This window comes from Varanus komodoensis, unplaced genomic scaffold, assembly GCF_004798865.1.
Source record: "Varanus komodoensis strain SLA01 unplaced genomic scaffold, ASM479886v1 scaffold74, whole genome shotgun sequence".
NCBI classification, from domain to species: domain Eukaryota; kingdom Metazoa; phylum Chordata; class Lepidosauria; order Squamata; family Varanidae; genus Varanus; species Varanus komodoensis.
Genome location: NW_025336401.1, coordinates 557985 through 624533, shown reverse-complemented (window position 1 = coordinate 624533; position 66549 = coordinate 557985). Strand labels below are relative to the sequence as shown.

General features: G+C 64.4%; 3 protein-coding genes across 3 annotated transcripts; 1 reads left to right on the top strand and 2 right to left on the bottom strand.

Moving 5' to 3' along the window:
* Positions 1 to 1005: 1005 nt before the first annotated feature.
* Positions 1006 to 8651, top strand: CCNB3 (cyclin B3). Its single transcript, XM_044452712.1, has 11 exons — positions 1006 to 1095; positions 1823 to 1906; positions 2183 to 2301; positions 3701 to 3812; positions 4591 to 4689; positions 5119 to 5211; positions 6255 to 6392; positions 6976 to 7131; positions 7767 to 7916; positions 8065 to 8195; positions 8582 to 8651. Exons 1-11 carry the CDS (start codon positions 1006 to 1008, stop codon positions 8649 to 8651), a joined length of 1242 nt encoding a protein of 413 aa, XP_044308647.1.
* A 3869-nt stretch (positions 8652 to 12520) lies between these two features.
* Positions 12521 to 44875, bottom strand: LOC123034969 (diacylglycerol kinase delta-like). Its single transcript, XM_044452785.1, has 29 exons — positions 44645 to 44875; positions 29375 to 29485; positions 28050 to 28130; positions 27331 to 27435; positions 26680 to 26812; positions 26260 to 26366; positions 25997 to 26122; positions 25739 to 25841; positions 25105 to 25267; positions 24515 to 24623; positions 23819 to 23958; positions 23490 to 23571; positions 23214 to 23305; positions 22542 to 22641; positions 22063 to 22309; positions 21531 to 21632; positions 20309 to 20408; positions 19065 to 19172; positions 18196 to 18292; positions 17806 to 17913; positions 17108 to 17221; positions 16842 to 16976; positions 16244 to 16410; positions 15954 to 16068; positions 15241 to 15327; positions 14901 to 15020; positions 14242 to 14392; positions 12931 to 13061; positions 12521 to 12595 (listed from the first exon to the last, which is right to left on the bottom strand). The coding sequence occupies exons 1-29, from the start codon at positions 44837 to 44839 to the stop codon at positions 12521 to 12523; spliced, it is 3504 nt and encodes a 1167-aa protein (XP_044308720.1). The 5' UTR covers positions 44840 to 44875.
* Positions 44876 to 54284: 9409 nt separating this feature from the next.
* Positions 54285 to 59072, bottom strand: SHROOM4 (shroom family member 4). The gene is made up of 5 exons (XM_044452673.1): positions 58978 to 59072; positions 58622 to 58889; positions 57468 to 57648; positions 56062 to 56331; positions 54285 to 54721 (listed from the first exon to the last, which is right to left on the bottom strand). The coding sequence occupies exons 2-5, from the start codon at positions 58789 to 58791 to the stop codon at positions 54452 to 54454; spliced, it is 891 nt and encodes a 296-aa protein (XP_044308608.1). The 5' UTR covers positions 58792 to 58889; positions 58978 to 59072; the 3' UTR covers positions 54285 to 54451.
* Between the last annotated feature and the right edge of the window lie 7477 nt (positions 59073 to 66549).

Genomic DNA, 66549 nt, shown 5'->3' with positions numbered 1-66549 from the left:
TCCAGGCGCCGTTTTTTAATTAAAAAGTACGACTAGGGGCCGCCGTTTAGCCACTGCGTCCACTCCGGCCCTCGGATTGGCTGTCGTTGGACCAATCGATGGCCGTCCTTTGCCAATGTAGCAATTTTCAAATCTGCACTTCGTGCTGCGGGGGAGGCGACGCTGACTGCCAGCGCCGGAGCGGCAGCGACGCGGAGCCGGGACCCGCCGGGCCTAGGTGCGCTCCTCGCCGCCTTGCTCCCTTTCCTCGCCGCGGGCCGCCGGCCGCCGCGCCTCGGGCGACTGCCTCGCACCGCACCCCGCGCTGGCCGAGGGCGAGGGGCTGCGATGAGCTTCCCTTCTCCCCGACTTAGTGCCCGGAGGCCAGGCCTCTGCCGATTGCCCTGGGCGAGCTTTCTTCTTGCCCCGCTCCTCCCGGACTCGCGCGTGGATCGATGCCACCCTTAAGCCTAACAAGAAGCCCCAGTCCCCGCTTGCGCGCAGGCTGCACTCCCCCCTCCCCGCACACGCACACGCACGCCCTTGCACGTGTTTCTCGGCGTCCGCTCTGTCGGACTCCGTGAGTTTACTCCGTAGTATTGCTCTGCAAGCTCGAGCCTGGCCCTGGCCTGCCGCATTTTATCCTCCCGGGAGGGTTGGCTTCGTAGTCTTCCTGTTTAGCGTGTCCTCCTGCTATTACCATCTCTCATATTCTCTTCCCCAGTAGGACAGGGGTTTATGTGGAGCAGATGTCCATCCGGTGAGGCGGAATTTGTGGGTGTTTTCCCCGAAGAGTGGGCAAACCTGCTGTTTGTAGGTCCAATGCTCTCTTCGACTTATGGCAGTTTGGCCACAATAGCTTCTGCCTCCTCACCTAGTCCAGGTTCCTCATGAGGTGACAGCACAGGGCAGCTGGGACAGCTCTCCCAGGGCATCTGCTGGGATACTCTCCGAGAAGGTAACTTTTCTGTCTCCCTCCTCCTCCTCCTCCTCCAGATTTGCTTGAGGAGGCTGGAAACAGGCAGGATGCCGCACCCACGCAACTCCAGGAGCGTGAGCTCGAAGCAGTCGTGGCCAGGCAAAGCGGTCTCGGTGGAAAACACGCAAGCCGAGAAGGTGAGCTGGGGCAGCTGGAGCTGCTCCCCATAACACACACCTCCTATCCTGTGTGGGAGAGATGGCCAAGCAACAGTTCTCCGGGGCTACCTCAGTGCGGCTGGCCAGTGTTGAGGCTGGGGGAGCCGGACTGCCCTTCTGGGTCATTTCTGGAGGCAGCGCTCTGGCAGTGGGAACCTCGTGACCTTAGGGAAAACCCAGGCAAAGCTGGGGGAGTGCACCTGCCCTTGAGCTGGGATTGCGGCTTCCTGGAAGCAGCTGGTCGGCCATGCCTGGATGTGGGACCTTGGGCAGGGCAGACCGAACGGAGAGGAGACCTGAGGCACGTCATGCCCTGCGCTCGGTTCCCCACAGCTGCCAGCCAGAGACCTCAGCGAGAAGCCCATCAGCACAGGAACAACCTAATTCCCCTCTTCCCCCCCGGTGAACCTCAGGGGCCTGGTGCCTTCTTTAGCAGGGCTTCTAGAGCTGTCCAAAGGCGTGCCCGTCGCTGCCTCCCACGGGTGTGGACTCCGTGGCTCAGTTCCGCGCTAGATGCGGAGGGCCTTCCTGGGATCTGCCCTGACTCTCCCACCGACCAACTTCGTGGGAAGTGTTCTGAGGATGGGCCTCCGGGTGCACGAGGCGGGGCGGCCCCAGGACAGCTGAGGCACAAGCCTCTGCTGCAGGCAGCCTGGGAGAGATGGCCGGCCCGGCGCTGACTGGTTTTTTCATCCTACTGCCCTAGGAGGAGAGCTCTCAGACCAAGCGGTCCCCCTCCTCACCCCAGGGGGCACCCAAAAAGCGCTCTGCCTTTGGGGATATCACCAACGTGAGTATGGAGCCTTGGTCTGTGGCCGAAGGCTGCGTGGGGAGTGGCGCAGCTGCTCTGAGCTCTTAGCATGGTGTTGACTTTGGACATGTGGAGCGAGGCGGGGAGGGGTGGGTCTGCCCCAGACTTCCCCTCTTGCACCAGTAAGGATGGGTCTTTCCCATGGCCCAGCAGAGCGGGGAGAGCGGGGGATTGTCGGCGTGCATCGCTGCCTTGCCCAGAGCCAGGCGCCTGCTTCCTCCGGTGCCATCCCAACCAGTGGTCTCTTCCTCGCAGGCTCACAAGACGCAGCAGCTGGGGGGGAAGAAGGAGGCAGCGAAGTCGGTTTCCAAGAAGGTGCCAAAGGGCTTGGCAGTGGTGCCTGTTGCCAAGAACAATGAGATCAACCTGAAAAAGTAAGGGCAGGAAGAGGCATTTTCTGGGAAGTGATGCTCCGTCTCCCCTCTTACTGTTGCCGTCCTCTTGGCTGTGGCAGCTGGACTGAATTCCTGCGGCGTTGCGGGAGAGAAGCGCGTGCTCTGGAGCTGGTCCGGCACAGGCTGCGGCCCAGGGTGGGACAGCCGCGGACCTCAGCGACTGCCCAGCAAGATGCTGGACTGGGGCTGCAGGTGTTCACTGTGGGGGGGATGCCTCCCTCCTGGCCTGACAGAGGTTGCTGATGGGACGAGAGTTCTCTGGTTGGCTGCGGGTCACTCGCCCACAGGGAAGCCATGGCCCTTATGCCAGCACCAAACTGCCACTGCAGCTAAGAAAGGGGCAGCTGCCTGCCTGAGCAGGACCCCTCGGAAGTGCCCTGTCCTGCCCTGCCCGAGCCAAGCAAGGCCACCTGGTGGAGTGTGGCTCCTCCCTCACCGGTCCCACGCCCCTCTGCCTCCCACCAGGCCCTGCTGCATCAAGGGGGCAGAGCCAGCAGTGGACCAGCCTCGGGCCAGCCAGGATTTGTCCACGGGTCACCCGATTTAAAGGTGTCCCAAGAGGCTTCGGCTAACTGGGAAGGGAGCGGCTGCTTTGCCCAGGCAGCAGGGAAAGCTTCAAGTCCTGAGACTTTTGTGTAGGGCGGGATAGAAAAGCCTTAGAAATAAATACGTTCCAGTGCAAGCGGCTGTGCTCGCTGGACCTCCCAGGGGTCCGCGTGCCACTGGGCTGTTTCTTTCGCTCCAGAGCGCCCCCTTCCCGCGCCTCCTTGGGGGCCAGTGTCCCTTCCCGGAGGATCTAGGCTGCCTCGGGGTGCCTGGAGATCGTAGAGCAGCAGTGAACGGCACGCAGATGCGGGCATACGAGGCGCCTCCCCAGCCACGGCTCGGTCGCGGGCCTTGTCCCAAGAGCAGGGCCGAGGCCCCCTCACTAATCCAAAGGGCGCACGCCCCCTCCGGGGGCCACAAGTCAGGAGACGCCCTCTGCAGTGGGGCCTTGGGGGCCCCAAAGCTGGTGGTGTTTTTCCATGTCTCTTATTTTAGGAAGTCTCTAGCCCTCACTGGGGCGGGACTAAAATGGGCTTGGGGCAGGCCGTTTTGTTTGAAGGGGGTGAAACTGGGCCGGCGGTGATGCACAGGACCGCAGAGGGATCTGTGGGGCCGTTCCTGGGAAAGGCCATCCTTGCCGGCGGCACAGTGGCTCTTCCTTGGCTCCCACTATGGGCTCGGGATCGTTTGTCCAGGCTTGAGCCGGCATTCGCTGCGGGTCGTCTGGCTCCGTCTTTTCTCAAGGCCAGCAGTCCAGCAAGGAGTGCCGGCCCCTGGGCTGGTGTGTCAGGCCGGCGGGGGCTGCATCTCTCACCTGGCCTGCCTCTTTCAGGTCCCTGAACCAAATTCCCTCGGTGGAGGCGCCGGCTGAAACCGACCACACAAAGGGCCGGACAGCAGGGGACGCTCCTGTGCCGACTCCAGCAGAAGACACAGCAGTGCCGGTACAGAGAAGCCGCGTGTGGTGGGGCTCGCGTGCGAGCTGGAGGCTCCCGGGCCGAATGGGCGCGGGCCGCGTCTTGCCTGTGCACCTGCAGCGCCGGCCCTCCCCACAGAGGAAAGGCCGGCTCGGGTCCGGGCGGCTCCACCCTTCGCGGTGCAGCGGCTGTGTGCGTAGCTGCACCGTTCGCAGGCCGCAGGGGTCAAGCACCCCGGACTGTGCGCTCTGGGCTGGATAGGGAGCCCTGACCGGCCACACGGGGGCCCGGCCCTTGCGGCTCTGCCGGCCCCGACTGCTCCCACAGGCCAGTGGGTGCATTCTGGATCTGCCCTGACCAGGGCCGGTGCAGGCCCTGCCTACGAACTCACACAGAGTGGCGGCTTGCCACCCCTGTCCTAGTGGAGGTGGCGGCTCAGTAGCGGGTCTCCTGTGCACATGCAGAGTGCTCTCTCCAGGCTCTGGCCTCACCTGGACCTCACCTAAGCCCACAAAGGCCCTCCGTCAGCAGGAGCTGACCGACGGAGCCTGGGAGGTGCAGTCCAGCCCGCCTGGGGGCACCAGTGGCGGGCGGGCGGGCGGCCAGAGGCCGGCACCTGGCGTGGCTGCAGCTCCCGCTGCCCTGCGCATCTCTTCTCTGAGGTTGCCCCAGGAACAGCAAGCGGCCCGTGACCCCGGCTCTCCAGCTGGCCGTTGCCGTGCTCCACTTTCCGTCGGGGCACCCGGGGCGGTTTGGTGTCCCTGCGTCCTGCCTGTGCAGTCAGCTCCCGCTCTTCTTCGTGCAGGTCGCGCCAGTTGAGGACGTAGACAAAGCCCACCTGGGTGATCCTTACGCCAGCGCCGAATACGCCAAGGACATTTTTATCTACATGCGGGAACGCGAGGTAGCTGCTGGGGAGGGGCGGCCCCCTCGCTGTGCGGCTCGAGTGCCGGCCTCCTGGAGCAGAGCGGGGCTTCCGAGCGCCTGATGCATGCTCGGGCGGAGTCCACCGGTCTGCCCTGAACTGGGCAAAATGGTGTGCGTTGCTGGGAGCCGCCACTGGGCACATGTCCTGGGAAGGCTGCTCTAGCGAGCGCATGTTTCTCTCCAAAACTCCGGGCTAGTCTGGGACTCTGTGAAATGAAAGCAGGCTGTCCTGGCAGGAAAGGAAGGGGGCTTTGGCCCGCCTCTCTGGGGGCAGCTCTGGGGCACACTGAGAGGACGTCTCAGTTTGTCCCGGAGCAGTGGGGTCTCTGCCCCATGGAGGTGCTGAGGATGGGTGTGGTGGGGGTCAGCCTCAGTGTGGCTTCCTGACCAGCCCCTCTCCCTGCAGGAGGAATTCTCGCTGCAGGACTACATGCGGAATCAGCCTGACATCACCACCGACATGCGGGCCGTCCTCGTGGACTGGATGGTGGAGGTGCAGGTGAGCGTGCGCTCCGGCCGTGCGGAGCGGCGGGTGCCGGCCAGCTGGCTTGGGCCGAGGGCAGGCTGCAAGGGGGGGAGGGAGGGAGGGAGGTCCTTGGCCTGTGGCTGGCCGGGCGGCCGGCTCCCCCTCACAGGCCTGTGGCTGGCCGGCTTCTCGGGGTCAGGATGCCCGGCTGTGCGGGATGGTCCCAGGCAGGATGCAGCGTTGTCGCTGGCGGTCGCCGCGCTCAGCGCGCTGCTGGGCTCCTGGCAGAAGGCGTGGGAGCTGCGTGCAGAGGTGGCATCCCCACCCTCCCTGCAGACGGAGAAACCGGGACCCCTTTGTCCAAATTTCCCCAGAGGTCTCCACATCTCCAGCGCGGGCTCCCTCTCAGGAGCCGTCTCTGCGGAGTGGCTCCCTTGCTCTGCACGGCCGTTGAGTGGCGGGCGCAGCAGCTGGGTTGGCCTCTTGGCCCCCAGCCCCCCCACGGCCGCAGCGCCCCGCCTGCAGGTACTGTGGGTACACAGAGAGCACAGAAGCAAAGCGCCACTTTGCAGAACGCTCCCCTGGCGGTTTTCCCGCATACAAGTGGCGGGTGCGGGACATGGGAGGGGCTGCCTGGGAGATGCCCGTGCAACGGAAGGTGGCTTCCCTATTGCCATGCAAGCAAGGCAAGGAGAAATGCCCTGAACTCGCCCATGGGGAAGTCTCCCAAACTTTTCTTCTCCCTTGAACGTGTCTTTGAAAGCCATTTCTTTTCCATGAAACCGGATGAGAATGCTGGGAATGTGGAGGCAATTTGCAGCGGCGTACCAAATGGATCGAGTGCACGATGTGCCGTGGAAGGAGCCCACGGGAGGAGCCGGCCTTGGCCAAGGCTCGTCCTCTGGAGGGGTCGCTCTGCAGCAGAGGGCCACCCGGGAGCGACTGGCTCAGCCCTGGAGCTGGCCTCGAAGCGGAGAAAGCCCCAGATCCTGGCACACTGCTGCCGGCTGGGACAGGCAAGGGGTGGCTGGAGGGGCAACAGTTCGACTCCCCCCTTGTCTCTTGGGCTTCTGCAGGAAAACTTCGAGCTCACCCATGAGACGCTTTACCTGGCAGTCAAGCTGATGGATCACTACCTGGCGAAGGTGACCACCACCCGGGACAAGCTGCAGCTTATCGGCTCCACGGCCATCCTCATCGCGTCCAAGTTTGAGGTGAGCCCAGGCAGGTGGCTGGAGGAGCCCAGAGGTCCAGCAGGGGGGAAGCGCAGGGCCATGTTGCCCGCTGCAGCCTCCTCCACCTCCCAGGCATCTGGGCACACCTGTCGGGTGTGCCGTGTGGCAGTTCGGCTGCTGCTTTCAGCATCCCTGGTGCACCCCGAGCCCTAAGCCAGACCTGCCCCCCTTAACTTCAGCAGGGAAAGTGCCTAGCGTCCCAGCTAGGCCGGGTGCGGCACCTAATCGTGCAAGATGCTGGGAATTCCACGCTGGCACCGAGCTGTGATCTTGAGCCGATTCTCCCCCGCCACTAAAAGCTGGAGACTTGTCCAGACGCAAAGCGGAGGTGGACCATTTTCTGCCCATCACGTCAAGCTCTGAGCCGAGCTCAGAAGGGGGCCCGCCCGGACGGCTGCCCCGGGTGTGTCCACACCCCCCACTGGCTGACCTCCAGCAGTGCTGGGCCGGGCTGCCCCCGGGGGGTCCCTGCCCATCGCCTTCACTCCGCGCAGGCCGGGCTGGGGTGCCGCCTGCGCCCTGCTCCCGCGCCCTGAGCCGCCTGCACCTCCCGGGCCCACAGGAGCGCTGCCCGCCCTGCGTGGACGACTTCCTGTACATCTGCGACGACGCCTACAAGAAGGAGGAGCTGCTCGCCATGGAAGTGAGCATCTTGCAGACGCTGCGCTTCGACATCAACATCCCCATCGCCTACCGCTTCCTCCGACGGTTCGCCAAGGTGAGCAGCAGCCGCGGCTGCAGCGAGGTCGGGGATGAGGCTGCGTGTGAGGCGGGCGGCGGGGCCCCTTGGCGCATCTGCCCGGGAGCGGTCCGGCGGCCCCCGCTTGCCGTCTTCCCCCTCCAGAGGCCAAACTCTGCACTCTGCCCCACTGCCAAACTCCTGCAAGGGGGGCCTGGAGAGGAGGGGAGGCTATTTCCCCGTGGACTTGTGCCCCTGCCTCTCGGCAGCAGAACGGGAGCGGATAAAGTCAGCCAGGGTCACGCAGGGCCCAGCCTGGCTGCCCAAATGCATCGGGCCCGGTTCTGATGCTGGGAGGACTGGAAGCAGCGCGGCCGCGATGGCGGAGGCGGCGCTTCGCAAGCCCCTCCTGGCTGCACCTGCTCTTCGGTGGCCTCGGACGCGGAGCGGCCGTGTGAGTGCGCGTCCTCCAAAGCGGCCTGCTCCGCCGCGCAGCGGGCTGCGCTTTCTCACGAGTGCAGGGGACCCGGCGGTGGCCCGGGGTCGGGCGCAGCAGCTCCAGCGCCCGCTGGTCCTGCCACGGCCGGTGGGGCGCTTGGCCCGGCGTGACGCTCGCTTGCCGTGGGGCACCCCGCCTTCGCCCGCTCCACAGAGGCCCCCCTTCTGCCCCGCAGTGCGCCTGCGCGAGCATGGAGACCCTGACGCTGGCCCGCTTCATCTGCGAGCTGACCCTGCAGGAGTACGCCTTCGTGGGCGAGAGCGCCTCCCGGCTGGCGGCCAGCTGCCTCCTCCTGGCCCTGCAGATGAAGAACCTCGGTGGCTGGGTGAGCCTCTGAGCCCCGGGGGATGCCCCCCGCCCCCGCCCCTTCCCCCGCCGGAGCGAGCGGCACGGCCCCGGCACGCTCCGCGGGGCCTGCTGCCGTGGCGGGGTCCCCAGGGCCCGGCGTGCCACGTGCCCCCTCGCTCTTGCAGACCCCCACGCTGGAGTACTACAGTGGCTACGCGGCCCGGGAGCTGCCCCCCCTGGTGAAGAGGCTCAACTTCCTGCTCACCTACCAGCACGACGCGCGGCTCAAGGCCGTGCGCAGCAAGTACTCGCACCGGTAAGGGGCTCTCTCGCCTGCCGCGGCCCCTCGGGGGGTGTGCAGCCCTCTGCACAGGGGCCACTCGCATGGGGCCCGGGAAGCCCCCGCCCCTCACCAGGCCGCTGGACTTTCGGGGGAGTGCAGGAGGCCGGCTTGCAGAACCGGGGGCCGCCAGGCCTTCCCGCGGCCTGCTGCCCTGCTGCTCTGCCTGCCCGAAGCTGCCGGCCCGGCATGGACCAGTGGTCCTCCGCCACTTCCGTGGGCCTACGATTTGTAGGTGGCAGCCGTGGAGGAAGTACGACAGGGAACCCCTTTCCTGGGACCCCCGAGGCCCCGGCCCCGCTGCTCCTGGGGCCTGCCTGTGTCTGAGCCGCTCCCGCGCCTTGTCTCCGTCTCGCTCGCAGGATCTTCTTTGAGGTGGCCAAGCTGGCGCCCATGGACATGCTGGAGTTGGAGCGGGCGCTGCAGAGTTAGCACACGGCACCCCACGGGCTCGGCGGGCGGCCGGGAGCCGCAGCGGGCCGGCACCAGGACTGTAAATACCCTGTACATACTCCCAGCGTGAGAATCCTGTACATACCTTTCCCCCTTTTTAATTATGGGGCGGGGCGGGGCGGGGCGGGGTGGGTGTGAGAAAAAAGTAGAAGCATATCTAATGTTATGGGGGGGGGCAGTAAAAGAAGCACTTTCAATAAAAGAATGTAAAATTACCCCCTTGTGCTGCTGGGACCCTCCGTGGGCGGTGGGAGGCGTCCGGCTGTGGGCCCCCGGCGCCCCCGCTGTGCCGTCCCGGCCCAAGGAGGACCCTCCCTTGCAAAGGTGACGCTTGGCCTGCAGGCAACTCTGGCTTGGAAGGGCCCTGCTAGCAATGGGGGGGGGCATTGCCCCGGCAGAGGGCCACCGCTGGGTCTCCTTTGGCGAGAGCAGGCGGCACTGGCTGCTTGTGCCCAGGGCCGCCCCCCCCCCCCAGCCTTCCCTTCCCTTCCCTTCCCTGCGGCGGTCTCTGCCCCAGCACGTGTGGGGCCGGTTGCGTGGGGCGCGGGGAGCCGAGCGGAACGGAGAGCAGAGAAGCAGGCGGAGAGGAGTCCATTTCTGAGTTTATTTGTTCGGCTTGGGGGGTTAAGTTCAGACACTTGAGGCACATCGGAGGGAGGCCTGGGCAGTCCTCCGCCCCAGCAGCCCCCCCGCCTCCCCAATGCAGCGGCTGAGGGAGGGGAAGGGCTCTCCCCCATCTCTGGGGTCTCGGGGCTGCCTGCCCCTCTGCAGCGTTCAGAGCACGGCCTTTTTCCTCTGCGGGCGGCTACTGAGCAAGTAAAGACCGGGGGGGGGCAGCGCCCCACCATTCCTGCCCTGCCGTACCTGCTACAGGCAGGCGCCCGTCCGGGGGCTGGGTGGCAGCCTCCTCTCCGGAAGGCGGCTTGCCCGGGGCACCCTTGCCCTCCCTCGTGCATGGGTGGGGGAGAAAAGCCTTCAGCGCTGCCGTTGGCCTCTGCTCGCCTGCGGTGCGGGGAGGACAGCAGCGGGGCTGCCCTGCTCTGGAGCTCATTTAGCGTCTACACAGCTTCATTGCATCTGCTTTTGGGGGAATTCTGTGTGGTAGGGAAGGGAGGTAAGCAGTGGCAAGCCCGGGGGGCCACGCTGCAGGGCAGGTGCCCTGTGGTGGCCTAGCCTCGACCAGCCCCCCGCCGTGCATTGCTTTCCAGAGAGGCGCTTGCCTTTTTCCCCGTCTGCAGGAAAGCTGGTCCTTCCGGGCTTCTAGGGGAAATGCGAGGCCCTTGTTCCTCTTATAAAGGCCGTGCTCTGGAAGAGCGGCAGACAGCGGCGCCCAGAGCGGCTGCCCGGGCTCTTCCCGGAGGGTCCAGAGCCCTGGGCCTGGAAGGGGCTCCCGTCCCTTCAGCCGGTCCCCCTGCTGCCAGCTGCTGCTCCGCCAAGATTTGCTCCCGGAGCCGGCCCTCGTGGTCCGTGGAGCGGGGCGGTGGGTTGGGGTTCCCCATATACACCTGTTCTCCCTCCCCCCGTTTCCCCATTGGTTCACAATATAGATCAAGCACTGGAAAACACACAGAGACAGATCACAACAGCCACGCGCGCTCCCCTCCCCTCCCCTCCCCTCCCCTCCCCTCCCAGAGCCGCATGAAACGGGGCGGGCAAGGCGCACGCCTTCCTCTCTCGGGCCCTGGCGTGCATGCGCAGGGCCCAGGGGCTCGCCTCCCCGGAGCGTTCCAGCCAGTTCCGCGTCCCAGGGTCACGCTTGGCGTTCATGCAGCTGGTGCCAGGTGGTCCTAAGCGGATTCTCCAGCGGAACGTCACGGTGGCCCCGAGGATCGCTCCCCTCGGGTAGCCCAGCCCCCTTGGTGCCTCACCCTTGGCTCCTGCGGACAAGAGGAGGGGCGGGAGGGCGGTCTCCGGCGGCCCGGGCTGCAGCCGCCACCGGACAGGTGTGCCGCATTCCCTCCCGGCTGCTTCAGAGCCTGGCGTTTCGGTGGGGGGGAGGGAAGAAGCTCTGCGGGATGAATGGGCCGAGCAGTGAGGCCGCGGCTCGAGGAGAGGAGGAGAAGCGAGTTGTTCTGGGCCGACGGGTGGAAAGCTTGCCACGGCGAGCTGGCCAGTCCGTCAGAAGCAGCCTCCTGCAGCGGAGCCGGTAGCGGTGGGGCCGGCCACGGTTGGGGCGCTCCTCCGCCGGATGTCCCCAGGCCGGCAGTGCTGGCTTCGCTGCTGCCGTGCACGTGCTTCCCACACACGCGAACCGGAGCCGTGGGGTTCCCGTGGGGCAGAAGGGTGTCCGTCGCAATCAGCTGCCCGGACCAGTCAGTCTCACTGCCTTTGTCATGGCGCATGGATCTCAAAGTGCATTTGCTCAACACAGGTGAAAAATAAATCCAGCTTTATATATATATTAAATCTAAATCTCTTTCTTTCCGAACTATTTACATTCTCAGCAAGCTCTTCGAACGGGCACAGAGGAACGTGCGGCAAGGCAGCCGGGTGCCGGCGTGCCTCCGCCACCTGTCCCGGGGCTGTGGATGGGCTCTGGTGCCCCCGCTCCTGCCCCCGCCTGCCAGAGACGGGCCAGGGGCCCAAGAGCCTGTCGGTGGGTGGGTGGGTGGGAGGGAGGACGGTGGAGAGGGGCCGGCCGGTGCCCAGCCCTGCCTGTGCAAAGGTCCTCCCTGCGAGGAGAGGAGAGGAGAGGAGAGGCTCCCGTGGGAGCACAGTGCTGCCGCCTCGCTCGGCTGTTGCCACAGGCACCCACGGCATGGCCCCGACTACGGACGGCCGTTCTGGACGGCATCTCCCGCCTGGCCGTCTGCCAGAGGAGGATGGCGGGAGAGGCTCAATGGGTTATCGATGGCTCTGGATCTGTCTAATGTGGAGGTCCCTGCCTCGCCGTGGGAAAGCACCCCGGGTGTGTTTTAGGTTATTTGTACGCCTGTGGCAGTGAATGGTGTTTGTCTGTCCCTGGGGGTCGATCACTTGTGGAAGTCTTTTTATTAAAAAGTGCATTTTGCTCACTTTGTGCAGGGGGGTGGCTGCCCTGCTGGATTTGCACCCCCTCTGGCCACAGGGGGGGAGGAGGGGAGGAACGTCCTGCCTGCCTCCTAGCAGCTGTTCCTTTAGCCAAACGGGCAACCCTGGGAAAAGCTGTGTGTGTGTGGGGGGGGTGCTGGGCAGCTGTTACAAGCCCTGCAGTGTCTCACGCTTCCGGCTGCCCTCGAAGCTGCGCTGTCCACCGCTGCTGCCTTCCACAAAAGCCGGCCGCAGCTTTCACGTGTCTCCGCAGCTTCCTGTACTGAAAACTGAAAGCAAGCCAATCAAAGCAGAGCACGAGGACGTGGGTCAGGCGAGGCAGGCCTTGCCTGTAGCTCTGCTCCACCTCAATTACCCACTGAGGTGCCCCGTGCAAGGGGGTGTCCGCCCTCTGCTGAGGTGCTGGGCTGCTCCTGCCCCCAGCCCGGGAGGAACCAACTCCCAGAGGAGCCGGGCCAATGTGACGCAACCGAGTGGCTGCAGGATGCGGTGCCTACTGATCAGCCCCCGCCCCCCCCCATGAATGGGAATGAACCGCTTCAAGGGGAGCAAAACTCAAGACACGGGATCACTGCACAGAGAGCGAGGAGCAGGGAAGGACAAGAACAGCGAGGCCACAATCTTTGGCAAGCGTGAAAATGTAAACTCTCAGCATGGGATGCATGGGAACCCGTCCTTGCATGAAATTCCCTGGGCACTCTGCCCCAGCAGTTGGAATAGATGCAGGGAGCGCCACTCCCACCCCACAGCTGCCGAGCGAGATGGATGGTGGGAGCTGAGCAGAAGCGCGGTTCTCCCTCTTGGCCAGAGGATCTTCTCTAGAGCTGGCTGGTGCTTTCCTTAATGGCCTGGAGAATCCTCTTCAGATGCCCCACTTTTGAGATCCCAAGGTCCTGCAAGGGAAGAAGGCAACGGAGGAGGGTCGGTCATGGGGAGGCTGCAGACCAGCCTGCGGCAGGCCCTGCCCTAGCTGCAGCCCTGGTACCTCGACATCCACCCCAGCCTGGCCCGCTGCATGGCTCCCTTCAAGCCCACTGCAGTCACGCGTGTGCCAGGAAAGGACGGAGGGGCACTGCCTGCAGGGGGCGCTCTTGCTCGGCGGGCGTCTGGCAGGAGCGCGCATTCCGGGAAAGAGGCCGGGGAAGCTGGCGCAAGCTGCCCCTCGCAGGGCAGGGGAGAGGCGGCAGCCCCGGCCATGCAAGCAGCCCCGCCGCGCCCGTGGGCGTACCTTCAGGTCTCTCCTCTCCAGCAGGATCAGCTCGGCGCCCTGGATGTCGTGGCGCTCAAAAATCTCTTTGTACTCCCCTAAATCAAGCGCCTCCAGCCAGGCCGCCACTTCCTCAGGGCCCCAGCTGGCCACTGGCAAACGGAAAGATGGGAAGACGGTCGGTGCGGAGCCCGGGCGGGCGGGCGGGCGGGCGGCGGCGCCAAGCGGAGGCCATGCGGGCGGGAAGCGGGGCGGCGGGCAGGGGGCGCTGCGCACACAGCCCGGCGTGGCTGTGCAAAGCCCGGGTAAGCCCAGGCAAGCTGCGCCGGCAACGCCCACTGGCCGGCCCCTCGCCACGGAAGCGCGGACGCGCGGCGGCGGCAGCAGGATCGTGGGGGGGGGGGGGGGGGGGGGGGGGGGGGCTCTGGCCAAAACCCTGGGGGCAGCAGCAGCACCTTCCTGCCCCCCCCCAACCACTGGGCACCACTCCCATGAGGCATGATTCCTGCAAGGGACTGCACGGACCAGGTTCTATGATGCGATTTAGGGCAGGCTTCCTGCTGTTTTGGCCTACGACCCCCAAGGCTCGTCGGTCAAAGCAGCAATATTTTAATAAGTTCTAATATGATGACCCAGATGTTTTTATCACAGCCAGTGTGGGTCGATAATTTTATTTATATTATATTTTATTGTACTTTATCTATGTGAGCCGTCCTGAGGCTTTCGCGACAGGATGGCGCATGCATATATATATACGCGTGTATACATATACATATATATAAATAAAGGCAGGCAGGCTGCCTGCCCCATGCTCCCATGGCCCGGAGCTGATGTCACTTGCAGCCAACAACACCTGGGGGCCGCAGGCTGGGCTTCTGGGCCTCCCCACAGGATGTGGCCCTTCTGCCCTGTGTCACTTGCCTCCCCCAGGGACCCACCAGAAGCCTCAGGGCACGGCTGAAATGCTTCGGGGGACGGTTCCCCCACATGTGCCCGGAGCTGGGCGCCCCCTGCCCGCAAGCTGCCCAGCACAGCTGCAGCCAGGCACAAACCCACAGCTGTGGCCCTGCAGAACTGGGCATGGCTGGCTGGTTGTGCCCCGCCACAGGGAAGGTGGGGGGAGGGCGGCCCACTCGCAGCCCCCTCTCCGGAGAGAACGTCGCATTCGCCCCTCTCGGGTGCTCCCCCTGCTGTCAGGGGATTCAAACTCTGGGTCTTTGCCCCCCCCACTGCAATTCCCCAGGTGCCCCTCCCCCAGCCCCTGGGGAATTCCTGCATGGGTATCCCTGGGAGATGCAGGGAGCAGGCAGGCGGCCCTGGAACACCCTTTACCTGGGATGCTGCCGGACTTCTGCTTCTGCACCTTCTCCTTCTCCTTCTCCTTCTCCTTCTCCTTCTCCTTCTCCTTCTTGGGCTTGGCAAGGTTGATCCGCAGCTTCAGGCTGCCCTTGTGGCTGCTCCCAGAGGCGTCCTGTCTGATGCCCTAGGGAGAAGAGTGGGGGGCTCAGGGAGCAGGAGGGCGGAGCGGCGCCCCCGCCACCCTGGGCCGCTGGCGTGCCGCCTCTCCTGGCGCTGGCCCCGTCATGCTGGGGCCAGGCGGGGCAGCCCCTGCTCTGCACACAGCAGGCTCTGGGTCCATCCGCCTGGACCCTGATGGACAGCTGCTGCCAGCCTGTGTCGCCCATCCTCGGCCAGACAGACCCACGCCCCAACCCAAGAGAAGGCAGCTTCTGGGGTCCCCCTACAATCCCACATGAATGCAGCAGCAGGCAGGCACAATTTGAGCCCCTGCAGAGCTGGGGAAGCCAGCCGGGCACCTCGCTCCACCGCCTCCCTCTTTCAGCTCCCCCTGCCCCCTTCCTCCTTTGAAAAGCTGCTGGTCTCCGCTCTTGTTCCCATGAAACCCTCCCCAGTGGGGAGGAAGCGGTTTGCCCCCAGGCAGGGCATCTCCGCCTGCCCATCGCGCCTCTCCGGCCCCCGCGGGCGCCTACCTCCTCGGCGGAGTGGATGACTGGTGCCATCCAGTGGATGTCAGAGAGCTTCTGCAGCTCCTGGCTGACTGCGCTCAGGGCGAGCTGGAGGTCCTCCTCTTGCTGTGGCGAGTCCAGCTGCTGCAGGGGAGAGGGCCGATAAACCCCCTCGGGAAGATCTGGGCTGAAGGGCCCCAGGGAGCCGCTGGCCTGGCTGGCCCAGCCCCCGCCGGGGAGCCCCCACTGCCCACTGGAGCAGCCTGGCCTCGGGCAGCAGAGGAAGAGCGGCGGGCGCAGGGACCCGAGCCTTCTCCTCCCCGCCGCTGCAAGGAGGCCAGTTCTGGGCGGGGCCGGCACTCACCAGCTTGCCTTCCAGAAGCGCCTGGGTCTCGGTGCAGAGGGCCTTCACGCTCGCGGCCACCTCCACGGCTGCACTCCTGCTCAGGTACTGAAGGGGCAGAGCAGGTGAGCCAAGGGGAGGCGGCGCCCTTAGTCCCTCGGAGCGTCGCCTGGAGGGCAGCCCGCTGCCGCTCCCCACACGTGCTCCTGCCTCTGGGGTCACGGGGCGATTCTTCGCTGCACTCATCCGCAGCAGCAGCGGGCCTTGGTCCCAGCAGCACTGCAGAGCGGGGCTGCCCAGAGCCCTGGAGAGGGGCTGCTGCCGGACCATACCGACAGTGCTGGCCCAGGTGAGCCAGCCACGAGGCACCCATCCAGCAAGCAGGCAGTGCCCGGCTGAATGCCCAGCCGCCTCTCCGGGCTGGCAAGAAAGCCTCGCCTGAAGCCGGGATGGCTGCTGCCCCGGAGCAGGTTAAGGCCCGGGCCAGGGGGAGCCAGCGGCAACTCGGGCGAGGCAGCCTCCCACGCCCCTGCAAGTTTGCACCCCGCCACAGACGGGGCCCTGAGAGCCAGAAGGGAGCTGCCCCCGGCCCTGCGGAGATCCTCTAGCCTCCCCCTCTGCCTAAGGCGCCGACGGCACGTGCGAGGAGGCTGAACGGCGGGCAGGTGGGCCCGGCCCTGCTGCCCTCCACCCCTGGCGCCACAGCCAGGCGCCCGCCCCACGCTCCGCCTCACCTCGGGGCTGCTGCTCTTGCCGGGCAGGGCCTCGCTCAGCGCCAGGGAGCTGCTGTTCACTGCGTGGGCCAGCTCCTGCTCGACGGCCCGGCGCGACTCGGCCGCCTCGCGGATCCTGCACGGGGCGGGAGCGCCATCACCCCGCGCCGGCTGGTGTGGTGCTGGAGCTCCCTGCGAGCCGGCGCTCACCCCGCTGCCCCACTGCCCCCGCCCTCTGCCCCGTGCCCAGCCTGGCGGCCCGAGTGGCCGGCCCACGCCTCCCGCGGCACAAGGGCGGGGGCTGCCGGCACCTGCTGGTGAGGGCCTCGGTTGCCTGGGCCAGCTGCTGCATCTGCCCGTACTCCTCCTCCGTCAAGTACTCCATCGACTGCTGGGAGCTAAGGCGGGGGCGGGGGGCGGCCCGGTAGCCCTCCCCCTTCTGCTTGTCCTCCCACGACTTCAGGGTGCTCTCGAAGGCCTGCAGGGGAACACGGTGGCTGTGACGGGGCCTGGAGCTCGTGCTGCCGCTCCAGCCACATCCAGCCCAAGAAGCTCCAGCCACGGCTGCAGCGGGGGGCTTTTGGGGCGGGCACAGAAGGGGGGCTCCCCATCCACCGATCTGCGCCAATCCGTCGCTGGCCTGGAGCTTCCGACGGCAGCTGTGGTTGCCGAACTCGCCCGTGGACCCTGTCGGCCCCTCTCGCTTCACACACCGGCCTTGCAGCGGCCAGCCAAGAGCAGGCAGGGGAGCCGGAGCAGTTCTGCTTGTGCCCCCCCCCCCATGGGGGCCACCACCAACCACAAAGGCACCGAGACTCACAGTGCTCCACAACATGTTTGCTGCCTGGCTGTGGAAGAAATGCCATGTGGGGGGGCGCCTCCACCCCCCAGCAGGTCCCCGCATCTCACCCGGTCTCTGGTCAGCATCTGGGCCCGGTTCTTGTGCTGGATCTTGATCATGCCTGGTGGCTGGATCCAGGCCTCCCCATCCACCTGCACCGGGACTCCCTCGTCGCCTCGGATCGTGATCTTCACCATGCGGCACTGGTGGGCGGGCACGACAGGGTGAGGAGGGACTCCCTGGACCCAGCCGGCCCCTGCATTTCCCCAAGCCTTTTCCCAAGGGCGGCTTCCGGGATGCTCGGTCAGGCAGGCAGCATTTGGGCTCCCCTCACCTGGGCAATGCGGTGGTGCTGCAGGTTGATGACCCGCGACACGGCCATCTGGATGCTGCCAAAGACAGCCACCACCTCCAGCTTCTTGTCATCAAAAGAGGGAGCCCCAAAATTCTGGAAGGGAAAAGAGGTGCAAGTGCCCCAACGGAGACATGGAAGGGCTTCCCTCAGCCACTCCCTGCTCCATTTCCCCTTCTGGGCTGGCTTTCTTGCTCTTAGACATCTTCCCACAGAACCACAGAATAGCAGAGCTGGGAGGGGCCAGGGGGCCATCAGGTCCCCCCTACTGCTCGTGCAGGACACCAGGCCACACCAACCCACTCAGATGGGTGGCCAGATGCTTGTGGATGTCTCCAGCGAGGGACAGCCCACAACTCCCCGGGTAAGAGGCTGCATGGCCACACTGCTCTGAGGAAATACTTCCTCGTATCTAGTCTAAATCTGCTTTCTTTCCATTTAAGTCCGTCAGTCCATGTCCTGGACGCCAGACAGCGTGGGAGGAGATCTTGTCCTTCCTCTTCGTGGCGGCTTTTCAGCTACTCGTTCAGTGTTACTAGTGAAGTCTGAGGTGATGTGAGGAGGGAACCTCCAATCCCCATAGTGGGGCTCATTCGGAAAAGGGGGTCGCGCTGCACCGGAGCCGCAGAAGGCAGGGAGACGAAAGGGAGCCCTGCGAGGAAGCTCGATGCCCAACTCACGTTGTCTTCCTTGGTGCCTCCCCAGAAGTTAATGCCCCCTGCGTAGCTGGGAATGTTGAGCACCGCGATGCCCTGCAGGCTGGGCAGGGAGATGGGCACCCCGTCGCACTGGAAGGAAGCCGAGAGAGGCGCCTTAGGGCTGCCCCAAGCAGGGGGCTCCCCCACGCCAGCGAGGCCGGTGGGGCAGCAGGGGCTCTGGCGCCACAATGGCTGTGCCCCGCTGCATCTGGGGAGGTGGGGCGCTGGCAGGGACCCGGATCGCGCTGAGGCCGAGGCCTCCTATCCTGCGACATTCGTGACCAGAAGGAAGGGGCTTGCGGGACAGTGCTGCCCGCCGTTTGCCCCAGCGGAGCCCTGCTCCCGGGTGCTCCAGGGCCGCGCGCAAGCTACCTCCAGCTGGACCCGCTGCTCCAGGTTCTTGTAGGTCCGCTGCAGCAGCTCCTTGGTTCCCAGGACGCCGTACCACATCATGTTCTTGGTGCGGCTGCTGCAGAGGGCAGGGAGAGGCGTTCGCAGAGCCCGCGCCCACCGCTCGAGCCACGCAAGGGCGGACACAGCACATGGCAGCCCTACTAGCTCGTTTGTGCAAGATGCGCCACCCGAGGATCAGCAGCCGGACTTGCGATGGAGGAACTACAGACAGGAGGGTTGGGAGGGGCCGGGAGGCCACGGGGCCCAAGCCCAGCTCTTACGGGACACCTAGTCTGTCCAGCAGCTCTGCTTCCTCCGAAACACTTGCGCAAGGAAGCCTGCCCTGGCCATTTCCCCCTGCCAGCCAGGCAGTGCCGGGCCTCTTCCGGCTCCCCCGTCTGGCTAGGGAGCCCGGCCACCCTGCCGCCCGGTCAGGCGTCCCCACCAGGAGCACACGTGCCCACGAACGCCCCGGGACCCGCTCCCGCCCCGCACGCAAGAGGAGCGCCTGGGCTAGGCCGGCCCGCCCGCGGCAGCGGCCCCCCACATTCTGGGCCAGTGGGAATCGTGCAGCGCGGCAGAAAGGGGACGGCCGGCCTGGATCACTCTGCCAGTGTGCCTGGCGCATGTGTGTGGGGGCGGGGGGGGGGCGTTGCTAAGCACAGCTTGTAGGCAGCGGGTGTGTTTCTCCTGCTACCATTGCAGCCAAGGCGTGTGCTGGCTGGTGCTTCTGGCTCGATGGAAACCAAAACGAGCAGCTTTGTGGACCTGCCCCTCACAAGCAAAGCATCTCTGCCACAGCCCGTGCAGCTCCGTTTCGTGCAGGTGGCAAGGAATTTGCCACATACCTGCATTTTTTGGGATGTTCATCCCTCTTGTTGTTGAATTCCAGAGAAATCTTTGCATCCAGGCCAATGCCGAAGTAATTATTCATGACGCATCTTTCAGAGAATTGTCTGAAACCAGCAGATGGGAGGGAGAGAAAATTGCTCAGAAACAAGCACTGAAGCAGAACCAGCAAAATGCGAGCAGAATACAAAGCACCTGTCTTGTCATCACAGGCTCCTTCCAAGCACCACAAAATGCCAGAAAGTGGCTTTTGAACCCAGCTGCGTGGGCAGGGGGTGGGAGAAGAGGAAAGCTGGTTGGACGAGGGCAAAAGCACACCCGCATCTGGCCAGCTGCAATGCTATCATTTCCAGGTCTCCAAAGACACCCGAAGATCACACGGAGTGCTGTCTGGTTCCCATATCCATGTTCAGCCAACTTGTTGCAGAACAGCAATGGAATAAGCCAGGCGGGGCGTTCCAAGGGGGCCAGGACCACAGAAGGCCCTCTTCCCGCAAGAGAGAGCCCCCGTCTTTCAGCAAGAGTCCAGCAGGAGGCAGCCTATGGCCACCATGGACTGAACTGTGGCATCCCAGAGCCAGCCCTGGTATCCACGTGCCCCAGAGAATTATCCACTTTGCCTGGGCATCACAAGCCATGTGCGACTCATGTCGAATCATTTTAGGTGCAACCTAAATGAAACGGGATAAGACGGGGTCCTTCACTCCCTCGAAAAGCTGCTAAGAGCTTCGCTTCCTGGAAGATCCCTCGGGACCTTCCTTGGCCACTTCCTTGCTCCCTCCCCTCCAGACTTACTTCTGCCAGCAAGCACTCAGTTTAGCTGGTTAGTCTGGCTAAAGTTTTGTCTGCCACCCTGACTGGCCTTTTGTCACACTTTGCTCAGTGCACAATTCAACGTGCTGATTTTTATCTGGATTAACTGTTCTTTTGGAGGTGCATCATTTGCTGCCTTGGGCATCCATGAAGCGGAAAGGTGGGACAAATATTTACTTCTTCTAAATTATGAACAGCAATATTTTATAGTCAAAATCAATCATCAATACTCAGTCAATAATAATAATGGATAAGTGCTCACATCCTATCGGCGTGCGTCAAGAGCCGGCGCTGTACTTTATCCTTGGCGCACAGGCAGAATCCTGTGCTCTTTTGTCCCCTCCCTCCACCCCATACACATCCCATGAAGCTCTCTGCCACCCCTCCCTCCTCCCCGGCCAAGACCAGCCGGAGGGGAGGGGACACTCACATGGCGCCAGGGTCCTCCGCGAAGTGGACGGTGCCGAAGCTCTCGGGCCGGTCCAGGATGATGGAGGACGTGGTGGAGATGACCGTGTCTCGGCGTGACTCTAGCGAGAAAAGCCGGGTGGCTGTCGCATCTCGGGCCAAGAGGCCTTCCAGGCCCAGCCACGCTTCTCCACAGCGGTGGGCGAGTGAGTCCGGGGAACAGCCCCCCCCCCCGCCCCAAAACAGAGCCGGCTCCCTGGTCTCATTCCCACTATGATCTCCCAGAATGCTGCAGAAGAGGCGCTCCGGCCAGGAGCCCACGCAGGCGCTGGCCGGCTGGCCCACCATGGCTGCCCTTCCGGGCAGATGTGCCCCTCCACACCATCCTCAGGGCTGCCAGGCTTTCGGCACCGTGCCACCATGCCAGGCAGTGCCTGCTTTGTCCTCAGACCCAGGATCCAACAGACGGGAACTGAGGACCAACACGCTCAACAATGAATCATCAAGCAATCGATCAGTCAATTGATATGGCTTACTCATATGGGTAAGCCATATAAGGAGAGACTGTGGGAACTGGATCTTTTCAGCCTGAAGAAGAGGAGCCTTGGAAGGGACCTGCTAGGTGGGTCATGGAGAGGTGGGTCATGACCTTTTCTCCCCTGCAGTGCAGGGCAGGGCGCCTTCCAGTGGAGCAAAGCTCAGGGAACCATGACTTAGGGTGGATGCCAGGAAGTCCTTCCTGATGCTTAGGACCCCTAGGGCATGGAATGGGCTTCCATGGGAGGTGGCTGAGCCCCCATTGGTGAGGGTGTTCAAGGATAGGCTAGACATGCACATGGTAGGCATGTCACAAGTGGAGCCAGCTGGAGCCGGGGGTCAGACTAGATGGCCGGGGAGACCCCTTCTGACTTGCTCTGTTTCTGTTTCTATCACCAAGGGCCTGCCCTTGGGAAGTGCCCAGAGGGTTTCTGGAAGGACAAAGTGAGGGTACTGACAGTGCCCTCAGTTGCTCCGGTCCTGGAGCAAGATGAGGAGGACCACTGGATCGGGTGTGGGCTCGATGGATGGCCGGGAGGAGCCCCCTGCATGCCCCGGCACCACCCTGAGCCCTCCCTGCCAGGGAAGGCTCCCGTGGAAGCCCTGCAGGGCAGCTGCCTTCCCGCTTGCATCGGCCCCCGAAGGCACCACCAGGCCACCTGCCCCGCACCCTTTGCCCCCAGAGAAGACGCTCGCCATGGGCTTACTCAGGGTTTCCGCCTCCTTGTGAAAGTCCTCACCACTGTCCTTCTTGTTGGCCAGGGAGAGGCTCCGGCAGGCTTGCGTCTGCTTGTTCTGCTCATCCACAGCTGCACGAAAAGAGGCCACGGAGATGCCCCACGGTTTGCGTGCGCAAGTGCCTCCTCTGCCGTGGCACTCAAGCGGCGGGTGCCGTCCACGGACAGGAGGCCTTTCCCACAGAACTGTGGCTGGAACAGCAGGCGCCCACGATGCCGGCGTGGAGGCAGCAGCCCACCCTGGCCGCCAGCTCAGGTGCCAGGAGCAGCGCTGGCTCGGGCAGGAGCAGCCCGGCCTGCGTGAGGCCCAGGCAGCTCCGCGGGGCAGGGGCCCTCCCACCCCAGGCCGAGTCCGGGGAAAGGCCCCGCTGGCGGTCCCCACCGCGGGGGTCCCTGCAATGGCTCCCAGGCCCGGCACCTGCCTGGCACGCGGGAGGCAGAGCTGGGAAACCCTGCCTGGGCCCCAGAGGGATGCCGGACAAGGAGCCGCCAGGCCGCCCACCTTTCTCGGCCTGCTCGATGATCTGCCGCAGCGCCTTCTTCAGGCTGTTGGCCCTCAGCATGAGCTGCTCCCGGGACTTGAAGATGCGCGGCATGGGGCTGGGGCGGAGCGGGCCCTCCTTGCCGCCCTGCATTGCTTCGGGGCTGGGCAGCGACACCGGCGAGGTGCCTTCCGGGACCACGATGGCCTGGGACTCGTCGCTCAGCTCCCGGACCAGCGAGTCCAGCTTCTCGCTCAGCGTGGCACACTGCCGGGAGAGGGCGGGGAGGGCCGGCGTGAGGGAGCCCGGCCAGGCGGGCCCCGCGGCCCCGGGGCCTCGCTCGCGGAGCTCTGGCGCTGCTCAGCCCAGGCGGCTGGCAGAGAAGGAGGCGAGCAAGGGGTGCCCAAGGACGTCTGGCCAGCCAGTCTGCCCGTCTCTGCAGCCCGGGAGCATCACCCACATCACTCTCCCCTGGGGGAGCCAGGCCAGGCGCACTTGCCTTCCGGGCCATCGTGTCGGCTTCCTGCTTGTTGTCAGCCGTCCGCTCATACGCCTTGCCGACGTCGGCCACAAAGTCATTCACCGTCCCACACAGGAACCTGCGAGGAAGGGAAGCGGAAGAGGTACCTTCCAACCCCTCCCCACAGGATCGGGGCTTGGGCTCCATCCCTGAAGCAGCTTTCCACCAGCATGTGCAACGGACCGGCGGCAAGCTGCCTGCTGAGGCAGGAAGTGGCCACTGGATCTCTTGCCACTGAGAGCGCTCCCCAGACAGCCCAGCCTTGACAAGGAAGTCGAAGCTGCCAGTCCTCTCACACCCACACCCACACCCTCTCCTGTCTGAGGACATAAAAAGGGCCCTTCTCGATCAGACTGGATCAGGGCAGATTCCAGTTCCGTACGCGTCCTTTTCTAAGTGACAAGGAGCACAAAGGATCACCACTGGGTCTGAAATAAATCACCCACGTGCCCATTTTAGAGACAAGCAGCTGAGGCCGATTGACACCGCTGCACGACCAGGAGGCCACTCCAGGTCCCTCCAAAGCAAGGCCGGCGGCCTCCCAGCTGGCCTGCACCAGCAGCCCACGCGCCGGACTGTCCCCCTGCATCCCAGGGGGCCGCCGTCGGGTGCCTCCTGCAAACCGAGGTGCGGGCAGAGCGCGGCCCTTACTTTGCTGAGGAGATCACCACTGAGTGTTTGTCTGACTCCAGGATCTTGGCCAAATGGAAGGCCACCGAGTCAGCGTAGTGGGAAATGTGAGCCTGCGGAGAGAGACCGGCAGAACCGTCGCGGGACCCATGGGAGGCCCTGCTCCCCAGCCAGCACTCGCTGCCTCCCACTCTGCCCAGGAAGCGCCCCGGAGAGGCAGCAACGTTTGCCGCCCCACAGACCCCGAGCCGCCCGCACGGTCCCCTGCCGCTCTGGAGGCCCTCACGTAGCCCTCACCTGGATGCTGGAGTCCTCACTCTCCTCCTCTTTTATGGCGGGGGGCGACCGCTTGGGGGCCTCGTAGGTCAGAACACTCCACCTGCAGGGGAGGGACACAGAGCGCGGTCCCCCGGGGCCTCCGAAGCCAAGCCTTCCTGCCCCTCCCTGGAAGCTCTGGGCTCGGCGCAGGAGGGCAGGGCCGGGCAGGCCAGGCCCCGCAGAGGCGGCCATCTCTCCGTGACACAGGGCGAGGCGGCCGGGCGCCTTCTCCACGGAGAGGCGGGGGCCTGGATGTTCCGCCTGGCCACCTGCGCGAGGCCCCCCGCCAGGCTTCACCAGGCGCTCACCTGTCCAGCATCTTGGTGGTGGCTCGCTCCAGCTTCTCCAGGACCTGCAGCAGCTGCGTGTCGTCATCGCAGAGGCTGCCCCAGCCGAGCACCCGGGCCAGGTCGTTGCCGGTCCCCAGCGGCAGCACCCCCAGCTGGCACTGGCGGAAGCAAAGGCACCGCGAGCTCCAGGCGGCTCGCTCTCCGAGGAGCTGGCCCGCCAGGGAGCGAGACCAGCCGGCCTTTTCCTCGTCAGCTGCTTGGCCTCACCCTGCCCTGCCTGGTCTCAGCCCTCCTTGCGCGCGCGCGCACACGCACACGTTCTGGGTCTCCTCAGGAGCCCAGCGCTGGCGCATGCAGGCTCCCAGCCCAATGCTGTGCCTCAAGCCGCCCGCGTACCCGGCCACATGCCCTCAGGACCGCGAAGCAGCGCCCGAGGAGTTGCCTGTTGCCACGCTCTTGTCCTTGATCCCTCGCCCCGCCTCCTGAGCGCACGCGGAAGGCTGCGAGGCGAGAGGAAGGGAGGAAGGGCGGCCCGCTGCCACGCATCCCGGACACCTGCGCAAGGCACAGGACGGGGCCAGAGCTGCCACGCTCAGCCTTCACGGCTTCCGCGCAGGGCCTTCACGCAGTCTCATCCTCGGCTACGGCTCCACCAGACCCCTCCTGCTCAAGGGGCGGCGACGGCCTGGGAGGGGGCACGGGCAAGGCACGCACCTGCTTGTGCAGCCCCAGGGCGTCGATTTCGGACAGCACCCAGCCCACGCTGCCGTCACCCCCGCACACCAGGATCCGGAAGGTGGAGAACTTCTGGAAGAGACGCAACCTGGCGGGAGACACAGAGGAGAGGCTGCAGTGCAGGCGGGCAGGAGGGGGCGCCGGCGGGGGCAGCCAGGGCGCTGCTGCGTCTCACCGGGCCCTCGCGGCACACCGCTTGGCTCGGACGCGGGGTGTGCGCTCGGCACCCGTCAGGACAGGCCCGCACGGCGGGGGCCTGCTTCTCCCACCGCCGAGGCAGCTCTGCTCGGGCCAGAGGAGACCGGCAGGGAGGGGCAGCCTCCCGTTCCAAGGCCAGCGCAAGCAGCCCCCTGCCGTCTCCTCCTGGGCCCACCTGGGCCGCTGGCAGGGGGTTGGGGCCGCAGTTGCCCCCGCGGTGCCAGACAAGAGCTTCTCCAGGTCCATCCGGGAATGCGGCTGGGTTGGCGCTGAGGGCCACCGGGGTGCCCAGCAGAGCCCTGACCTGAGCTATGGCCCCTGCTCCCAGGGAGGGCCTGCAAGGGTGCAGGGGCCCCGGAAGGGACGCTCACCCCAGGTGCGGCCCCCCATTCATCAGGTCAAAGACTTGCGCCGGGTTGAGGAACTGCTTGAACTTGCGCAGGAACTTCACGCCCTGGTTGTCCCCGCTCTTGGAGTTCACAAAGGCCAGGAGGGGGCTGGAGCAGGAGGAGGGGCAGGTGGCCTTCCAGAACCCTGCAGCAACAGGCGGAAGGCGGTTCCCGCTGGAAGAGGAGGCGTGGAGGGGTCCCCGCTCCCCGCTTGGTCTGGCGGGAGGGCTCAGGCGTGGGAAGGGATGCAGCCGAGGCCCCTTCCGTCCCACGTCCCGCTTCTCCCCAGTGGCAGGCAGCCTGTGCGCCTGCCACTGGGGGGTGGGTCTGTCAAGCCCCCTGGCAAGGAGCTCCAGAGAGGCCCTCTGCCCCGAGGCCACCACTGGCCTTTGCACGAACCAACAGAAGCCCCAAATTTCAGAGCTCCTTTCTGCCAGCCCTGCGCTGTCAGGACTCAGCGGAGCGGCGGGCAGCAAATGGTGGACGGGCAGCCCATGGTCCCAGGAGGCAGCGCCCGATCCGGTCCGCCGGGAGCAGGGGAAGAAGGGGCCGGAGCCACGGCCAGGGGGCCTGCGCAGGCTGAGCGGAGATGCCGGCGCCGGCCCGCCTGACTTACCGTCCGAGTCAATACTGTTGAGGGCGGTGGGGGGGATGATGGAGACCTTGTACTGCCCCAGGGGGCACTTCTTGCCCAGCTGCTCCCTGCAGGTGCTGTGAACCTGCAGGAGGGCGAGGGGAGGCGGTGAGGGCAGTGTGGGGCGGGGGCAGGAAGGACAGGCATGCCCGCAGAAGAGGCAGCAGCGGGGGCACCGGGCGTGCCTGGGGAGGGGCTGGGGTGGCGGAAGGGGGGCAGGAGGGCAGGGAGGGCTCTTACGATGGCCTTGCACCAGAGGCAGCGCCAGTCCTGCAGCCTGCGCACGCTCCCACACGTCTTGTCGCACACGGCACAGCGGGCGCTGACGGGCAGGTTGCCCTCCAGCCACTGGTGGGGCATGGCCACCTGTGGAGAGACGGCGGGCTCAGAGGACCCTCGCAGGAGGCCCTGGGCAGGCAGGGCCGCCACCCGGTGGGCCCCGGGCGGCCAGCTCCCACGGCTGCGCGCATGAAGCTGGCGGGGGGCGCGGGGGGCGGGATTACCCCGTCCTCGTCCTCGATGGCGTCATTCCCGACGGACGCCAGCGTGGTCCACTTGCAGGTGGTGGCGGCTCTCACAGCACAGCGCTTGTGGGCCTTGAACTTGCACACTGGAACAGGGACGGGAAAGGGGATCAGGCCCGCGCGAGCCGCCGGACGCAGGGAAGGGAGGGTGGGAGCAGCACAGCAGCTGCGCCCAGACGGCAGGGGCCAGCCGCGGGGCCAGGAGCCCAGCGAAGCTCCGCAAGGGCCGGGCCCCCCGCTCGCCGCGGGGGCGGGCTTGGCTCTCTGCGCGAGGGCCCTGCTGGTGCCGCGTGGGGGAGTCCAGCCGGAGTCTCGCTGTCCCCAGCCCATGCCTCAGCACCTTCTCCGTCGGTCGCCCTTTCTTGCCTGCGCGGGGGAGAAGGGGCAGGGGCCCCGTACCTTCGCAGGAGAGGCCATGGGACGTGACTCCAGGGAGCGCTTCCCGGCAGACGTTGCAAAAGGTGGGCCGGGCATGGGAGCAAGCATACCAGTTGTGCATGCCAGAGAAGTGCTCCATGTTGAACTGGGAGGCCTGAAACAGGGCAGAAAAGGGGAGCTGTTGCCAGGAGGCCCAGGAGGCCCCGGACGGCAGGGATTGCTCCCCTGGCGTAAGAGGGAAGCTGGCCTTCGAGGGAGGCCATCTCTTCACACACGGGGAAGCCTCTTCATCCCGGATGCTCCGCAGTGGGGGCTCAAGTGGGCGGCCTGCGCCCCCCACAGCAGTCCCCCTCCGCACTGTTGCCCCCACGTTGGCAAGCAGGAGCAGCGGCCGCCTAGAGGGCCTCTCAAGGGCCAGGTGCAGCCCCCAGGCTCCCGGTTCCTGGCCCAGGCTGGCGGGCTGGAAAGCTGCATTCGCACAGACAGCAGAGTGGCCGGAAACCCAGCAGCGGTTGGGGGAGCAGGACAGCAAGCGCAAGGCTGTGCCCCAGGCCTTGGGAAGACCCCCCCCCCCCCCCCCCCCGTCCCTCACGGGCTGCTGCATCTCCTTCCCCACTCAGCATTGTACGCCCACCCCCCCCGCCCCAAAGAGAGCGTGGCTCGTCCCACCACCTCATTCATCTCCCACTTCTGAACGGACTTGAGGGCACCGATCCAGTCTTCCATCTCCTTCCGGTTCTCTGCACACAGGATGAGTTTTCGGAATGGCGTGATCACCTGGGAGGACAAGACGAGCAAAAGAGCCATGCAGCCGGATCAGTGCGCTGCTCTGTCTGGCCCAGAACCCATTTGCCACACGGGCAACTGGACTCCTGCTGGAGCCCACAGGCTGGGCATGAGGCCGCCCCGCCGAGGTCTTTCCACGGCACGCCTGCCCCTGCCCCGCCCCCGCCCCCGCCGGCACCAGGGTGGGCCAACGAGCGCCGTGCGCGGAATTTCCCGCCAGCCCCTTCACAGGGCAATCCCGGAGCTCACAGGCATGTGGCGCGCAGGGCAGGAAGCCCCTGCTGCCCCCGCACCCGCCCAGCCTGGGGCTGCCCGCTTTGCCTGGGAGCGCTCCCTCGGGCAGGGGCAGGCGCAGGTGCTGGCCACCTCCTCACCTCTCCTCCGCTGGAGATGTCCCCAGGGCTCGGGCCCAGGGCTTCCCGCATGCAGCACAGGGCTCAGCCACCCGGTTCCGGCTTCTCCCACACCAACCCTCTGGGGCAGGCCGGAAGAACCGGCTCCGACATGGGGAAAGCGAAGAGCGGCCCTGCTGGGCCGCACTCCCACAGGACGAGGCCGCGCACGTGCCCGCGGCGAATGCCACCCGTGCCGGGCGGCTGACCCACCGTGAAGCTGTTGTTGATGTTCTTGGTGCTCGTCTCTGCGACGCTGGCATCTGACAAGTCCACTTCGTCAAAGATCAGAGACTGGAAGAAGGGAGAGAGCGAGCAGGTGCTCAGGGCGCCCGTCCTCTTGGCATTTGTTCTGAACCGCCACTGGTGGGCCCGTGCCCTCTCTTCTACACAGCCGGGCCCTTTGCCTTATGGAAGGGCTGGTGCTTCTGCTCTGAAGCAGAAGGTCAAGAAAACCAGGGTTCTTGTTGAGAGCAGGGTAAGCATGAGCCAGCCGTGTGACGTGGCGGTTAAGAAGGCAAATGCCGCCCTTGGACGCCTAGCCAGAAGCGTGGCTTCCAGATCGAGAGCAGGGTTTGCACCGCTCTAGGAAAATCTGGTGTGCGTACAGCTGGGGTGCTGGGACCAGTTCTGGGCTCCACGTTGTAAGAGAGACACCGCAAGGTTAGAATCGGTCCAGCACAGAAGCACAAGGATGGTGGCCAGGTTTTGGGGCGGGGGGAGCGGTGAATGAGGGAGCTGGGTCTTTTCGGTCTGAGGAGAGGAGACTCTGGGGTAGCTTATAGTGACATACAGGTATGTGAGGGGATGTCACACGGAAGGGGGTCGTGACCTGTTCTCCCCTGCAGAGGAAGGCAGGACGCGCTCCAGCAGAGCAAAGCTCATGGAGCCAAGGCTCAATTTGGGTGCCAGGAAGCACTTCCTGACAGTCAGGACCCCGAGGGTGTGGAAGGGGCTTCCACGAGAGGTGATGAGGGTCCCATCACTGAGGGCGTTCAAGGAAAGATTGGACAAGCACATGCTGGGGATTACATGAGTGGAGCTGGCTGGAGCCGGGGGTCAGACTAGATGGCCTGGGAGACCCCTTCAGACTCGCTCTGCTTCTGAGAAGATGGGTGGGATCCTGCTGCCACAGAGCTCCTGCCACCTGCAGGAACAGACAGGCTTCCTTTTGTAGCAGAGTTCTGCATATTTTTAGCATAGGTTTCAAGATCATCTACATGTGCACAAGAAAATCCACAGGAGAGGGCTTTTTTAATGAGCTGGAGACTGCGGCACCCCAAGCGGGTGGCACACTTTGAGCTTGCTGCTTCTCTCCTTGGCCTGATGCACGTCCTCTAAGCCCTGGTGTCCAAATCTGATACATTTGCTGCCTCTCAGAATGCAAAGAAAAGGAAAACTTGGGCAGGGGCAGTTTCATTCAAGCATAGCTGCTTTCATCCAGCTCCTGCCGAAATCCTCCCTGGAAGGCCCAGAAGCCCCTTTCCTGGACTCATTCCGGCTGCTTTTCAGTTTCTGCTCCAAAATGCAACCCTTACCTTGGAATCCTTGGCATAGTAGAGCGTCCGTCCTCGTAGTTTGAAGTATCTCCTCTTCCACCTCTGGAAGGAGCTGGTTTGCTTCAAAAGGAGTCCCTCCTTCACACTCTTCTGCAGACAAACCCAGAACGGCCAGTTTCTTCACATCTGAGCCTTCCAGACCAGTGTCCCCCAGCCTCACCTGGCTAACAGGCAGAGTTTTTGCAGCATGTATGCCAAGGACTAGAGTGTATCGCATTTGTACCTTGGAAGGCAGTGCAGTTCTTGCTCCTTTTTGAAAGTGCCTGTGCATATGTGTGCGTGCGTGCGTGCGTGTGTGTGTAGGGCAATAATACTTATTTGCATATTGGGATGGATCCAGATTGGGACATGTGCAACAAGGAATGCCCCTCATTTTGACAAAAGCCCCCTGAAAGAGAACACTGGGGGACTCAGCTGGGAGGCGCTGCAGTGTCGGGGGAGGCAAAGGGCCTTTCCAGCGAGCAGGGCCCTCCTCCCGTGGAAAGCGGTTGCTGGATCCAGCCCTGCCTGCCCATGACTCAGAATGCTAAAAAGCGCTCTCTCTCATGCAGCAATAAGATAACTCCTTTTGCAGGGTGGTGCACTAGTAAATGCCCGTGAAACAAGTCCAAATTATTTCAGAAAGAAATGAATATGTAACAGCTTCTTGCATAGGGAGGCAGAAAAGACGTCTAAAGGATAAGCATCTTTTAAAAATTAATGGTCAGCCTGAGAGTTGAGCCTGGAAGCATTTTAAAGCCTTTATAAAGTCCATATATAAAGCTAAGTCGGCCCCTGCAACCCAGTGTTTTGGAGTGCAATTCCAAGCATTCTTGATAGAAGTTGAATCCTGAAACATCAGGACAGCAACAGGCCGGAGAGGCTGGGCTAACTCATCCAGGAAGAAAGGAAAACTACCACACCCCACTGGAAAGGCATGCAGGGGCTGAGAACTCCAGCTGTGGGTGTGAGCGGGCATCCGCACAGGGTCCTGAGGCTCCCTGGGCAAGGCGTCATCCCACAGGCCACATCCTGTCACCCTCACGTGGGGGGGTACACTTTTCTGAGCCCCTCCACTCGAGTCAGGAGCCCCCCCCCCGGCCTTCCCTGCAGCATCAGAGTCCCAGGCTGCCTTCATCCCTCCGAGATCCCGCCAGCAGACAGGATGAGCACCCCCCCCCCACTTCCTAGGATTGCCCCCGGCGCTGCTGGTCACCTCAAGGCGGAATGAGCCGGGAGGCCCTGGCCGGGCGCCCACAGAGCAAAGAAGTGGTGAAGGCGACTGTCCAGGGAGGTTCATGGACTGTTCGTGGAGCAAGTGCTGTGACAGAGGCCCGGCAGCAGCACCGGCCAGTAAACCTGCACCCTCGAGCAGTGGAAGGAACCCCAGTCTGGAAGGAACACCAAGGCTGCTGAGATTTGCACCTGACTGGGAGGGGGGGACTGCGCTTCCCATGCATTTGAGCGGAAGTTCAGAACCCGCTCGAGATAGAAATGGGAAGCAGAGAGCTCTCCGCTCGCACCTCACCCTGCCTGGGGGGTGGGGGGGGGGCTCCTCTCAATCTGCAGCAACTCCCCTCAGGGCTGTTTTGAAGGTCAGCAAGGGACTACCTGCAAAGCGCCTGGCGCTTCTAGACGGGGCTCCTCGGAAGGAGGCCTCACTGGTTTGATGTATTTGCCCCAGCTACAGAGACGACGTAGCCCAGCAAGCTGCAGAATAAATACTGATTTTTTTTTAACTCCCAGCAGCCCCCCCCCCGAAGAAATGTCCCACAGAGATGGGGGGGGCAGCGTGAATTGCTTTCCCCGTGACATTTTCCCAAGGGAATTCCCCCCTTCCCCCGCTGCCTTTGCCCGGCAATCCCTCACGCGGCAGCGACCCCATGGCGGCGGAGGCCGGTGCGCGTCGCCCCGCGCCCGCGGAGGTTTTGCGAGGCGGCTCCAGCGGCGCGGAGCGGTCGCTTCCAGCCGCGCGCAGAGCCAGGCGGCGGCAGCCCGAGCGCCCGGGGCCTCCGCACGTCCCGCCTTGCGGGGCTCGCTCGCACGGGGACGGAACGGCGCGGAAGCGCCTGGCCGGGGGGCGAGAGGCTGGGGCAAGGGGCCCTGCGCTGAGCGCATCCACGGCCCAAGAGCCGCGGCGCTTCTCGTGCCCGCCTGTGGCCGCGCGGCGGGCGCCCCGGCCCCGGGGCCTGCGCGCGGCAGCCGCAGCGAGCGCGGGGATGGCGCCCGAGTCCGCCTTTCCTCCGCTGGCGATCAGGCCTGCGCGAGCGCCTCTCCTCCCGGCTGTGGCCCCGCTCACCTCCTTTCCTCTCCCTCGGATGTCATGAGCAAAGGTGGTGGAGAAAGGAGGCGCTCCGCTGTTCCACGTGGCTCAGGCGGGGCAAGGTTCAGCCTGCAGGGACACCTCCCGGTGAGGCTGGGAAAACGCCTGCCTGAAACCTGGAAAGCACCTGCTGCCGGCCCGTGCTGACCATACTGGGCAAGAGGGACCCCGCGCCTGCAGGTGCTGCCCTGTCCTCCTTGCAGCACCCCTGCCAAAACCTAGCAAGCCACTCCAAGCCCTGACCAATCTTCCAATCAGGTTGTAGACTCCCAGCTACCAAATCCTGGCTGTGGCATCGCATCACCCCCAAGTTTTCACTCCTTGGATCCAATTTTAACTGGCTATTCTTCTGACCTTCAGAATTCCTCTTCTTCAAGGCTTTGGCAACACAGATCAGATTCTGAGGGAAGATTGCCCACAATTTAAGAAAAGGCAACCAGCCGTCAGCCAAGGGGGAACTCCAGGAAGAGAGCCTCATCTGAGCTCTGGATGAGGCCCACTGAGCCAGCCAGGCCTACCAGCAAGGACTGCCACCTTGAAAAATATTAAGTGGTTGGAAGTTCATCTCTTCATGCATTCATTGCTTTACTCTTTTCTGTGAAAAGGAAGTGGTGGTGGTTTTATGTGAAATGCTGTCTGTAATTGTTAACCTTTCCACCATTCTTCTGGGGGAGAAACTGGCCCTGATGTGGACCGTGCAGAGGAAAGCACTCCTTCAGAGTGAATGAAGAGATGGCCCTTCAACAGCAGCCCTGCCTCGAAGACTGCTGCGGCCACTTTCGTTGCGATTCAGGAAACGTGGGCGCAATTTCCAGTTCTGCTCGGGATTTCCGTTCCCTCCCGCTGCGTGTCTCCCTCCCTCCTGCTCTCAGCTGTTACTCGAGAGGCATTGCAACATTAAGTAAACCCTCACAGGCAGCCCTTCTGCAGAGGATAGTACAGCCGTATTTTGAAACAGGACTCAGCTACTTAACGGGGGGGGGGGGGGATCTTGTTCCGGGAAGGGGGGGCTCAGGCAGTGGACGCCTTCACTGCATACCCGGGCGAGGCGGCTCTGCACAGAGAGGCAGTGGCTGTGGGGCAGCGTCCTTGCCTGTGGAAGGCCTGCAGATATCCCTGCCTGAAACCCTGGAGAAGCACGGCTGCCGGTCAGTGCTGACAATACTAGGCTACATGGGCCATGGGCCCGGCTCAGCCCAAGGCAGCTTCCGATGCTCCCAAGCAAAGGAGGCAGTGGAACTTGTCACCTACATTTCAGGCACAGGAGGACAGGAGAGCCCAACCACTACAAAAAGGACCAAAGTGACATTTTGGGGTGACTGACATGGTCTGCAAGGGCCAAGAATCCAAAAGGAGGTACTGGTGGGAGGGTAACCAAGTTGCAGGAACTTTTCTGGAGCAAATTTGGCCTAAATGCCGCTCAGAGGATGGGCATCCCACACACAGGCCGCTGTTTGGCCACAGAACAGCCGCTGCAAAATGGGGGACTACAGCGAGGGCGCCTGCACACCCTCCTTGCCTCGTGCGGATGCCAAACCAGCCATCATAACTAAGAGAATTTTTACAATTTATCCTTTAGACAAAACAGCCCCAGGAAGTTGCAATTTGGGGCGAAAATCTGTGCAGGGAAAGAGGTGTGAGCGTGCACATGGCTTTTCCTGAGGGCTGTCTTGCTTCTCAGTGTGGCTCCTTTAAGCTGCTTTTTGTGCCTGGCAAGGGAAAATATGGCAATACCGGCACTGCACACCTTCAAGGCGCTGCTGAAAGTGCCGTGCTGATAAGCAGGACGGGTCTCAGGGAAGGAGGCACGCACGCAAACTTCCACCGCAAGCAGCTGGCACTGGGCAGCGGTCAAAGGGCCTTATGCAACCGAGCATCAGGAGTCGCTTGAACCCACGTTCAACTCTGCCTGGCCTTGCTCGGGAGGATGGCCCATGTGATGCGAGGCACCGGCAGCAGCTGCCCCCCCCCCCCCGCTGCAAGCTCGCTCTGTCTCTGAAGTAGGGCAGCGTGCAAGCCAAGAATGAAACTCCCGCTTACCAGTCACAAGCAAAAGCAAGCCACAGCGTCTGAGTCATTCATAACACTTGCAGGCAGCAGAGAGAGAGGTGCATGGGTGTGATCTGTATCAGAGAGGAAGCTAAAAATAGCCCCTCTGGCTGGCCCAGGCACCCTGCCGAGATGGGAGCCGCCCGCCTTCGGAGATGGGGGGCTACAAGGGGGGCGCTCTGACTGAAGAGGCTCATGCTGCTGTGGGCCTGTGTGGGCAGGCGGGATGGATGCATCATCAGGGTGCAGAGCGCCTAGGAAAGGGGTCGCTTTACAGGCCCTTGCACCTCTCCTCCTCCAAGTGCCAGATTAGTCCCCAAGCCCAGGACAAAGCTGAGGTGCATCCGACAGGTGCTATGTGTCCTCTCCTGCCCCTGCCCTGGATCGTTGCTCAGGGCAGGACCCTTCCTCTTGCACGCTGCAGAGCCCGGTGCCCGCCGATGGCAGGGCACCAACAAAGCCCAGGAGACGCCCTGTGTGGCTGTGCACAGGCCGGGAGATCAGGTGCTCCTCCGGTCCCCACCGCCGGGGCACCCGTGAGCCAGCCAGCTGGGCATGTTGCTTTGCCCACGCCAGCTTGCTCTCTCCGAGTGGGATGGCTGCTGACATGCCGCCTGCACCCCCGTTCCGCACTTCCTACAGCCATCCACACCTGCTGATACGACCTCCTTGCACCTCAGAACTGGGTTATTGTGCTACATTTTGGAATTTCCATGCAAAGTATTCTGGTCAGAATTTAGGAGCAAGGCTGGAAAAACAGGCCCATTTAGGTCCTTCAGATATGAGAGGCTGTAGGGGAAAGCATATTTCAAAGCCGTCTCCCAGACCTCCGTTCAAGCAGCTTGCTACTCTGTCTCGGTTGTATTCGGAGTCCCTTTCGCTTAGCATGAAGCATCCAAAGGTGTCTTGGTTGCTTTGGTGTGGCTGCTGGAAAGGAAGCAGCTGCCATTTTCCGGCCGAGTACCGAGAGGAGAGCGCCTTTGAACGGAGATGCTTCCTGCCCCTTTGAGACTGCCCAGCAGCTCCTGGATGACCTGCAGGCCACACCACCCCGATCGGAGAGGGCCATGTGTTCTGGCAGCTCATTCTGCCATTAGATCATCAGTTGCAGCTGATTTTTAGGTGGGGGCCTGGCATGAGATCCCGAACCTCCCACCTCCCAAGCTACTCATCTCTCTCGGACAACCTTCCCCTGCAAAGCAGGATTTGGGGGAGGGAGAAAGCAGGAGGAGGCGTCTTCCAAGTGCTTGTTCTTCCCTGGTGACATCAGGAGCTCTCAGCCAATCCAGGGTGGGCTTCTGGATTCATTTGTAAGAGCACCACAAACCTATTGGTTGCAGATTTGAGTAAAAAAAGCACCTATCATTGAGATGACCTCCAATTGGTGAAGGCTGGTTCCAGATAACCTCTGATGCACCCACTTTCCCTCAGCTGCACCCACCCTTGAGCCACAGCCTCAGCTAGTTCTGGGAACAGAAGGGCCACATAAGGACAGCAGAGGGGGCAAACCCCATCCCTAGTCAGACAGCAAACCCCATCCCTAGTCAGACCCCAGGCAGCCAGGAGGCCACCTGCCAGGAGGACTGCGAAGAAACTCAGATGGGGGCATCCTACTTGGCTGCCGCACGGCAGTCTGTCTGTCACTGTGACCACCACCCATGCCCTGCGGTGGGGCGAGCCACTCTTCCTGATGCCCATGGGGGGCACCAGAATGAGCAGCCCCTAAAAGAGATTTGATGAAGTGAGTAGGGCCACTGACCCCCACCCCCCGCCTTTGCAATTCAGTGTTCACTGGGACCTGGAAGGGGCAGCTTTTCCCTGCAAAATAAGACAGGATACCTGGTCTCACAGTGGCCCGATGTCCCCACTGCACTCGGAAAAGAAGATAAATTTCCATGCAGATTATTTTAAAAAATCATGTGCTTTTATTAGTTAAATATTTCTAAGCTACCCTTCATGCTTATGGAGATCAGGGCAATACATGGAAAGCAAAGCCGATAAGTCACACAAAGCGCAACAGCGGGGCCCACGTTAACTGCACAAAATGGGCTGCACCGCACAAGCGCTGAGCAGCAGCTGCAAGCATCCGTCTCCGCCGCGCTCAAACCAGGGTGTCCCAAGTGAAGCTGCGTGGGGGGGGGGGGGAGCTGTCCCTTGTGGGCCTCAGCCGGCCAAGCTGTGTGGACTCATGTGGGCCTTTTAGTGAGGGTGCCGGGCTGGGCCCATTCCCGGTTCACGGCTCCGAAGCTCATATTCGGGCGAGCCTACTTCTGCCACAGGTCCCTGGCGAGGCCATCGGGGAACAATGCGCTCCAGGGTGGCAGTGCGCCGACCGGGGGAGAGGGCAGCTCCTGGTGCCCCTCCCCAAGCAAGCAAGCAAGCAAGCAAGCAAGCAAGCAAGCGTGCGGCACAGATTTCCGAAAGCTTCAAGGAACACGCCCGTGGCCCTCGCCTCCCACGGCCCCTCGCAAAGCAGCAAGCGCCCCGAGGCTTCGTTGGCCTTGCTCGCTCCTTCCACCTACATAATAAACGGCTTCCTACAAGCTTCCACTGGCACAATAAAACCCATTACAACAGGATCCCTGGTTGCTGCCTGCTAATTGCGGAGCGCAGGGAATGCAAGAGGAGGAGGAAGCCGAGGAGGAGGAGGAGGGGAACTGCCTTGTTGAATTTTGTGGCCGCACGCCATGGTGGGAGGAGGCAGGCAGGCAGGCAGGCTCAGCGCTCCGGTGACCCTGGGGGGGCAAATGCAGCCCTCCTCCCCAGGGCACTTGCCTGGGCTCTGCTCACTCTTCTTCAGTGCCCCTCCCTGTGAGGAGCCCCCATCTCCCCCCCAGCAAGGGGGTGCATGAGGCGGGCGCATCCTAGGCCTGGCAGGCGGTGGCTGCCCACAGAGACACCCCAGCCCCTGCACCGCTGAAGTGCAGGGACCTCTAACTGGGGCGCCACTTTCCAGCGCAAAGCCAGGCCTGGTGCTGGGGTGGGGGTGTCCTCCTCAGGGCAAGGACATGGGTCTTGAGGGCGCAAGCTCATCAAGCGCAGGAAATGGGTAGTCTCCAGGTTGTGCTACTGCTGTCTATTATTAGCCCGCAACTCATTCCCTTGGCAACAGCTCGGAATGGAAAGAGTCCGCCCCCCACCCCGCTTCCGTATGTGCTGTCCTCCTCCTCCTCGCGAGGCACACCTGCCCCTCTGGCATCGCTGTGGGGAGGAACGTGCAGGAATCATGCCGCCAGCCGAAGGGGAGGAAGCGGCAGTGGTGGCACGGGCTGTGCCCCTTTGGTTTTCTCCACTTTCCTTGAGGATTTAGCTGCTCATCCTCAAGGACAGGAGGAAACGCCTATTGCTGGGAAGAGCAAGGATCTCTTGCCGGAAGGATCTCAGGTTCTCCCTTTCTGCTTGGGAAAAGGCTCCTCCAGGAGAACCCCGTCCTTCAGATGACGAGTCTGGAGCACAGCATTTTGACTTTTTGATTTGTTCTGCCTTGGGAACATGCAGTGGGGAAGCAGTGTGGGGGGGGGCACAAAAACAATAGGAGAACGGGGAAGAGGGGCACAGGCCCAGAGGTCATGGGGGGGGGGGCGCTCGCCTCCACAGGAATGCGGAAGCAGCGGACCCACTGAGTGCTTTGGAGAAGGAAGCCCGTCAACCGTCCTCGCACACCAGCACAGAAACATGCCGGCTTGATGCATCCCGACAACTGGGAGAGGGCACATGTGGCCGACTCATCGTGCCCGTGTGAGAAGCAGGCAGGAAGTGTTGGTGGAGCTCCCGGAATTCTGCACAGCATCCCTAAATCCCCTGGAGCATAAGCAGGCCAGCGCATGCCCCGCCTGGGGAGGCGGTTCCCATGCCCTGAGAAGGCGCAAACCAGCGCCAACGGGGAGAACAGAGAACGCCCCGCTGGAGCCGGGAGCAAGGCTGGGGGCAGTCCTCCATCCGGGGCCACCCTCCACCTTGAAGAAGCACTCAGGGGCACCTTCTGCGTGCAGCAGGCATCAGCATCACCATCCGGCACTTTCTTCCGGGACCGGAGCGACGGAAGAGGCATTTTGGAACGAGAACAGTGCACAAAAGCCTGGACTCCTCCAGGAAGCAGCGGCTGAGGGAAAGAGGGTGGAGCCAGGGGAAGGGGGCGTGGCCTTCGGGAGGGTCCCTGAAGGGCAGAGCAGGCCCCAGGCTGTGGTCCCGCTCCAGGTGGGGAAAGACGCAGAGCCTGTGCTGGGAGGGTCCCACTCAGCTTGGACCCCCCCGCCCCGCGAAAAGCCTGAGGCAGACAGCTGCCCCGCATCCTCTCAGCCTCTGCCTGGGCTCAGCGACACTGGCCAGTCTGACAGGGCCTAAGGAGGCGGACCGCTCCAGAAGCCCGGGCAGAGTGCCGGCACCACTCAGGGGCTGCGTTCGCCCACACCGATCTCAAAGCGACGTCGACGATCATCCCAGGAGAGGAGGCGAGCTGCGTGCCAGGGAACGGCGCCGGGAGGCACGGAGCGGAGGCTTCACCCCCAGCTCAGCCACGGAGCTCCGGGATGCTGCGCCGCCCACCCGCTGAGCCAGTTGCGCTCTCCGGCCAGTCGCCTGGGGAGCCCACAACCCGGCTCTGATCCACCTGAACAGGCGTCAGAAAACCTGGCGTGGAGCTGGGAAGGGAAGCCCTCCGCTGCTGCCGGCTGCCGGGGACCGGTGCTCTCAGCGGAGCGCTCTCCAGGGTGCTGGGAGCGGCGGAGGGCCTGCAATCCCTCTACCTGGCAGGGGGCGCCCCTCTGCTCCGGCCGGGCTGCCCAAGCGCTCCTCCCGGTGAAGGGGCTCTCGGATCGCCCTTCCGTCACAGTGGGCAGGAGAGCAACATGGGGGCGGGCTCGGGGCGTCCCTCAGACAGCACACCTTGGCCAGGTGCACCGTGGCGAAAGCCGTGGCAGGCCTGGCCTGGCCTGTCCCGCGCGGGCTGTTCCCCACATGCACGTGCGCGAGGGAGCAGGGCCGGCCTCGGCCTCGCTGGAGCCCAGGACAGCCACGCCAAGCGTGGCAGCCCAGCCAGACAGCCGTCCTAGGCAGGCGCGCTTCTCCCGCTGCTGCTGGAGACTGCAGTGGTGACTCATCAGGAGGATACACCGAGGGATGTGCGGCTGCCAAATCCACGCTCCCAGGAGGGCCCTCCGAAGCCAAGCCCGTGCTGCCGCCACAGGAGCTCCCTGCCCACAGGGAGACCCCCACCCGAGGCTGTGCTTGCCGGGAGGGCCGGTGGTAGGAGCCACGTGGAGGACCCCTGCGCCCCCGGCCATCCCCTTCCGCCCCCAGAGCCCCCAGGCAGCTGCACGACAACAGAGGAAGAGCTGCCCTCCCACAGCCGCACTGAGGCGATTCGCTCGTGCATGTTATGATGAGGACCGCACTCCGGACGGCTGCAGAGCCGGCCTCCCTGAAGTGAAGCGACATGGATTCTGCACTCGGCCTGCACACCAAACCGTTTGGCTTGTCCACGACTTTGCTGCTTTCCACCAGTTCAATATAAGCAACCATGAAGCAGCTCAGAAACCGCCTGTTTAAGAACGTGGTTTTAAAAGACCAGTTCCGACTGGAATGGATGCTGCTCCTTTGGCACGGGAGGAGGAGGAAAGAGCCCCACAAGTCATCTGCACCTGTGATTGTGGTGGAAGATACTTGGGAGGGATCTGCAGCTGGAACATGGCCAGGCACAGAGGGCGATGGAGGAGGTGTTGACAAATGCAAGTCCATGGGTCAGAGAGCTTCCGCACAAATCCCGAGAAGAATGAAAACTTGGAATCAGCCTGCTTGTCCAAGGACTGGAAGATCAGGAAGGCATCGTCCATTTTGCAGAGGAATTTGGGGGGAAGCCAGCAGATGAGGGCCCTGTCCCAGGCGAATCAGGGCAAGGTGCTGTGAAAGCAAGATCTGCTCTCACTGAGGAAGCGTCAGCCTCTTCTGCTACGATGTTCTACTTCATCCATCTTTGAAATTCTTCAAGAACGTCAAGCATTTCAGAAGCCACAGTCTATGATGTTTTCTGGGTCAGTCTTAGCTGTACAAATAGGTCAATGCACACTTGCTGATCATGGGATGCCCGGAGGTCCTGACGGGTTCAAGGAAATGGAGCTGAGGAGAGGAAGACTCAGAAGGCTTCTTGGTGGAAGCCAGAAAGGCCACAGAGGAGATCCCGGAGGGGCTGCACTTGGAGCCGGTGTGGCTGAGGTGACGCTCAGTGATCCGGCGTGTGGAGTGAGCCGTGCAGCCGCCACCCTTGCAGGCAGCACCCGGTTATTTCGGAGCGGACTGGGAAGAATTCCAACCCGGTGAGCAGGTGACCAAACGGCATCACGGACATCGATGCTCATTAGGGCAGGAGTTCTCATTTCATATAAGCATCAAGACTCATAAGGACCACTTGGCTGTTTTAGCTCCGAATCACAGTGGCCTCTTCAATGAAAAATGTATCTCAGTTTGCAATAAATTCCCTGTTACTTTTCATCAAAAAAGACGTGAAAATAGAACAGTTGGCGCCATTACGCATGTAGGGTGTGATCACCTTTGGAATACCATGCATCCTTTACTCTGCAACAATAAAAAGCCATATAGCTGGAAAAGGTTTGGAAAGCAGCCACAGGCAACCTTTCCTCCGCACAGAAAAGTACAAGGAGTCAGACTTTTTGGTCAAGGAAAAGCCACTTCCCACAACCTGGTGTCCCCCAGTCATGTTAGCCTGTGTCTCCCATCATGGCCTGGCCATTGGCAGTCCCACTCGGAGTCAAACGCACCTGCAGGGTCCTGGGCTGGGAAAAGCTGGTTTAGAAAAGGACTAGTAAAATGGGAATTCATTAGGCTTTTAATATGAGCTGGAAGTCTGATAGCACCTTGTGCTGTGGTGAATGAGAATGAAGGCACGGTGCCGTCCAGCAACAGCTGTGCATGGGCATCTGGGCCATTTTCACCACATTGCTGGGAGCTCTGCACAGAAAAGGCAGCCGCCGGGTGGAGTAGTAATTCCAGAAGAAGGATACCAGGTTCTGCTCCCAACACCACACGCAGCATCTTCTGCCATTCTGGTGACGAAAGCACTGGCTGGGAGCTGTCTCTGGAGGCCAGGGATGGTAAAGAGCACAAAAAGTGACAGCATTTGCCAGACTTCCTGCTTTGCCCCATAGAATCATAGAAGAGTAGAGTTGGAAGGGGCCACGAAGGCCCTCGGGTCCACCCCCTGCTATTGCAGGACGCCACGTTACACTGTCCCACTCAGAGGGCTGCCCAGTTTCACCTTGAAGGTCTCTGGTGTGGGAGGGCCCCCCACCTCTCCAGGCAGCTGGTTCCACTGTCATGCCGCTCTGACAGCGAGGAAGCTTCTCCTGATGTCCAGCCTGAATCTGGGTTGTCGCAACTTGAGTGGATTATTCCGTGTCCTGCACTCTGGCATCAGCAAGAAGAGATCTTGACCTTCCTCTTTGTGGCAGCCATGAGGGGCACCAGTGTCCCTCTGGCCACATATCCACCCTGGCTTTGCTGGGGCTTCTCTGGGCAGGGAAGTATTAACTCTCAAAATACGGGGAAATGTTTCTACCAATGCTTTGCAGCAGGCAGAGTGCCAGCCATGGATTCTGCTAAGATCAGTGCATTCACCTGGTGAGAATGTCAAGGCTTCAGCAGCTGTAATGGCACTTCAGGAATGAACATGGAGCCTTGAAATCGCAAGGCAGGGCAAGTGGTAGAGATTCAGAGAAAAAGGATGCTGCTGAGGTATGCTGGAGAGGTGCGGCTTTGTCGTTCGAGTAAAGATCACTCAGTGGGTGCAAGCTGGCCTGCGCTGCCGGCTTCAGACCCAGGAGAGGCACTGGCCCAGTTCGCGTGACAAGACGGCCCGCGGGGCAGCTCCCCTGCACGTCCCCTTCCGCTTGTGTCCTGGCCTCAGGCGGCCTCGGGGTGCACTGCAGCCTCCTCTGGAACGGCTCCATTGTCCTTGCAACAGCTTCTCTGCAGCCCGGCCCGGGCCCACCCGGCATTCCCAGCGAGTCCTGCGGGAAGCCACCCCCTTCCCACCAGCAGGCGCCGTTGACCCGAGAGGGGCCAACCCGCTGCAAGCCAGGCAGGTCCTCTGGAGCGCACTGGCTTGGGCGAGGCGAGCGGGACCGGCGTGCGCCATGGCAGAGGGACCGGGATGCCGAGCCCCCCGGGGAGCTCTGGGCCCTGGGCCAGGACAGGCCGGTGCTTGCAGCCCTCGCCCGACATGCCCGAGAAGGAGGCGTGGCAGGGAGCCCCTCCATCCAAGGCAGGTGTCCATCCAGCAGTCACCGCACCGGAGGCAGACCCCCAACGCCACACTTGCTCTCTGAGCCGCTCTGCTTGCCCATGTCGCGAGCCATTTAGCTGAGAGGACAAGGGCTCTTCTGAAAGCCATGGTGCCCTGCGGGGTTTCAGCAGCGGGGGCTTCTTGTGGCCCTCCCATCATTTTGATTTACAGCTCCCAGCATCACCCCCCCCCATAGGATATGCTGGTAAGGGCTGATGGGAGTTGTAGGCTGAATCATCTGGAGGAAATTGGGTTAAGATCTAGCAAGCAGCCACGCTGAGATCTGTGTGGACCCAGAACTGGAGGTCCACCGCGCATCCAGCAAGCTTCAGAAAAGAAACTGGGGCCAAGCCCTCGGGGGCTGGAGCATGAACATGGCAAGGCTCTTCCCAAGAGCAACGCAGGTCTCCCCATGGGGTGGCCATGAGCCCCGGGTGGCTTCTGCTCTGTGAAAAGCTGCTGGAACCTCAGTGCACTGTTGGAACTTGCTTCCCCTGCTAAATGTGTGACCGGCAACATGAGGCATTATTTGGGGAGAAGCAAAAGAAAGACGGGAGAGTAAAACAGGTGGGGGCAGAAGATGCTGAGCCAGGCTGGTTTGGTTGCTTACCTGGGTTTGGCCTTAAGGACAGTAACTCTCCACTGCCCTCTTGCAGCCTGCCCTGGGTGCAAAGGAGAGCCAGCTGCGTGCTGCCCCGTGGCGCCGAACACGGCCAGCCTTGGGCAGAGCCAGGCGGCAGGAGCTGGGGCGGCACAGTGCCGCAGAACACGGCCGCAGGAGCGGTGCGTTGCTCCTATGCTAGGCTCCTTCCTTCAGGCGCGGCGAGGGCACCGTCCTGTGCAGCCTGGCTCCTGCATGTGGGGTTGGGGCACAGGGGTGTCGCCCTGCCTTTGCCTCAGGCAGCAGAATCGCTGCAGCCAGTCCTGGCCCCAGAGGGCCCTGCACAGCACCGAGAGCCAGCCGGCTCCATCCCATTCAGAGGAGGTGCTCTGGCAGGCTACGGATGCGACTGAAAATGCCATTAGGGAATGAGCTCGGCGTGTTCCGACTCCCCGGCTGCTGCTTGGCCAGCTTCCCTGGCATCTTCGCCCCGTGCAACTCCTTTGCAGCACGGCCCGCGCTGCCGCCCAGCGCCTCAGGCCTCATCCGCCCACCTGCAGCAACACGCCACCGGGCTGCCCCCTGGCCACCCACCTCTGGCCAGCTGCCACCACGCGCCGGCTCCTCGGCCACTGCAGCCACGGCTTCAGAGACACGGAAAGGGCAGAGCATCCTTCTCCCAGCCGGGTCCGACACGGGCCCCAGAGGATGACGGGCCTCCCAGCCCTGCAAGAGGAGCTGCAGAGTGGGCCCTGTGCACGTAACCAACTGATCGCTTGTCAGCCACCCTGGCGGTGTCAAGCTTTCGCTGGAGATGGATTTCAGAGAATGCACGTCAGCTAATTTTTGTAATGGCTTGAGAATTGATTTTTCTCCCTATTGTCTCCAAGAAACAATAAAACATCTCTGCCTGGCTGCTTTCCTCTTAGCTGCCTGCATCCCTCACCAGAACCAGCCTGGCTTTTGCGCCTTCCTCTCATGGCAGGACTGCTGAGCTCTCACCTGTGCACTTGTGCCGCTGAGAGAAAATTCCAAGGGAAACGCTACCGGGAGATGAGGCTTCAGCACACTTTACCCTTGCAGATCCAGAAGCAAGAGCACACAGCGCCCGGATTTTCTGCCCACACACCGTCCCTACACAACCCCACTTGCATGTTGCTTTCCAGCACAACATGTGTGTTCCTCCGTGAAGGGAAAGCATCACAAAAAACAGCCTGCAGACTTTGCCCTGGTGACCAAGAGCTCTCCAGAACAGCCATTTGGTTTTTAAATCGGCAGCAGTAAAATGGAGGAGTGCAATCTGGGGCCCTTCCAATCCGGGCTTGTTGTAGGACGTTTTATGGCAGGTTTTATTTAAGTGACCCTAAGTTCTCCATTTAGAGGAGAACTGGAGGTCAGTACAGCCCAAAAAGCCAGACACAGGGGCCCGGGGCCCGCCCCTCCTCTGAGGAGGCCCTCCTCCTGGGGTCTGACACACAGGGGCTGAGCGTCCATTGCTGGGACCCCCAGGGGCTGAAGTCGGCCTGACCCAGCCGGCCGCCATGCCACCAGGCCCTGTCCTGCCTTGACCACGTCCGGCTCTGGATACTTTGGAAAAGCCATGAGCTGTGGCCTGAACCATGATGGATACGGCAGGAGCCAGACTGCTGGGCCTTCTCGCCTGCCTTCCAGAAGGGCTTGGGCACCGGAGCCTGCAGGCGCCTCCGGAACCCCAACCCTGATGGAGCAGCCAGCTGCGCCTGCCAGGGCAACCGCCAGAGAACAGGCACCACGGAAATTGCACCGGGCCCCCACGGCAGCCGTGGGGGAGCCGTCAGGCCCACGCGGGACTCCCAGCCAGGGGGCCATTCCTCTGCCTCAGCCGCCCCACCGCAGACCTCAGTGCGCATTTGCACGGCGGAATCCCATCTGCCCCGGCATAGGCAGTGGTGTTCCTGGACACCTGCCGATGGGAGCCGCCTCGTCTCCCCGCAAGGGGTGGCCAGCCCTCCTGGCCCTTACCTTGCTCCTCATCTGGCCGGAGGTGGACACTTTGCGGATGAGCTTGTGGGAGCTGCCCTCCTGCTCGCCATCGCTGTCCGAGGACTCCTCGCCGGCCGCCTCACCCGGGGCCAGCCGGTCCACGTCGAGGGAGGAGACGGACTCGCGCCCCTTGCGCAGGAACAGCTCCCGCGGGGGCGCCAGCTTCTCGGCCATCTTCAGCTGGTGGGGAAGGGGCTGTCGGGGCCCGCTGGTGGCTCACCTGTGTGCGGAGGGGGGCAGCTTTGAGACGGGCACCCCCGTGGGCTCCAAAGGAGAAAAGACCCTCGCCCCGGCGGGGGGCCGACCTGGCCCGCTCGCCCGCTGCGGGTCTTGCCGCCGCCCCCGCCGCCGCCCCTGCCCCCGCCCCGGAAAGCGGTTCCTCTTTTCTGCCCTCCAGTCGTAAACACCGAGCCAAGTCGGGCGGGCGCGTCTCCCTCCCGCCCTGGGCCGCTCCCGCTTCCAGATGCCCCTCGGCTGGGGGAGGGCTGCAGCTGCGTTTCTATGGAGAGACCACGGCTTGCCCCCCCCCCGCCCGCTCGCCCGCCCCCTCCCTGCCTCCCTCGCTCGCACGCTGGCCACTCCGGCGAACAGGTGGTTGGCCAAGGCCGGGCAGCGGCGCTCGGAAGCCGCACGCGGGGCTGGCGCAGGGGCGGCGGGCTGGTCCGGAGGTCCAGCCCCGCGCCCTGCCGGCCCTCCGGCGCGCGGGCGACCTACCTCTCAGTCGGCGGCTGGAGCCGCGGCGAGCCCGGCTGGCCGGCAGGCCGGCTGGCGCCCCCTCTCCCTCGCTCCGGCTCCGGCTCCGGCTCCCGCAACGCTGCGGGGAGCGTGCGCCACGCGCGGAAGAGCGCTCCGCCAGCAGCCGCCCCGGAGCCGCCGCACGTGTTGCTTCCTCGCCTTTCCGCAGCGCTTAGCAGCCGCGCTGAGCAGCGCTCCCTTCCTCCCGCCCGCCGGCACTGCAGTGACGGCCCCCCCGCGCTCCGAGCCGCCTCCCCCCGCCGCCGCCAGCCGAGCCAATCAGCCCGCGGTGCGGGAAAGGGCGCGAGCGGCCCGCCCGGGCTGCGCGTCGCGGGAACCGGCGGGACGCGCCGGGAGCATCCCCCCGCTCTGCGCTGGCATCAGCCGCCAGGCACATGCGGTGCCCGGGCGCGGGGGGGGCCGCATTTGCCGGAGCACGGGCCGTGGGGCAGGCTGGATTCCTGGGGCCCCACGATCTCCCGTGGGGCAGGGAGCCGCTCGGGCAGGAAGGACCGGGTGCGCCGGGACCGCGGCAATCCTGAGCTTGCACCCAAGGCCTGCCCTCGGCCAGCCTAGCGCCCTCCTCGGAGCAAGCAGGAGAGCAGTGCGGGGCCTGGCCACAGGTGGCCTGGGGGACCCTCTCGCTGCGGTCAGGCTGAGCAGAAGCCTTTGGGCTGTTGACCGGCTGGACTAAATGCAAAGTGCAGGGAGGTGGCCACCCGGGTGGCCATCCTGCCCGACGAAGAGATCTGGGCCTCTTGCAAGCTTGCGCAATTATTAGTGACCTTTGAGCTGCTCTAATAAAGGTGTTACCCCAATACGGACTTTGGAACGTGCCCATAGCTAGCAGTTACCACTGTCTTCTGTGCAAGGTCGGAATGCCAAGCGCTGCCGTTCAAGAGCAGGGCCTGAGGCTGGCGGTTAGGGACTCCTGCCAGCTGAACCCGGGACTTCACCCTCTGAGGGTTCCCTTGCTGCTTCCCTCTCCATCCAGCTGGGTTCACCTGAGAACCACCCAGTGGCTCTCCGCCCTGTTTCGCCTCCTCGTGTGGAACTGCAGGGTTTTGTCCAAGGGTGGAAATCATTTCAATGTATTTTATCATGTTGTAAGCCGCCCCGAGGTTTCGGCAAGGGGCGGCATAGAAATGCTATAATAATAATAATAATAATAATAATAATAATAATAATAATAATAATAATTTCTGAGCAACACCTGCATTTTCTGTTCTCAGAAATGGGGGATGAGCTGTGGTTTCTTTCTTCTTCCCTGCAGTCTTGAGGGAGCCTCCTGTGAAGGTTGGTTCCCCCCCCGCCCCCACTGCCACCGCTCCTGCAGAATCTGGCCACGCTTTCAATATAAAGCTAGTGCCAAGATCTGGAATCTCAAAAGCTTGCCCATATTTTATTTATTTATTTTTCAATTTATATCTTGCCTTTTTCCTACAAAGGGCTCAAGGCAGCTTACATCATTCTCCTCCCCATCTTATCCCCACAACAACAACCCTGTGAGGAAGGTTGGGCTGAGAGACTGTGACTGGCCCAAAGTCGCCCAGTTGGCTCCATGGCCGAGCGGGGACTCGAACCCGGATCCTCTGAGTCCCAGTCCCAGGCTCTTCACCACTGCGCCACACTGGCTCTCTTTTTTTGTGGACTTTCCATTTGCCTAATGAAGGCGCTACCCTAGTGTGCACCCTAATGGGGTCGCATAGCCTGGAACCCTGTTCGAACATTTCCAGGATGCTCCCACCCGAAGACCACCAGTAGCTCAACGCTCCCAGAGAGCTGTGTGAGCCGTGACTCTTCACCAGGCAAGATGGCAAAGAAGACAAGAAGGGGGCCTTCGGGCAGGAAGGGGGCTGGTGTGGATGCTGCGGGCTGGCCGTTGGCCACAGTCTTAAGAGGGAAAGCGGGGGATGTTACACGCATTCGGGTCAGGCTGTCGCTGAGAGAGCAGCTGTGGCTCCGAGGCGGAGCCCTGCCTGGGAAGCCATGCTCCGCATCCCCTGGAGGAAGAGGCCCTCCTGCCTGGGGCCCTGGAGAGCCTCCATGGCCCATCAGTTCCAGCGCACTGCACCTGGTGGACCTGGCGCTGATCCTGGCCAGGCAGCCTCGCTGCCCCAAGCATGTATGCGCCACATTTCAGACACTGCCTGCAGCCCTCCCAGGGGCCACCGGAAGCAGGAAACAACCCATGGCCCCTTCCCTATTAAAAAAATACTGTCCAGCCCTTACACCCCTTCGGCACAGGGGCCTTGACAGGCAGGATGCAGAAGAGAAATTGGCGCGTTCTTGAGATGAACAAAGCCAGAGGGGGTGTAGGCATGTGCACTAGGTTAAATGGAAATAAAGCATTGCAATCCAAGGGCAGAGAGCGGAAAATGTAGCCGGCTCCCCCTCTCCACTGGTGATGCAAGCAGAATTGGGTGCCATTTTGGGCATGTTCAGACAGAGGCCTCCTGTGCTCCCCAGGGAGCCCTCATGGGGGGGGGGAGGGCAGGGCCGTAGGCCTTCCTTCTGCGCACCCATGCATGGGGCTGCACCCAAGGGGCCTGGCTGGTGCCCTGCAGTCCCTTCCGTGCTCGTGGCTTCCTGAGCAACCCTCTTCGCTTTGCCACCATCCTCGCATGTGGGCCAAGCGATGGGAAGATGTGGTGGCAAGTAATCCGCCCCCCCAGGTCATGTCCTGGCGTTTCTATTCCCCCGAAACTTCCACCTGGACTCTGGCCCAGCTCCGCTCCAGGGCAGTCCGCCCTCCTGTGCAGCAGCCGCTTGCGAATTCCAGCACAGCTGAAGAGAACTTTCTGCATCTCTGAGGCCCATTTTCCAGGCTCCGGTGTGGACGGACAAGATGCCAGCCTCTCCCAACTCATCCCAGGAGCATGGCCTGTTGCTGGACATCACCCTTCCTCAACCTGGCGCCCTCCAGATGTCTGGACTTCACTTGCCATGAGCCAGGGTGGCGCAGTGGTGAAGAGCGCGGGACTGGGACTCAGAGGATCCGGGTTCGAGTCCCCACTCGGCCATGGAGCCAACTGGGCGACTTTGGGCCAGTCCCAGACTCTCAGCCCAGCCTACCTCACAGGGTTGTTGTGTGGATTAGATGGAGGAGGAGAATGATGCAAGCTGCCTTGAGCCCTTTGTAGGAAAAAGGCAGGATATAAATCGAAAAATAAATAAATAAAACAAATAAATGGCCGATGGCCAAGGATGCTAAGAACTGCAGCCCACAAGTGCAAGGCATCCCAGGGGCTCTTCCCGCTGCCACCAAAGGTCCGTATCAGATGCAGGCAGAGCAGATATTAGAGGGGGCGGGGGCAGGAAAGGGCTGGAGCTGCTTCCAGCCTGCACCGGTGGGCTTGCAAGCGCAGGATCAGTGTGGGGGCTACAGGGGCTGGGAGCCTCTCTGGCGTCCGGAAACATGGCCTCCCCAGCACAGGGAGCGTGGGCTGAGGGCGGCAGAGGGCCCCCGGGTGCCTTGTCTGGCAAGCCCTTGGCAGCACCGAGAGCCTCCCCTGGGCAGACGGAGCAGCCCCCTCGCCGGCAGGCATCACCTTTTCTGCCCCTGGAAAAGGCACCTTGGCCAAGTGCCCCGCAGCCCCAAGCGGGTGCTTTTTACCACTGCCCTCTCACACATGCTGCCAAGCAGAAAGCCCAGAAGCAGCACTTCTGAGTCCCTGGCCCCCGCTGCCCCCCCACGTTGCAAGAGCAAAGCCCCCCCCCCCCGCTGCCCTTCCCTGCTGCAGGCGCCACTGGCAACCTTGCTGTTCCCATGGCAAGCGCTGCCCCCTGGAAGGCCTTCCCACTCCTCCGCCTCCTCCTCGCGCCTGCCTGCGAGGGGACCGGCTTGTCGATCAGCGCCCACACCTCTCCCGGGCCTTTGTTCGCGCGGGGCGGGCTGCTCTTTCAGCAGATGGGGGGCCGGGGCATGCAGTGGCGTGGGCTCTCCAGAAGAGCCAGTCCCGCCCCTGCCAGTCCCGCCCCAGTCCGCTCGCTCCTTCCTCCTTCCTTCCTTCCTTCCTTCCTTCCTTCCTTCCTTCCTTCCCGGGACAACCTGGAAGACTGGCGGCCCAGGGCCAGCGGGGGGGGGGGATGCAGAGCTGCCCCTGCAGGGGATTCCACCCACTGGCAGCGCTGCCCTGGCACCAGGCAGCGTTCCGCTTCCTCAGCTTGTACTAGCCAATTTCAGCCTTGCCCAAACAGGGATGCTGCCAAGGGGCTGCGCTGTGACTCCCAGCGTTCCTGCCAGCTGCTGAGCGCTGAGCCTCGCAGTCAAGCACATCGGGGGCACCAGAGTGTGAGGGGAGTGTTGCTCAGGCCAGTGGCCATCGGGCCGGCCGGTGGCTCGGCATTTGCGGCATACAGTGGCCCTGGGCTGGCCCCGTCCCCTGAATGAGCCCGGCCTGCCTGTCCGGGGGGCACGTCCTCAGGTGTCTTCTCTGGCAGCCAGACCCCGCCGTGCAGACCTCTGATCACACAGCAGGTGGAATCCCCTGTGGCATCCGGGTCCACAGGATGCGGTGATGGCCACCAAGCCAGAGCGCTTTCGGAGGAGACTGAGCGAATGCCTGGGGAAGGAAGGCGATCCGTGGCTACTGGCCCTGGTTGCCCCAGGTGACACGCGTCTCTTGGAGCAGGCTGGGCCTGCCCTGCGTGCGTGAGCAGTCCTTGAGCAGCCGGCTGCCCTCCGGGGGAACCGTGTGCTGGGCTGGAGGGGCCCTGCTGACCGCGTCTGGCTCTTCTCACGACCTCAGACCCCGGCGGTGAAGCGCAGGCAGGCACCAGGCTGCAGCCAGGTTCTGTCCCAGAGAACATCTGCGAGTGGAATTTGTGGATGGATCACGTACACACAGGTCACATTTTGCATGAGTAAGCCAACTGTTTGTACACATATGTATTTTACCTTTCTATGTGGATGAAACATTTCCATATGCACTGAACTATCTTACATAATGGCACTATAATAGAAGGTATGGAAGGCAATGCCGGCGGCGTGTGACCCAAGCCAGGCTGGCCACACTCGAGGTGACGGGCAACAGATGCTGCGGGACATTTTCACGAGCACAGCAGACTAGTTCCCACGTTCGTTACTATGGTCCGTTTGGCCTTAACTTGCATTTTTAAAGGAATAAGCTGTATGGTAGTTTGTTCATAAGGACGAATGTTTGTGACTCAGATGCTGGTTACCTGGAGACTTCCTGCACGCTCGTCCTCCACCTCCTCATGTTAGCTGTCATGAACACTCATCCCGGTTGTTTGGGGGTGCCAAAACCCCCGCAGGGTTCATGGTTTTGGCTGAGAGGAACTGCCCGCCACTTCCCAGAGGGATGAAAAGCAGCACTTGCAGCGCAACGAAAGGGCCACCTGCAACCCTCGCTTCCACGCAGTTCCGGAAGGCGCAGAATCCCGGGCTCCCTGCGGCCCAGCGTCTCTGTCCCTCTGCTGTGCAACCTGGCCGATTCAGCGCCAGCTTAACGTGCTTCATGGCCCCTCCAGCCCCCCCCGCCCCCCCCGCGCTCCGGAGTGTGGGGCGGGCAGTAGGGGTGGGAATCCTGGACGGGCCAGCCTGCAGGAGGGAGTTCTCGACCAGCGACTCCCCGCAGCCCAGGGCTAGCCAAACGTGCCGGTGGCTTGTCGAAATCCATGCAGCCGGCCACCGGTGCCTCGCCGTCCTCAGGGCTCCAAACCCGGGCAGGGGGGCAGGGGAGCTTGGGCTTTAAAAGGCCGCGCGACTGCGCATCGCCCAAGGAAGCCCCGGAGGCGGGCGCGCTCCTCGCGCAACTGCGGCGACAAGCAGCCCGGCACGCGGAGGCCGCGCCGCCCCCCGGGACCCGCGCTCGTCTGCGCGCCGGCATCGGCCCCGCCAGCGGCGGCATTCGGGAGCCCCCTGCCGGCCGCCTCCGCCACGGGAGCAGAGCTGGCGGGCGCAAAGGCCCCTCCGGAGGAAGCGGGGCACTCGAGCGGCTCGGGCTCGGGCTCGGCGGCCCCACCAGCAGCCGATGCGCACACCCCCCGCCGCCGCGCCTCCAAGTCTCACCCTTTGGCACTGCGGCCCGCCCGGGGAGCCTCAAAGGGCCAGGCGGGCTGCTGCCGGGCCTTGCCTCCTTCTCCCGAGCGGAATGACCAGGCTGGACCCAGAGAAGCTGGTTACCATTAGCACCATTTAATGCAACGTGTGATTCTGTCCCTTCCCACCTCCCCCTTCCCCACAATTGCACCCACATCCAAGGCACAAGCGGGCAGAGGCAGTGCCAAAACAGACGTCGACACCTCCAGAAATGAATGAAAATATCTTGCTGGGGAAATGCTGGACAGCAACCATAGATTTCTGTAGTGTGTAGGAAGTAGAAAATTATACACAGCGATACATGTGCTTAATAACATAGCAACACGCCGCGTTGGCACTTGAGCTCCCCTGGCACCGAGGAGGCGCTGCCTGGGCAAGGGCCGGATGCTCAGCTCAGCCCGGAATGGCAAGAGGGACAGGCGGGGGGGGGGGGGGGGGGCAGAAATGCGTGGGGCCTGCAGCTGGAAAAGTGGGAGGGAGGGTGCTGTCCACTCTCCCTGGCAGGCCGCTCAAGGTGGAGGCCGGGGGCATGGGGAGAGGGGCTGGGGAGCGGCAGCCTCCCAGGCACACAGGACACTTCCTCGCTCAGCTGCCCCAGAGACTTTCTCACCTGCTTCAGGTTCTGACAGCAGCGGGGGAGGGCATGCAGCCAGGGATCCGAAATGAGGAGGGTCGCACGGGGCAGCCCAAGGAGGCACTACCATGTGGGCCTCTGGCCTCGCGGGTCTCGCAAGCACCGCCCGACCCTCACAAGGGGCAGAGATGAAAGCCGACTGCCCACGGAAGCCGGGGCCAAGCCACAAAGCCACTCGGCCTGGTGCAGGCTCTTTTCAGGAGCGAGCGAGCGAGCGAGCGAGCGAGCAAGCGAGCGTGCCCGAAGCGCCTCCACACAGCCTGAGCGCTGCTCCGGTCGTGCAGGATCCAAAGTGCCCCGCGGGGCTCCGAGTGCCAGCACCCCCCCCGCAGGCCGTCGAACGTGGAGACGCGCCCCCAGGATGCGGCCTCAGCCCGGCATGCGAGTGCTGCGGGGGCACAGGCCGGGGAGGGGGAGTGTCAACGGCGGCAGCTCCTCGGGGGGGGGGCAGGGGGTGGTTCTGGAATGGAAGATCTGGGAAACAATGGAGCTGCTCCCGCAGGACTGGCTGCTCCTTCACATGCCGATTCCAGGAATGTTTCCCCAGTCTGGAAGCCGTTCCGAGTCCTCCTTCCCTGGCCGCAGACCAGAACTAAGAGTGCTTCCTGCCTGGATGTTTCCTGAAAGGAAGTTTCAGGGAGCTGTTTTCTTCTTCAGATGCACCTCCGCCTGGGCGGAGGGGGGCCCTGCCTAGGATTTTCAAGGGGATGCTGGGGGGCAGCAGGGGCAGCTGCTTAGCCATCCCTGTGGCCGGGCGGGGGGGGGGGGACAGCAGCAAGGATGGGCATCTCTCCCCAGGCAGGTGCGAGAATCCTTAAGGAACAGGGAGGCCTCAAGGCGAGCAGGATCCAAGCAGCTTCCCCCAGGTGGCAGAGGCTGGGTGGGGGCACAGCTGGGGCTGGGGGGATTCGGAGGGCCGCCTGGGGGGCCCCAGAAGGGAAGGGCTCCTCTCACACCCAGCTCCAGCTCTCCCCTTGGCACAAGGCAGCCCACCCTGCCAGGCCGCAAGCCAGCCCACTCCAGCTGGGAGACCCCCTCCCAGGGCAGCAGCTGACTCTGCCCTGGAGACCGTGTGGTCAGAAAGTGGCTCCACGCAACACAGTCGCTCCAGCATCCCTCCAAACACAATGCAGAAGAGGATGTTGGGGCCGGAATGCCTGGCCGGCGTCCAGCACATTCCTCTGGCTACACGTGCAGGGGCCCTGCGGGAGGGGGAAGGGAGCGCACCCATTAACTCCTCCGGCACTGCAGCCAACTCTCAGGTCCCCCTCGAGGGGCATCCTGCCAGCAGAGCCAGGCTCCGGCTCCTGCAAGCCCAGGCTGATGTGCGGGCGAGCAGCCGTGGCCTCCCAAACGCGACTGCCCAGTGCTCGAGGGGAGGCCGGCCAAGACGGGTCGAGGGAGGGGGCAGCGGAGGGGGCTCGCTCGCCCCCAGGCCAGCCTGGGAGGTGCCCCCCTTGAGGCCTCCCACCCGCCGAGGCCTCGTGCCCCGATGGGGCAGGGTTTTGCCTTGGGCCTGGGAGGGCAAGGCCCGTTCCAGGAAACCACCGCAGACCTGCAGGGAGCCAGAGCTCTTGCCAGTGCCTGGGGACCAGGGCAGCAGTCCCTGGAAAGGCCGAGAGGAACCCTCGCCACTTGATGGCGACCACGCAGATGCGACAGCCTGCAAACATGTCCCCTGCGTGGAAGGGGGGAAATGGCCACGGCTGACGCAGCCCGCAGCGCTCCAGCGGCGGCCGGAAGGGGCGAGCCAGAAGTTCTCCTGTCCTGCGGGCCCTGTGTGCCAGGCAGGCCTGGGCCCAGCGGGCAGCACGGGGTGCGGCGCCCCCATGGGAGGCCTCCCCTGCCAGTCCTGCCCCCAGCACCACCTCTCACTGAAGCCAAACGCGCAAAGGGTTAAACCACGGCAGGAAAATAAATAAATCCGGGCCAGGGGGGCGGGAGCGTCCCGAGGGTGCATCAAGCACGCAAGGGGCAAGCGGGCCCTCCTGCCCGGGGGGGGGGCACTGTGGCAGTGCCCCCACTGGCAAGGGCAGGGGTGCCTTTCCGGGTGCTGGCCAGCCAAGAGGGAAAGCAGCAAGTCAGCCCAGCCCTCGCAGCCGGCGAGGCCCGGGAGGACTGTCTGTGCATCACCGACCGTCCAGCGAGGCTCCGGAGTCCAGCGCACGCCTTCTGTGTGGCTGCAGGCGCGGTCACCCGGCCACGGGCACTTCGGCGAGCCGCCCCCACCGGCGAGGGGCGGGGAGGGGGGGCACAGTTGCCCGCACGGCGGTCCTTGGCCACGGCCGTTCCTTGCCCCACGGGCGGGAAGCGAGGGGCCAGGGGGCCCTCCTGACGCCAGCGGGAAGGGCCGCTAGTGCTCCCGGGGCGCACGGCACAAGCTCTCGCGCAGGCAGCGCAGCTGCTCCTGGCCCAGCTTGATCTTGTCGTCCAGCTGCCGCTGCTGGATGGCGAGGGCCGACTTCATGCGCACAAAGTGCTGGTAGTCCTGCAGCTGCTCCCCGGGCAGGCAGCGCGACACGGAGGCGAAGACGAGGCGCTCCCGCCGGGCCACGTGCTCCTGCAGCTCCTTGGCGTCCTCCAGCTGCGCGGCCAGCTGCCGCTTCTTCTCCAGCAAGGCCAGCTTCGGAGAGGGTGGCGGGGAGAGGAAGGCGTCAAGCCTGGCTCAGGGGACCAGGCGCATCTGGGCCCCGCTCCGCAAGTGGGGGGTGTCCCAGAGGCCCTGCGAGTGGGATCCTGGGAGGGCGGGCGGGAGAGGCCCTTCAGGGGCTCACCACCCACCCGGGCTGCCTCGCTCCACTTCTGGGCAAGCCGCCAAGCCCCGGCCCCTCGGCCTAGCAAGGCACAACCCTGCGAGTAGCGAGGCAGAAAAAACCCCTGCAGCGGGGCCGGGCAGGGACCGCGGGACGTGCGGAAGCGCTTTCTGCCTGCGCTCGCACAGGGCTCTGCCCGAAGGAGCCACCAAAGGAGGGCCCCCGGGGGGGGGGGGCTGGCCCTGCCAAGGCTGAGCACGGCATGCCACAGAATAAGCAGAGCCCCCCAGAATCAGGGGGAGGAGCCTCCCTCCCTCACCCCCAAAGGCTGGCTGAGGATCCTCTGGTCTCTCGTCCAGGTGCTTCCAGCAACCCGAAGGGGCAGCGTCACAGAGATAAGGCAGGGCAAGCGCACGCTTTTCCGCTGGCCACTTTTCCAACGAAGAGGCGCCAGCTGGCAAAAAAGCTCTTGGCCTCGACCAGGACCCTGCTTCTAGTCCTGAACGGGCCATGCGCCCATTTGCTGCAGCAGGAAGCCGTGGCCCCCAAGCACCTGGCCCAGCAGGCACCCCTGCAGTGAGCAGCCCCTCTGGGGGCCGAGCTGCAAGGGCGGTGGGGAGATTCCAGCAGGAACTGGTGCAGCCTCCGACTGGGATTGGAAACAGCTTCCTGACTGAAGGCCAGCACAGCTTTTCCTCCAAACTAAGCCAGTCGGTCTAAAGCCGGCCCTGTAGAAGTGCGAAGGCCACGGCTGACCCTCACGGTCGGCATGATTCTGCTGTCCTTGAACAAGAGGCAACTGTTGCGCAGCTGTGCTAAATGCAGAGCTGAGCTGGAATCAGCAGCAGCAGCAGCAGCAAGGAGGGCAACATTTCGCCATCAGGCACAATCCTGATATGATGCCCAAATTTGGGGGGGGGGGGGCGAATGGGCAGCTCAGGCTTCCTGAGCTGTAGAAACTCCCTGGCAGGGGATGAGAACGCCTAACGCCAGTTTGTTAACTGGGATCCAGCCAGCCGCCCGAGTGTCCGGCCTCTCCCTGGGGCCGTGGCAAAACCTGGCCTCCCGTGGCCGTGATAGAAGCCCCCAGAAGGGGGAATGACGACCAAGGCTGCAAAGGGGCCCGTCTCCACCCTGGGTCCTGGAGGTGGCCTGCCGATGCCCCCCCCCCCCCGCAGACCCCCCCACACCCTCCCCAGCTACTGCCTACCTTCTCCTCCATGGCGTCCGGGTCCAGGCCGCCCAGGGCGTTCTCCACACGGGCCAGTCTGCCCGAGAGGGAGAGCAGCAGGCTGACGACCTTGTCCAGGTCCCCAATGAAGAGGCGGAACTTCTCGAATTCATGGGGCTTGCAGGCGCTCTTGATGTGGCCCTCCACCTCCTTGCCGAGGGCCACGTTGGCCCTCATGTCCTCCTGCAGGCCCCGCTGGGCCTCCTGCAGCACCGCCAGCTTCCGGCTGATGCTCTCGATCAGCTGCTTCTGCAAAGCGGAGGCGTGCAGGCAAGGCCCGGTGAGCGACAGCTTGGCTGGGGTGGCAAGAAGGCACAATCGACGTGACCTGCTTTGGTCTGTGCCGACCAGCTGCCCCTTCCAGCTCAACTACCCATGGATCTGCTGCTTGGGAGCCACGCTTGGCCTTTTTAACAAGGGCGTCTCGGCCAAGTTGCTTCCCCGGGATTTCCTGGAGCAACTAGGACAAGTGCTGGCAACGCGCAGTCCTGGAACAGGCCAGGATCTTGGCCGGTGGAAGGTCGCTTCCACAGACCCCCTGGCACACCATAAAGCAGCACCTTCCTGCCTGCATGAGGCAGGCCTTCCTCTTCAGCATTTCGGTGATCCCTGTGGGACCCCAGGGGGAGCCGAGGTGGGTGTTTCACACCCGACCCACGTGCCAAACCCTCCTTTGCCAGGCACAGAAGAGGGCAAAACTTGCAAAAAGCTGAGAGGGAGTGAAAGTCCATTAGCAACATCAACAAACAAAAAGGTACCCGAGAGGGTTTACTCCATCTCACTTGCTCCTCCAGCAGGGAACTGGGCTCCCCACCATGTCCAAAGAGGGCCCCTCCCATTCCCAGGCAAAATCATACTTCAAGTAGCATAAAGAGACAGGGTGGAGCTTTGCACTGCCTTTGGGGACGGAATCAGCACCCTGGGGGTCTCAGTTTTCATCTTTTATTTAAATGAAGTGCATGATTCTAGCCCTCATGGCAAAGCATGGTGAAGTCCTAGGAGCCCCAGCAGAGAGGAGGAGTGGGGGGCAACACCACCAAGCAGGATCCCCAGGTGTCCAGAGGAGTTTCAGTCTCAGTGCACCTTTTCCCTCTATTTATGGCTGGAAGGAGCACGTTATACAAACCCACGAGCACGACCCGTCTTTACTGAATTCATTGGCAGGTTTCAGCTTGAGAGGGCCCAGAGTTTGGGCTCACATTTGTGCGGGTGGCAACAGGGGCTGTTTTTGCAAAAGTCTTCCCAGAGATGGACAAGGTGCCTGGCAAGGAGCAGTCCTGCCCGAGCCATCATGGCCAACGGCCGGCTCTCCTCCTGACACCTCCTCTGGCTCGAGGGGGCCGACGAGGAGCAGCCAGAGCCCATGGGAAGCCCTGCCCACTCACCTTCTTCTGAGCCAGGTCGTGGTCAAGCTCCTCTTCCTCTGAGCTGGTGGCAGCCGACTCCGGCAGCTCCTTCATCTTGTTGAGAAGCTCGGCCTTGCCTGCGGACAGGTTGTAATAGGCCGAGCAGGAGGTGGGGCTGACGGCGCCCCCGCAGGCTGGGGAAGCAGGCTGGCTCGGGCGCCTAAATCAACAGAGAGCATCATGGAGGACCAGACTGAAGGACTCTGGTGTGCAGCGTGGAGCCACGCAAGCAGTGGGACAGAAATGGGACGGCAGATCAGGCTTTGCATTGTGCAAAAGTGGGCAGAATGACTGTTTCTAAGACGAGGAAGACCAGATGTCAACAGAAGTGAAGAAGGCCAGACTTTTAGAAGTGTAAAAGGGTGTCCCAGAGGGCTTTTGATTCCTGACCACTTACAGCATCTCAAAATGCTGCCCCAGTGATCACGGTTTGCTAGAATGTTACGCGTACGGCCCTTCTCCATTGTTTGCCTGTGCATTAAAGAGATGTTTTCCTTTTGATCATAAACATTCTAGAACAGAGAACAACTGAATTCTTTGTTTCAGTTTTGCATTATGGATACCTTTTGTGACATTTAGGCTAAAAATACCTCTAATGAGGTTCTTTGTTGCATTGCTGCCCACTGCCTTGGCAAAGAGTCCAGGGGGATCAAGGGAGCCAGCGCCCCCTCCCTCCACTCTCAGCCCCACAGCAGCTGCGTGAGGGAAGCCGGGGTGACAGGCAGGGCCATGCACAAGCGGGGCGAGACCCCGGCTCCCCCAAGCCGCAGGCCTGCTCTCTCACCGCAGCATTGCACAGAAACCAGCAGCAGCGACGGATTAAGAACGTGGGGCGCTGCCCTTTATGATAAAGCTCCAGAGAGAATCGGTGCTCCCCACAGAAAGGAAGGGAGCATCAGCCCCATACACCCCAGCCTCCCAGCCACCCTTGCTAGGCCCCAGGAAACCGGGGGGGGGGGGCTAGGCTGAGGCACCCGACTGGCTCAGGTCGCCCTGGTGCTTCCTGGACGCCAGGTTCTGGACCCCTTGCATGGGGTGCGGGTGGCACGGATGGCCCTGGGCTGGGAGGATCAAGGGCCGGCTTGGGGTGGGGTGGCCTCCCGCACGCCCCCCCAGGGCCCAGCAGAGCCTACCTCTGGGGAAGCGGCAGGCCTCCTGCCTGCAGGGGCCACTCCTGCCCCTTCCAGGCGGGGCCCCCGCCTGGGGAGAAGAGGTCGCCCATCAGCTCGGCGGCAGTCACCAGCCCGATGGCGGGGCTCAGCACGCCGGCCAGGGAGCGGTCCCTCCCCGCCACGTCCCTCATCAGTTCTTCGGAGTTCAAGCGGAGCGGCGGCAGTGGCCCGGCCGGGCTCAGGTGGCTGCCCTCTCCTTCACTGCCTGCCCGAGTGGGGTCCTCAGCAGCTGGAAGAGGCAGGAGAGGAGGGGCACGTCAGGCAGGGAAGCTGCCGGGGAGATGGAAAGCGGGCTGGCAACGGGGAGCCGGACTCACTCGGGCTGCAGGCGCCTGCCCGGGGCTGCTCCGACTTCCCGCCAGACGGGTCCTTCTCCCACGGGGGCTCGGGGGCCGCTTCCTCCTCCAGGGAGCTGCACGGCCTGGAAGCACAAAACGAAGCAGGCTCCAGGTGAGGGCAGGCTGTGCCGCAGCCCCCGCCCCGCCCCGCCCCCTGGGCCGCGCGTGCCACTCCGGCCCCCCGCCAGATGCACTCGGCACCGCTCCCGATCCGCGCCTCGGCACCTCCTGTTGAGGCCAGGTGGAAGTGCACAATCAGCACGCACTCCCGTTGCAGATGGACCTGGCGCGCCCGTGGGCACCCCGTTCTTGCCAGCAGGCCGAGCAGAGCAGAGCCGAGCAGAGCCGAGCCAAGCCTGGCCCTGCCCTGCCCCCGCTCCGGGGCCAAGACCGCAGGGAGCAGCACGCAGGACGCCTTGCCTGGAGGAGTCGCTCTTCTCGCTCACGTCCGGCGTTGGCCACTCCGAGGCCCGGCTTGCTGAGCCGCAGCAGGAGTACGGCGGGGCCCCGGGGCGCACAGGGGCCGGAACCCCAGTGTCCCCGAGAGACGGCTGCAGCGGGGCCGCCTCGCTCCACAGGCGCTCGAGGGGCAGGCTCTGGGACCGCTGCCGGGACGCGTCCCCGCGGCTCTGGTGCAGGTCCCCGGGGTCTTCCAGGTGGGCAGCCAGATCCGGCTTGGAAAGCAGCAGCTGGTCGTGCGAGGCCCGGCGGGGGTGGTACTTCTCCCAGTTCGGGGGCGGGGGCCGGGGCGGGGGCGGGCCCCTCCTTCTGGCCGCGCGGGGCGGCTCTGGTCCAGCCTCTTCCAACTCGGCCAGCGGGGCTTCTCGCCTTTCCCTCCCAGGAGGCCGGGCCCGCTCCATGCAGAGGTGGCTTTCCGAGTAGGCCCTCTCACGCAGGGGGCGCTTGCCGGGCCCCTCCTCATCTGCCAAGCTCTCTGCGGCTCGCCCCGGCCGGTCGGGGCCCCATGCGAGGTCGCGGGCCGAGCCGGCACGGCAGCAGGGTGGCCATCGGGGCTCCACATTCTCACAGCAGGGCCAGAAGGGGCCCATCCGGGCAAAGCCCGCCGTGCGCTGCGCCGACTCACTGCCGGAGAAAGCAAGGGGATGAGCTGGAGGGGCGCAATGCCGCAGTGCGGCGGCCCAGGGGCCCAACTGCAAGGCCCCCGTGTCCCTGGGAAAGGGGGCACAGCCGAGCTCAGCCACGGGGCTCTCTTCGGCCAAGGCCTGGCCTGCTGGCGAGTCCCTGGCCCTGGGAAAGAGGCTGCGCCAACAGAGGTGCCGGCACGCTCAGCCGGCCGGCCTCTCTTTGCAAGGAATCCACTCTTTGGGAGATCCACCGCCCCCCAGGCCCTTGGGCCTGTGGCAGGTCGGGACCCTGGGGACCAGCGCCGAGCACCCGCCCCCGCCCCTGCTCGCCTCTTCCGCTGGCTGCCCTTCCGGCCAAGGGTGGGGGGCTGCCACTCCTCCACAGGAAACTCCTGCCGAGGGAAGCAAAAACATGACAAGACCCGTGCGCAAGATCGAAATACATCCTCCCGTTGTTGCCCGTGATTCCCTGTCCAGCTCAAGGAATGTGGCAGTTACATAACACGCCCGCCCCATCCTGTTTTGGAGCCGCCAAACAATGCACGCGCAACGGATCACCAGCAGATCGCCGCACGACCCCGGCGTGGCCGTGCCACCACCGCCGAGCCACGGCACATGTGCCCCCTTGCGCTCTTCTCTGCATCAAGAGGAGTCACTTGCGCCACGCGTAGTCCCTGGGGATGCGCGCTGGCTCCCGAACGTGCCGGCTCGGGCGGGGGGACCCGGCGGATGCACGGGGCTCACCTTCCCGCCCCTGCAATCCAGGGCCCCCACGCACGGCCCGGCAGCCACGCAAAGAGCCCCTCCCAGGCCCAGCCTCACCCCCGGCACGCCCGGGGCCACTCACCGTCACGAGCCAGGGGGGCCCCTCGTCCACGGGCAGGCGCTGCACTGGGCGGCAGCAGTCGGAGCAGCGGGTCCACGGGCGCAGGCGGCAGTGGTGGGCGCAGTGGCCGGAGGGCAGGCTCCGCTGAGGCAAGGCTGGACACACGTCCCCGCGGCAGCAGGCACAGGCCTCCCAGGCGGGGCAGGGGCAGGGGCAGGGCGGGGGGTGCCAGGGCTCGCAGCCCCGTCCGTGCCGGGCCAGCGGCTGGCACAGCCCCGGCCCACCGGCACAGAAGTCCTGGCAGCCCAGCGGGGCGGCTGGGGGCCCACAGGCCTGCTCGAGAGAGGGCCGGCGCCACTCCCAGCGCTCGGAGCCCACCGGCTGGAAGCCCTTCTCCCCCTTGGCCCAGGGAGGCGGCACAGCGCCCGGGCGCCGGGGGGGGCCGCTGGGGTGCGTGGGGGGCGCCGGCTTGCTGGTCTCCTCAAAGAACTTCCTCCGGTCTGCAAAGGGCAGCAGGCCGGAGTCCTCCGGGGGCTGGGGAGGGGGAGAGGGCTCCGCCACCAGGAGGCTGCCCCGGTGTGGCTGCAGCTTGTGCTCCGGCGACCACCGCCAGCGCCCCCCCCGGCCCCCTGCCGGCACGGGCTGCGCAGGCCTCCACGGCGGCTCATGCTCCGGCAAGGGGGCTGGCCAAAGGGGCTCGGGGCTGGGGGGGCCCACTCGGCTCGGGTGGAGAGGGGAGTCCTCCGCCCCGAACACGCTGAGCTCAGAGCCCCAGCGCCGGGGGGGCACCTCTTTGGGGGGAGCAGGGCTGAGTGCCCTGCCTTCCCGCAAGGGGGGTGGCGGAGAGGGGGTGGGGGGGACGTCGGGGGCCTCCTCCGCCTCCGGGACCGCCTGCTCCCCGCACAGCAGCACCGCCGCACCCTTTGCCCTCTGGAGCTGCGCCTTCCTCCACTGGATCTCGTTGCGCAGGTTGGTGGCGAAGCGGCTGCTGTGCCGGCGCATCTGGGCGGAGCGGTGCTGAGCCGGGCCTCCCTTCCTGCTCCCCGGGCCCCCCGCCCGCCCCCCCTCCGCCAGGGCCTCTGGACTGGGGGCTGCGCAGGGGCCCGGGCAAGCCTCCCCCACGGGCTGCAGGGACGAGGAGGGCAGCCCCTCGCCCGAGGTGCTCGGGGGTCTCTCTGGCACACTGAGGACACTCCGTGGCGACTGGGAGCCCTCTCGGCTGCTGGGGCCTGGGCCCGGGCCCAGCTCGTCTGCCTGCCCCGTGGAGCCCCGGGGGCTGCAGTCCTGGCTCCGCCACAGCCCCAGCCCTTGGGCGCCGCAGCGCTCGGCATGCAGCGGGGAGCGTGTCCAGCGGGCCCCCCCCCCGGCTGGGGGCCGTGCGCAGCATCTCGAGCTGGGCAGCCAGCAGCTGCTCTGGGGCACTGTGCCGGTGAGCCAGCTGCCCAGGCCAGGCCCCCTCCCGGCCCCCGGCCTCAGGGCCGAGATCGCTGCTACCTGCCGGCCAGGGCGGCTCCTCCGAGGTGGGCCCCCTGCCTCCTTCCACAGGGGACTCCTTGCCGGGGACGCCCTTCTCCATGGGCGGGTGCTGTTCAGTGTGGGAGCTCAGAAGATAGTACTGCTCAGTGGGCGGAGACTCCTTGGGGATGCCGGCCGGAGCCGAGGGCCCACCCAGCCCCTGGGGGCCTCCGTCCTGCGTGCACAGGGAGCTCTCCGAGGTCCAGCGGCCTTTGGGGTGCAGGGGGTCTGCCTTGGGTGCCTCCGGGGGACAGGCCCGCAGGCTGTCCTGCCTCACAGGGGGCCGGGGAGGGGTGGCCGGCGTGGTGGCCGCCCGGGGGAATGGGCTTGCCAGGGCCCCGGGGGCCGACCGGGGGCCAACGGCGGGCTCTACGCTCGTCTGCAGGTAGCGTGGGTCCAGGGGCTGGCCCGGCTGGGGGCCGTTGGTGGAGGCCCCCTCCTCAGGGCGTCCGGCGGAGTCGGAGGCGCTGGAGCTGGCGGAGAAGGAGCTGTAGGCCGAGTCGCGCTTGTCCTGCTCTGCGGCCTGGTCAACAGGGGAGGGGCTGCCCTCGAAGCGGGTCTGGCTGCACCGGCCCAGGCTCTCCATGCTCCCGGGCGAGCTGCTCCGGTCGGTGCCGCTGCAGCGCTGCGACCAGGTGCTCCACGGCAGGGGCAGGTCGCTGTGGGGAGCGGCACGTCAGAGGCAGGGCCCCTGCGGAACCCGCCCACCTCCCCAGCGCCGGCGCCCCCGCCGCCCCACAGCCACGCGGGATCCCGCCCCTCCTGCGCGGCTCCTGCCGAGCCCGGCTGGGGGCTGGGGGCTGGTGCAGACCCTCCCTGTGACTCCCCTCCTCCGGGGCCCGCTGCCCAGCCCCAGAGCGGGGCTCGGAGCTGGGGCAGCTGGCCGGCCAGGCCCAGCTGCTTTGTGCTCGGGCCCCCGCCCCGCTAGCCCCGGGCAAGGGGCTGCCTGCCTGGGCGGAGCAGTCGCTCACAATCCTGCGATCCTGCGGTGGTGGATGCCTGCAGGAGAGCACGCCTGGCCCAAGGTGGCCTGCCACAGGCCACGTCAGCCACCCCCGCCCGAGAGGTGCCAGGCCCTGGACAATCCTGGCCACCCCCGGGCCCCGCACCCAGCCGGGGGGCGGGAGAGCCTGGCACAGGCCTGCCCAGCCGCCAGAACGGTGCTTCTGGGCTTCTCGCAGCCGGCCACAGAGCGGCCCTCTGCCACTCCGAGGCGGCTCGGGGTGGGTGCCCATCTCCTTCCCTCGGGGGCAGTGGGAACCCCACTGGCTGCCTGGAAGCGATCCCTGGGGAGCTGGCCATCATCCCCAGCAAGCAGGGCAGTGTCAGGCCTTCAGGGGCACCTTTGCCATGCCTGCCCTTTGCCTCGATTTGCAACCCAGGAGACCAAGAGCACGGGGGCCGAAGCACAACTGCGGCCCCCGCCTGGGCCCGGGGCTGGGGGGCCCCTTTGGATGACGGGCTGCGGGGAGCTCCGCCGGCCTGCCAGCCAGCCACGCCACACCCTCCGCCGGGACAGTCGGCGGCCGGCCGGCGGCCCGCCCTCCGTCGCTTGGGCAAGATCTGGAATTCATTACCGCTCTGCTGGCAGCCAGCACGGCTCCTGAGCCGCCTCCCTTCCTGACAGGAGACAAGTCAGTGCAGCCCAGACAGGCTGCTGAGCCGGGGAGATGCCGGGCGGTGGGGGGGCCAGGCTCCATGGTGACTCCGCTGCAGCCCCCGCACCGCCGCGCATGTCCCACGCCAGCTTTCCCAGCAGGGAGGGCCGTTATGTCCCAGGACAGCAGGAGACCTGGGGAGGGGGGGGCAACTCTTCGGAGAAGGCCCATGGCCCTGCCACGCAGGGCCTGCCTGCCCTGTTTCCTGGCAGGAGCCAGATGGGCAGCCCAGGCAACGAACGGAGAAACCGGACTCCGCTCGAGCCCCCGGCCCCAAAGCACACCGCTGCCCCTGGGCCCTGCTGCTGGCTGGAGACCCCCCCACAGCTCTCTGCCTCAGGACAAGCCGTCGGGGGCCTGGGGGGCCCCACTGTCCCAGCCACTGGGGGTAATCCGACGAGTGGGGCATCCCACCTCCCCCACCCATGCCGCGGTCTTTGCAGAGCCGGGGCAGGCCCAGGAAATGCTCTCCGGGGAGAAGGGATGGTGCAGCCCTGGACTCACGAGATCGGGGGGGGGACCCCATGGCCTTCTAGGCCCCCCCCGCCCTATGAGCCGGGGAAGCCCACTGCGAAGTGCCGCTCACCTGGGGTCACATCCCGAGTGCCAGGAGAGACTGAAGGCATCGGCAGGACAGTGCATGGCGGCCACCTCAGTCCGGGCCTCGGAGAGCTTGGCCAGGTGCCATGAGTGGGGTCTGATGAGGGGCACGCTCCTCCTGCCAGGAGGGAGAGAAGTGAGGGGGAGCAGCAACCAGACCCCCCCGTCAACCCCAGAGGGGTCCCGCTGGCAAGGTGCCCTGGCGAGCCCTCTCGCCACCCCACAGACCGTGCAGCGTGGGACTCTGGGGCAGAGGCTGCCCTGGGGTCCCTCCCACCAGCCATGGTGCCCCCAGGCAGCCCCCACACCAGTGGCCACCCTGCCTCCTGCCGATGCCACCCAAGGCTCCCCACACCCCACCGAGGGTCAGGAAGGGCGGGCAGGCGGTGTGGGGCCGCAGCATGAGGGAGGGCCGGGCAAGAAGCAGGGGGGGCAGGGCAGAGCCTGGCGGGGGGCGGAGGGTTCGGGCTCTAATCCCCACCCGGTGAGGAAGCTTGTCGGGCAACTCCGGGGCAGTCCTACCCCAGAGGGGCTCTGGGGAGGATCCGAGAGACCCCTGCAAGCCGCTTGGGGGCTCACACGCAGGAAAAAGCGGGATGCCAACGCGGGAACAGGCACCGCAGCAGCACGCAAGCAGGAGAGGCGGGCAGCGGCAAGCGAGGCGGGAAGCCTTGGCCGGTGGCCACGGCAGGCAGCTCAGCGACCCTGCCGGCCGCTCCGCTGAGCCACAGAGCCTCCGCTGGCCCCCACGGGGAATGCCCTGTCCAGGCGGTGCCCCCCACTGGGGTGGCGTGAGGAGGGAGACCCCACCCCAAATCCCCGCCCGGGCCCTTTGGCCGGTCACCCTTTCCTCGGCCCGCTGCACCTCGCAGCAGGACACGTCAAGCGCCGGTGGGGCCACGCGTCCCCGTCACGCCCAGGCTCTCGGCAGGCCCAGCGGGAAACACGCGATGCTCCCGGCCACAAAGGAGACACAGAACATGGCAGGGTCTGCAGCGTGGCGGTCCACTGTGGAGCCCCGAAGGGCAGCGCCCTGCGCATGCTGAGCACGGCGGGACTCCCACCCCGACTCACCAGGCAGCGCCCAGGCGAGTGCCCGGAGAGCTCCGTCAAGGGAAGCAGCCCGCTCCACCCGGGCCCTTGCGCAGCGGCTGCTCTCCCAGGCCAGGAAGTGTTTCTGGGCCGGCTCAGGCCGCCGGGAAGGGTCGCATGGGAAGGCCCAGAGGCAAGGCAGGCTGCCTCGCCCTGCCAGCGGCTTCTACCTCAGCACGGGGACCTGGCCTGGGAGGCGATGACAGTTCGTCGCGTTTCAGGCAGGGGGGTGTCGGCAGACAGGCAGGCAGGCAGGCAGGCAGGCAGGCAGGAGAGCTGCTCCGAGGAAGTTGCGGGAGCAGGACGAGAGGGAAGGGCCCCACACCAGCTGCTGCTGCACCACGAGGCAATGAGGTCACCGGCGTGTGCAAGCCGCGAAGACCGGCGGCCCAGCCCGGCGGCTCGGCCAGCGCAGGCTGGAAATTCCCGGCTCTGCAGGCTGGCTGTGAACTCCAACGCGACACGCCGCCCCAAGGCAGGCTGCCTGGGGGGGTGGGGGGCAGAGGCCTGCGTGCCTCGGTGAGCGCGGCTCTGGCCCCCGCTTCACTGCCCGGCTGGCACCCAATGGGGCAAGTGCCATCGAGAACCCAGAGAGCACAGAGGAGGAAGCCGCGGGGGCGAGAGAGCCGGAGGCAAGTGCTGCCAGAATTTCCCGACGGAGGCTTGTCCACGGGGGCGCCACCTGCAGAACCACAGATTCCAGGGGTGCCATGGCCTGGGAGAGCTGGGCCAACACTCCACAGCGGAGGGCAGAGGGCCCTCCCTCCCTCCCTCC

What these genes read in the sequence shown, in the direction of transcription:
- CCNB3 (XM_044452712.1), top strand. Translation starts at nt 1,006, where the DNA reads ATGCCGCACCCACGCAACTCCAGGAGCGTGAGCTCGAAGCAGTCGTGG. An exon ending in AATGAGATCAACCTGAAAAA is followed by an intron (nt 2,302 to 3,700) that starts GTAAGGGCAGGA and finishes TGCCTCTTTCAG; the next exon opens with GTCCCTGAACCAAATTCCCT. An exon ending in CAGAAGACACAGCAGTGCCG is followed by an intron (nt 3,813 to 4,590) that starts GTACAGAGAAGC and finishes TTCTTCGTGCAG; the next exon opens with GTCGCGCCAGTTGAGGACGT.
- LOC123034969 (XM_044452785.1), bottom strand. Translation starts at nt 44,839, where the DNA reads ATGGCCGAGAAGCTGGCGCCCCCGCGGGAGCTGTTCCTGCGCAAGGGG. An exon ending in CAACAGTATTGACTCGGACG is followed by an intron (nt 25,268 to 25,738) that starts GTAAGTCAGGCG and finishes CTGTTGCTGCAG; the next exon opens with GGTTCTGGAAGGCCACCTGC. An exon ending in CAAGGAGGCGGAAACCCTGA is followed by an intron (nt 20,409 to 21,530) that starts GTAAGCCCATGG and finishes TTTTCTCGCTAG; the next exon opens with AGTCACGCCGAGACACGGTC.
- SHROOM4 (XM_044452673.1), bottom strand. Translation starts at nt 58,791, where the DNA reads ATGAGGGACGTGGCGGGGAGGGACCGCTCCCTGGCCGGCGTGCTGAGC. An exon ending in ACGACCTGGCTCAGAAGAAG is followed by an intron (nt 56,332 to 57,467) that starts GTGAGTGGGCAG and finishes TCCGCTTTGCAG; the next exon opens with AAGCAGCTGATCGAGAGCAT. An exon ending in CGGACGCCATGGAGGAGAAG is followed by an intron (nt 54,722 to 56,061) that starts GTAGGCAGTAGC and finishes CCCTCTCCGAAG; the next exon opens with CTGGCCTTGCTGGAGAAGAA.